Source organism: Lathyrus oleraceus, chromosome 3, assembly GCF_024323335.1.
Source record: "Lathyrus oleraceus cultivar Zhongwan6 chromosome 3, CAAS_Psat_ZW6_1.0, whole genome shotgun sequence".
NCBI classification, from domain to species: Eukaryota; Viridiplantae; Streptophyta; class Magnoliopsida; order Fabales; family Fabaceae; genus Lathyrus; species Lathyrus oleraceus.
This window is the reverse complement of record NC_066581.1, coordinates 60,250,645-60,322,733: the sequence shown is the minus strand read 5'-3', so window position 1 is coordinate 60,322,733 and position 72,089 is coordinate 60,250,645. Positions and strand designations below refer to the sequence as shown.

The following is a 72,089-nucleotide window of genomic DNA, read 5'->3' as shown; positions in this document are numbered from 1 at the left end:
CACCTTTAAGTGCGATGTACATCTAGTCCGGAGCGACTAGCCATTCTAAGGTCATCAACAAAGGTTATCTACCTCGCAGGTCCTTTATTTATTTGTAGCAAATTCAATTCATTATTAGCATATATATATATATATATATATATATATATATATATATATATATATATATATATATATATATATATATATATATATATATATATTTCTACATTTGTTGTTTGTCTCTTTGTTTCTCTCTATTAGAAAGCCTGGAATAGGAGAACCAAGATAAACTATATGAATACGTTTCCGATATGGGCTTAACGCACTTCTGCAATTCTGACATGGCTTACAGGTATTCGGACTTCATTGTATATCCAATATGGACTTAACGCATTTCTACAATTCAGATACGACTTAAAGCACATTTTGCACACAGTTGTGTATCCGATACAAACTTGACGCATTTATGTGATTCCGATACAGCTTAAACACATTCTAGATCCTATTGTGTATCTGATACGAACTTAACACATTTTTGTGATTTGGATACGACTTAAACACATTCCAGATCCTATCACGTATACGATACAAACTTAACGTAATTTGACGATTTTGATATGACTCAAATTCACACCTCACATATGAGGTTTATTAAACATATTTTTATGTAGTTGACGCACCCCTTGGATCTAGCCAATCCCAGGGAGTTGGTGGTGGAGTCTAGAGACATCCACCCTGATTCAAGCTAAGCCTCGGGGGCAGGGACAAGGGTGTTACCCTTGGTCGAAGAATGATTCTGTGTGGAGCACAATTCAAAGTAAGATAGTATTACCTCTACTTCTCTGATCTTGGTCTCTCCCCAAGAGAAGTAAGCAAATTGGTAAAGACAATATACAACTGAATACTCTACTTCACCAACGCTAAACACAACAGGCAAAAATATTGTTCTCCCTTTTGATTGGTTGCATTATGCAAAACAAATGGAGTGTATAAGATGTTTTGGTGAAGTAATAACACATGTGGGACACGATGTTCCAACATGTGTGCAACATCTGACCTTTATCAACAGGCCATGTTTGTTGTTATTCTTAGAGAAATGTTTGGTTGTGTTTCAATCAGATTTGTTGTTATATTTTAACAATGTGTTAATTAGATTTGTATGTCCGATTGAATAAGATCAAATCTAATTAATTGAAGATTTAAATTTGAATTATAACAAATTAATTCTTTTTGTTGGAGGTTTTTGAAAAACAAATCAAATAGAATCCTTCACAAATCTGGACGTGATCAAATCTTATGGATATTGGAGAAAAGCAAAAAAGTTGCATTGCTATTTAAAGAGACACAAACCTAACATTTGAAGAGTGTGCAAGTATTGAAGATCTTTTACTTAGGGTTTCTATTTTTATATTTTTTGTTGTTGTTTGTGCACCACTCTAGCTCCTGCATTCATATCTAAAGGCATAGAGTTTGGTTTGTAATTCAAACAATCAATATTTAAGAAGTTTGGTTTGAGAGAAAGTGAGAGGAGTCTCATATTTAAGGAGAGTCCTAAATAGAAATGCACGCGTAAAATTAAGAAAATGGGTATTGGACAAGAATTGTTCATCTAAGACACTTTATATTAATTCTATTGAGAATGAATTTCCCTTATTAGTGGCATAATTTTATTAAATTTCTTTTGATACGCTCTTACATTTAAAATTGAGAATTTGTGTTATACTTGTTATAGATTTAACATTTATGTACACAAATACATTTATATTTAGGACTAGTAGGGTCTCCATATGCCTCACATTGTTCATTGCCATTATAAGTTTAAGAGCACCATTGTCGACATCCAACAAGGAAACAATCGCCTTCATGGGGAGTGATACATAATTGATCTGCTTCACATGTCACTATTACAACTGTGGAAAAAAACATAATTACATTCTTATGACTAAGTTTGATCATGTTAACTCAACAAATAAACATTACCATATAATTAAGTGGGAGAACTCACACATCTATTACCTTAAGGTTTTTGAGTGAATATGTGGTGTCTCTTTCACTTATATGTTGCTCTAAACTCAATATTGATGTTCCTCCTTATAACCCAACAATTTATTCTGGCTATGCAAAACCTCGAATGTATATAAAAACAACAAATATAAAATAATTGATAAGTTGAAGAGAATAAATATTTTTTAACACTTTTTAATATAAACCATACATTGAACTAGGGGTGGATTAACGGCCAGATTCGGCTGAAAAAGCTCAATCCGAAAAGAAGCGTGGGTGGTAATATCACATCCAATTTCGTTCGTTATTTGAACGATTTGATCGGGTAACGGGTAAATCGGATTGTAGTTAATTTCGGATGGTTTGTTTCGGGTTCTTCACAGTCATGTCATCTCTATCAAACCAGAAAAAAGTGAAGAAGAAGAGAGAAAAAAAGAGGTTAGTCTGAATGTAAGTGGAGTGCTGAGTATTCTTTTCCTTTGTTCCAATTTGACAGTGTCTATTTCTTAGTTGAAGGTGGTTCTCTGCAACCACACTCAAAATGCAGGCTCATGCACGAAAGTTATGTGACAAACATTACTCTTTAATTCCCCATTTATTTTTTAAATCATGTACTTCATCTTTATATACTTCATATTTACCAACTGAAAATAGAGAGCAAAAAGAAACAAAAATGGAGAAAGAAGAGAGAAGTGTAACAGTAAAGAGAAAAGAAAAGTGTGTATTGCTTACCAACTTTACACTATATGTTGAAAATTGATATAGTTATAAAAAATAAAATAAAATGAGATTTGAAGTCTAAAAACAATATGAATTCTAAATATGTGACAAATCACTTACACGATATCATTATTATTATTAGACTGTAAAAAAATAGTAGTAAACTGGTATATGTGTAAGAATAACATACCACATCAGTAGGTATATGTGTCACCATATAAACAATTTCACGTGATTTTCATATTAGGAAAAAAATATTGTACATAATACATATTTTGCTACTCTTCACATGTACAACTATTTGTTATATTAATAAAAATTTAAGTGTTGTGGTCGGTTATCGGATTACCGTTAATAAAAAATTTCAATCCAATTTCTCCCTACACTATCCACAATAATTTGTAGAAAGTAAACCGATCACCCGCAGATCCAAAATAAACCAACCGGAATAATATTTTATTTATCGGATAAACCGGTTTGGATCGGACATCGATTTTTTGTCCACCCCTACATTGAACCTTTTAAAGTTATTAAAGTTGACCAACTGTATATAAAATATTTAAAAACATGATTTATTATGAGATTAATTAGTATACACTGTCAGTGTAAAAAGTTTTATGATATCAGTGCATCATACTTTATATGTGGTTAAAGAAAAAGTCAAACACATATAAAAATTGAACGGCTATAATTTACTAACAAGGTAAAAATCCATTACATTGTCCGTAAATATCAATTAAATTCATTTATTATTTATTTTTAAATATTTTAAATTAAAACATATTTAGTAAATACTCTAGATATGAAAATAAGTTAAAAAATAAATATTTTAAACAATAGTATGTATATTTGACTAATATATTATTGGCTTGATTATAGTTATGGGTCACCTATTTATCTCATTCAAATAGTCTCTCTATTTTAAATTTCAATTTTGGTTATTTTCTCACCTTTTTTTCTTCTTAAAATTGATAATTTATCCATTTTTTAATTACGTATAAATTATATTTTTAATCTTTAAAGTTTCACAAAATAGTTTTGGTCTTTTTCTCTCATTTTTGAATTAAAAATTGATATATTTATTTTTTTAAATCATGTAACTTTTTTTAGGGAAATTCTAATGAGTGCTCTAGAGAACTGGTAAAGAAATTAAAATGGTATATTTGAGAATTATTTAAGAGAATAAAAAGTATTGTTTTATCTAAATATATGTGTATTTAATGCACTGAAAACATAAATAATCAACTTTTTAAAATAATATTATGTGTATTTAATGAACTTAACACAACATATTTTCTTTATTTGGAATTCTTAACCAGTGTCTCGGGCACTGAGGCACCGGTTAGTATGACGCTTTTTTTTAATCTTTAAAATTCTACAAATATTTCTATATGGTAATATCTTATGTATCACAAGAAATATATCATTTGAAAATGTTAGAGGGAAAAAAACGAGTTGAACTTATAATATGGAAACTAATTCTATGAATTTCGTGAATTAGGAATATCAAAAGTTTAATTAACCTATTAATTATTGTAATAGAATATATTGGTAAAATTTTGCTCTTTCTTGCCCGTTCTAATTAGAAAGCATACTTTGAAAGTAAATGAGATCCTAAACGATGCCTAAAGCGCTCCACTGTTTTTAGGATCAATGCCTAGTTTCCACTATTTGGTTCCTTCCTCACACTTTTGCGCTATCGGACTGAAGCTTAATTTGTTCTTCACTCTTGTGCCAAAACAATAAAACATACATTTGAAAACTAAATCCAGAACATAATTAAATCATATATTCGCGCTTATTATTTCTACTGAGTCCCATCGGTAACAACGGTCCTCATACGTCGGACTCAAGATAATTTAGCAAGGCATGGTATTAATTGAAAGCAACATGATTAAAGCATTTAAAAGTGAGAATATCATGGCATGCAAGTAATGAAAAGCGGTAAAGCATACAAATATTAAAAGCGGTAAAAAAACCTGACATTATGTAAAATTAAACTTGAATTAAATTGAAACTAAAAATGGCGGCAAACTTGTTCTTGATCCAAAGTACAAACGATACAGAAATTAAAAAAGGTGTGACAATCCCTTGATGTGAGTTATTGTTACTTTATAGGTAATTTTCTGCCTAACACTAAGAAGAAATTTTGACAGAGCTTCCACGCGAATTCGATGGATCCCAAACACTCAAAAAATGGCCATATATTTAGAGTTCAGGCCCTTAGCAACTTCTTGGAACGTGTAGACTTAGTTGAGGGAGTGGAGGTTGAGAAACTTCTAGAAAAATTGTCCACTACACAGAACTGCATTCTACATGATAATGGTGAACGCCATTAGGGGAATGGCGAATGCCATTCCTTCAAAACTTAAGTGACTTGGCAGGCATTGGAGGTGGTGAACGCCAACTGTTCATAATGGCCAAATCTAACTCTTTTGCTCCTTTTTATTTCCTTTTTATTTCCTTATTCACTCCTTTTCCGCAAGGCTTCCAAATCTCCAGTGAAATCGCATCACAACTGCCAAACAAATAAAATGGAAGTAAAAGGCGATAAAATACATAAAAACATAGACGGATAACATGTGAAATAAGCCTAAAAACACGATAGCATTAATAGTTATCAAACTCCCTCATACTTAGATTGTTGCTTGTCCTTAAGCAATCACCCAACGCACATGAAAAACAATTAAGTACAATGTCTAATAGGCACAATGACACTCTAAGTAGTACGAGACATCTAGGCTAATGCTAGATAAATAGGTGCTAGAAAACAATAACAAGGATATCGTAGTGACACACATCCGCATTTACACCGACAAAAACTCCCCCTTATACAAAACCAATTAGAATCATGCCATTATAACTCGACCTACATTATTTTTTCTTTTTAAACCTCTTTTTCATTCTAGGCAATTACATTAAGCCCGTTATCCATACACATTCAGGCAGGTGAACTTGTTAGTGACTATGATCTCGTTTTCAACTTTTCGCACTTACTTAGCAAATTTTGCTTAAGTATCAACTGGATTTTTAATAGTTCGTACCGCTGGGCTAAATGATCGGGTGAGGATCACCTAACTTAGAAGGGATAAATCTTATCACAGATTTTATTCATCATATGTATTTTTTTTTGCTTGAGATCATACACTTATTTGCATCGGCTTCCTTGCTCATGTGTGCATTATGATGGTGTTGATTGCTAGTATAAATTATTCAAGGGGCTACTTATTAAAAACATATAATTAAGGTCTTGGCATAATGGTTATTCAAATCAATGTCGCCTACTTAGGGAGTTTAGGGTGTTAGGACGATACTGATATTATCGACACTTTCCCAAGTCTATCTAACAAAGCCTATAAATGAGAAATAGACTATACTATAGATGTGTCATGCCATTAAATCATAACAATTTTTTTTATCATTGGAGGTCAAATCTAAGGGAATTTTCAAACAAAATAAAACATCATGCAATAGGACTCAACAACACATGTATGACTCGACCAAAATCTAAAAAGAACTAACTAGGTAAACAATGAAAATGAAAAATATAACTAGGAAGCAATGAAAATGAAAAATTAAGCAGTAAATAATAGAAAAGTAAAGCGGTAAAGCTCTGCCCCCATACTTGAACAAAACATTATCCTCAATGTTTCAGTACAAGGCGGAGAAAGGAGTAGTAAAACCTAGTAGGGGGCTCAGTGATATCGACCGCGGCCTCTGTGTCGTCCAATACCGTCTCTACTGAATGCAAGATGAGGCATATGTTGCATGTACTCCCTCGTACTTGATACTTCCATGCGCACTCCATTCATCTGCTCGATGACGTCACCATGTTAAGCTATGTCCTCTTGACAAAGTCAAGCTGAGTCTCTTTGATCTGATCAATGATGACCCTCATCTCCTCCTGTTGCATTTGAATACTCCTAAGTAGCACATCATAGTCTACATCGACATAATCCCGATGTCTAAGCTCACTTAGGATGTCATCAAGAGTTGTCCTCATGGTGGTGTAGTCGTACTTCTCGCGGGGCTGATATCCGGATGAGGTACCTGCAAAAGAGTCATGAAAAACATGTGTGGTGTATGCATGGGTGGAAGTCTAGGGAGCATCTTGCTCCATGCGATCAGGCTCATCCTCGTTATCAGGCTCAGGGGCATTATGATCAAAAGTCCAATTAGCGCTCATTCGCATATTGATGCGTGCGACGCAAGGTAAAGTAACTCCCCTCATCTCTCGGTTACTTACCATCAGAAAATATTTATCATATGGTTTATTCTTGATAAGGCACATGATACGACAATAGTCAAGGTCGGTAAAAGGAGTCTCTAACGGCTCAAGTGTAGCCAACTCCGTGCCTAAGTTCAACGCAAGGGCTATAGATGTAATCATCCTTCCAACACAAACAAAACCTCCTGTCCTAACACTGGTAGACTGGAAGTGTGCTAATAAGAATGATGTTGGGTTAACTTTGGTTTCAGATAAGGCACAATAAATAAGGAAAAGATCTCTAGATTTTATACTTCCAGTATTTTCTCAACCAAATATAGTGTTGGCCAAAATGCGGTGCAAATACCTAATGGTTGGGTTATGAATAGCGATAGCTTTAAGGCCTTCCTAGTCGGTGGTGGTTTTGCTCGTTAGTTGCTGCCAAAAGTCGAGAGCACTGGATTCCCATTAACTATTTAAAGGGTGTTGTCAAGCATACTCGTCTCCATGAGGAAACGAAAATAAATTGGCCATTTGGTCTTGGCTAATATCGTAATTTCTATTGAACATCCTAAAGTGTGCAGTGCCAGTGGTACAGGATCCTCCTATATGGGTGGTGTATCAAAAAGAACATAAGAACTCGTAGGTAAGTCGAATATAGGTAGGACTAGTTAAAGAGCAAAAGTGAGACATACCTAGGTTATTAAGCATCCAATGGACATTGTCAAATAAACCCAAACCACGAAGGGAGGCATAATCAGAGCACCTCGTCGCTAAGACATCCCTCTTGAAACGTTTGTGGTATCTGCTCCTTTGATTTTCACCATCGATTCCCTCGGCAAGCATAATTCCCATATAATTAATCTCTCTTCTTGGTCTAACTACTCTAGGAGGCATGTTGAACGAAGGGAAAGAGAAATTGGAAGAAAAGGTTATGGGTGTTGTGAGGAGAGAAGAGTGAGAGGAAAGGATTGTGAAGTTAGAAAGTGGGTGTTTGTGGATTTTATAATGATTTGGAAGAAGTGGAATGGTTATTTTATAGAAATCTTTAATGAATCGTCGGTAGAAACTGCCGTGTTCTAAGAAACTGCGAATTTCTCTAACGGTTTTCGAAGGTTGAAGATGTTCTATAATTTCAATGTTTGCTTTATCGGATACAACATGACCAAGTACAATTCCTTGTCGGACCATGAAATGAAAATTTTCCCAATTTAATACGAGATTGACCTTAACGGATCTCTCAAGTACCATTTCTAGGTCCAAAATACATTCTTCAAAGCTTTGCCCACAAACAGAGAAGTCATCCATAAATACTCCCATCATGTTATCTACAAAAATCATCAAAGATCGACATCATGCATCTCTGAAATGTTGTAGGAGCATTACACATTCCAAACGACATTTGTCGATAGGAAAATATACCATAAGAACATGTCAAAGTAGTCTTTTCTTGGTATATCAGGATGGATATGAATTTGAAAGAATCCCGAGTATCCGTCTAAATAGTAGAAGTGAGGATGTTTAGCCAGTCGTTCAAGCATTTGATCAATGAAAGGTAATGGAAAGTGATCTTTACGAGTGGCTTTATTTAATTTTCTATAGTCTATGCATATTCTCTATCCAGTTTGAGTTCTTTTTGCTACGAATTCGCCCTTCTCATTACTAACAACGGTAACACCTCCCTTCTTTGGAACGACATGTATCAGGCTGACCCAGTTACTTTCGGATATCGGGTATATAATTTCTGCTTCTAATAGTTTTTGTACCTCCTTTTTTACTATATCACTCAAGATAGGATTTACTCTTCTCTAATGCTCTCTAGAGGTTTTATAGTCATCCTCTAGCATAATGTGATGCATACATATTGAGGGACTTATTCCTTTTAAGTCGGAGATGTTATAGCCTAAGGCTATTGGATAGTTTCTTAAGACATGGAGTAATTTTTTGGTTTCTATCTGTCCTAAGTCAGCATTGACTATAACTGGTCTTTCAAGCTCGGTGTCTAATAATTCATACCTTAGATCTTTGGGTAGTGTTTTGAGTTCTATTGAAGGATTCTTTGGGCATGGCACTGGATTTGGTGTTAGTGCTAGATATTCTTTTAGACTGTCATCTACGTATGGCCCACGCCACGTCTTCGAATATAGGAGGTGTTGGAATCTTCAATACTTCAGTATACTTAGATGATTCCTTCTCCATTTCTTTCACATATTCGTCGATGACGTCTAAGAAACAACATGAGTCGTCTATAGCTGGTGTTTGTAGGAATTTAGCTAAGAGAAATACAATTTTTTCTTCTCCAACTTCAAATGTTAGCCTACCTTTCTTCACATCTATGATGGCTCCGGATGTGGCTAGAAAGGGTCTTCCTAAAATAATAGGGGTGTGGAATCCTCCTTTATATCCATTATTACAAAGTCGGTAGGAATATATAATTGTCCTATACGAACGAGAACGTTCTCTAGCATACCTATTGGAAATTTAACAGAATGGTCATCTAGTTGTAGAGACATTTTGTTGGTCTTAATTCTCCTAGATTGAGTTTTTCGCATGTGGATAAGGGCATTAAACTAACATTGGCTCCTAAATCTCATAGACCTTTGTCTATGATATAACTTCCGATTACACATAGTATGGAAAAACTATCTGGATCTTTCACTTTATGAGGCCCGTTATTTTGAATAATAGCGTTACACTCGGCAATAAGCATAACAGTTTCATCATCCTCAAGCTTTTTCTTGTTGGATAGAATCTCTTTATGAAACTTAGCATATGAAGGCATTTGCGTAATGGCTTATGTGAATGGTATAGTGATATTAAGTTGCTTCAGAAGTTCTACGAATTTCTTAAATCGTCCTTCATTTTTGGACTTAACAAGTCTTTGGGGATAAGGTATACGTGGTTTGTATGGTGGCGGAGGCACATAAGGTGGTTTTTTTTTTTATCTTTTTCCTCTCCGCTTTCGTCTTCTTTTCCATCACTGGTTGGTTCGTTTACCTTTTCGGTTCCCTTACCAGAATTTCGATACATGGTCGGGTTTTGGATTCTTGGGTCAACTGGTTCATCTAGTTCTGTTCCACTTCGAAGTGTGATAGCGTTAGCATGGCCTTTTGGGCTTGGTTGTGGTTGACCAGGAAATTCTCCAGTTGGGGTTGCTATTGTGGCTTTTTGTTGGGCTACTTGGGAGATCTGGGTTTCTACCATTTTGTTATGTGTAGCCATAACATCAAACTTATTTGACAATTGTTTTATCAGTTCACTCATATGAGCATTTTGATTTTCAAATTCTTTATTTTTTTGAGCTTGGGCGTTCATAAAGTTTTTCATCATGATCTCCAAATTTGACTTTCTAGGTGCTTGTGGAGCAACAAGGGCTCCTTTCTGATAATAGGTGGAATAGTAGGTGTTAGGTTTGGAGGAAATAAAGCATTGTTATTTTTATAAGAAAGGTTCATATGGTGTCTCCATCCAAGATTATAAGTCTTGGAATATGGGTTTCCTTGAGCGTAATTTACTTGGTTGGTAGGAATACCCGCCAATAACTGACAATGAGCATTAGTGTGCCCAGGGGTCCCACATAATTCACAGTTTGGTGTTAAAGCAGCTATGGTAGTTGTTGGTGTTATGGCCAAGCCTTCAATCTTTTGAGTAAGCGCATCCACTTTAGCATTGACGCGGTCTATGCCATTAACTTCGTACGTTCTACCTTTCCGAGTTGGTTTTTCTACAGTAGCACGTTCACCTCCCCATTGGAAATGATTTTGAGCCATGTTCTCTATGAGTTCATAAGCTTCTCCATACGGTTTGCCCATTAGAGCACTACCTGCGGCAGCGTCTAAATTCATCTTAGTGTTATACAACAGACCATTGTAGAAAGTATGGATAATTAACCATTCTTCAAGTCCATGGTCCAGACAAAGTCGCATCATGTCCTTGTATCTTTCCCAAGCATCGAAAAAATATTCATTGTCTTTATGCTTAAATCTGTTGATTTGAGCTCTTAGCATAACTGTTTTGCTTGGTGGAAAATATCGGTCTAAGAAGACTTTCTTCAACTCGTCCCATACGGTTACAGAGTTTGAAGGTAGATACTAGAGCCAAGATCTAGCTCTATCTCTTAAGGAAAAAGGGAAAAGACGTAGTCTAATCGCTTCTTGTTTGACACCATTTCCTTTCACTGTGTCTGCATACTGCACAAAGACTGACAAATGGAAGTTATGATCGTCTGTAAGACTGCCTGAAAATTGGTTTTGTTGAACGGATGATAACAACGAAGGTTTCAACTCAAAAGCGTTTTGATTGATGCCAGGGGCAGCAATGCTGTTATGTGGTCCTACTTGTGATGGAACAACATGATACTTCAACAGACGCTTTTGTGGTCTTTCGACCATGATTGGTGTCGGTTTTGGAATTGGGATAATAGGATCTAAAAGATTGTATTTAATATGAAATTTGTTGATTCGGAGTTTTAAATTAAGATAACGCTCGATATCATTAATTGGTTTCTCTAACTCCTTGCTATGAGAGCGAGTGTTTGGCATACAATCGACAAAGGAAAAATAAAATTTGTTGCCTTAGTCTATACTACACAACAAAGGAATCACAATATTGACTAAATTAGTCCTCGACAACGGCACCAAAAACTTGATCGCGTCAAGACGTGTCTGTCGGATGATGACTACAAGTGCACAGCCTATCGTGTAGTTTTAAAAGATTATTGAACCCACAAAGACTAATAGTCAAACTAATGTTATCTATCGTTGCAATGCAAAGCTAATTTCTAAAGGTTATAAGGTTATGAACGGGAATAAAGATACTAATTTCTAAAGGTTTAAAAGTTATGATAAAGCGACATGATTTAGCAAGGCATGGTATTAATTGAAAGCAACATGATTAAAGCATTTAAACCTGATAATAGCATGGCATGCAAGTAATGAAAAGCGGTAAAGCATACAAATATTAAAAGCGGTAAAAAACATGAAATTACGTAAAATGAAACTTGAATTAATTTGAACTTAAAAATGGCGGCAAGCTTGTTCTTGATCCAAAGTACAAACGATACAAAAATTAAAAAAGGTGTGACAATCCCTCGATGTGAGTTATTGTCACTTTACAAGTAATTTTCTACCTAAAACTAAGAATAAATTTTGACAGAGCTTCCGCATGAATTCGATGGATCCCAAACACTCCAAGAATGGCCCTATATAGAGAGTCCAGGCCCTTGGCAACTGCTTGGAACGTGTAGACTTAGTGGTAGGAGTGTAGGTTGAGAAATTGCTAGAAAAACTGCCCACTATGCAGAACTGCATTCTGCATGATAATGACGAACACCATTAGGGGAATGGCGAACGCCATTCCTTCAAAACCTAAGTGGCGTGGCAGGCACTGGAGGTGGATAACACCATCTAGCAGGTGGAGAACGCCATCTATTCAGAATGGCCAAATCCAACTCTTTTTCTCCTTTTTAGCTCCTTTTTCGCTCCTTTTCCGCAAGGCTTCCAAATCACCAATGAAATCATCTAGCAACTGCAAAACAAATAAAACGGATAACATGTGAAATAGGCCTAAAAACACGATACTATTTCTCGTTATCATCCATTGATCCCAATGCTTAAATTATGCATAAAAACCTACAAAAAGAGATGAAAACTATCAAATTAAGCAATATTTACATGATAACGCAAAATATATAATATATACGCAAAAGTTGAGATTTACGCAAGAAAATCAATTGAAAGAAGTCAATAAGTGCCAATTATTCACACACAAAATTACCATAATTTAGCACTTATAAAACTCTCCTAAACTTAGAACTTGTTTGTCCTCAAACAAGAATAAATTACCCTAAAGAAAATAAAATCAATCACGAAGCAATCATGATTAACAAGTTTTTACAAACGGAAACAAATGCATGGTTCAAATTTCAAAAGTACAAGCAAAGCAATGCTTGCCACTATAATACAACGATACCATGACTATGAAACAAATTATAAGCATAAAACACATGTCAAAAATTCTAAAAATATACATTTTCAAAGATGAATCATACCTAACACACAACTTCGTCAATGGATGAAGAAAAAATTTGAGGGACTTGAATCACACCCAACAATCTTGCTAACATCTAGATCAAATTATGCATTTATCCAAAAAAAAAAATGATATTGAAAGCATAAAACACAAATCACAAGGACTTAAAGGGTTATAATGTGGCTTGGGCAAGAAATAAATGTCATTTCTAAAGGTAATTGAAACGAAAATCTTTCCTAATCACATGGGAGTGAACACTTCTCACAATCTCAAGCATTCACAAATTTTATTCACCTTGCACAATTGTTACACCTTTTCACACAAATTATTAGCACAACTTATTTTCTTTTTTTTTTCTTTTTCAGTGCTTTTCCTTCTCAACCTCATAGCAACCAAAAAAATTTCCCCAACTTGAATGCAACCAATCATTGTAATGTGAATGCTCCCAAACTTTCTAAGGCAAGGGTAAAAATTCAAACTACAATTTATAGTTAAGGGTTCAAGAAAAAAATTTCAAAATCCAATCTAAAATCAACAATGAACTAACTAGGTTGTGTACAAGTTCCAAAAGTTGACATCAAAATGGATCCTGACATAAGGCTCAAAGGGGGTAAGCAAATCCTCACTCGCTCACAAGGTAGGCCACTTTTTTTGTCAAGTGGTTGTGCTCAAAACCAAACAAAATGCCTTGATCATTTTAGTGCTTTCATACAAATTAAAATTAATGCAAGATTAAACATAATTCAAACGAGCTAAAACAAGAATTATTGGTCTCCTATGCATATAGTGAACAATGGAAAGTTTCCTCACATTTTCCTATGATCTAAACTGATTCAAACACGGACAAGTATTGCAAAAGAATGAATGGTATGATATTTGTACAAAGCATAAGTTTTATATTCATGTTATGTTATAGAAAACATTAAACATGTACCTTAATAACGTATCATCCTTTCAAAAAATTTATCATTACCATGACATTTTCTTTTTGATCCAATCAAACTTAAAACAATCACTCCATGTTTTCTCAAGCCAAACAAAGACAAGCTTTTGGGACATACATAAAACAAATCTTTAACAAATTAATAACTTAATATTAAACTAAACTAAACTACGAAACATAAAATAAAATAAGTTCAAAATGGGTCAAAAGACCTGGGTGAAAGTGGATCAATGGACTGAAATATTTTTACATGTGCAGCAGAGCACGCTTAACGGCCCCTGGTTGTGCTTAGCAGGTAGCAGAGAAACATGATTTTTCAAAAATGGAAATTTTTTCAAGTTTTACATTCACTCTCACTCTTTAATACCTATACTTTTAATGTAAAAGCTATAACAAAACTTAAAAAGTTGGGCTGCCTCTTGTTTTATGTCGTTAGCTCAACACCTTTATCTTGTATACGCTGTTGCTTTTTTTGTGTGGCTAGTTGTTCACCAACGGATACCCCTAACCAATGCTTTTATTTTGGGCACTTTTGTGTATATTTTGTGCCATGTAGTATTTTCTTTTGGGCATGTAAAATATACATTGTTGCCGCTAGGCGCTTATGTATTTAAGTACCAGTATTATACTATGTATAATATGTATTCTAGACATATATTATATCTGGGTGTTACATTTTTTATCTTTAAAATTATAAATATAATTATATATGATATATCTCATGTATCATAAGTAATATATCATTTGAAAATGTTAGAGGGAGAAAAATACAATTTGAATTTATAATATGGGAACTAATTTTATCAATCTCGTGAAATAGGAATATTAAAAGTGTAATTAAAGTTATTAATTATTCTAATAGAATATATTGGTAAATATACTCATCTTCATCATGTATACCTATGTTCTATAAATCAAACTGGACATTGAATCGGTGAAATTTTTGATTTAAGGTTTAATTGGTTAAACTGGATAAACCTACATTAAAACCATTTATTAAACCATTTATAAAATAAATTATTAATATGAAAATAAATTTCATAGATATGTCATACACTTCACAACTTAATAAAATAAATATTTCAAAATATATGATAAACTTAATACAACAATATCAATATTATACATAATAATACAACATAGTCGTATACTTAACATCAACCTTCATTTAAGAAAAATATGAACAAATTAAAGAATTTTAATAAATTAAGTTAAATCAATTCAAACCAAAATTAAAATAATTGAATAGAATACCTAAAATAAAACTAAAATAATTAAGAATATTTAAATTAAATAGATTAAAATTATTAAAATAAATAATACCGTATACTTAATTGAATGACGATAAACAAATTTGAGTGTGACAATGTGAATGACGATAAACAAGTCATAACTTTACAACAACAAATAATGTTGAGTTGAACGACAACCAATATTGAGTTGGACAGTGTGACTATGTTTGAAAGAGACGGAGTGATGATAATGAAGCGTGGTTGAAAGAAAAACTATAACAAAGTAGTTTGTATGCTTGTAGAAAAAACAAGGATTTTTTTTGTTTGAATGTTTGAATCTTTTAAGTTTTGATATTCACATATCAAACTTTTTTTTTAAATTAAAAAGGAGAAATTCGATGCATTTTTTGAATCATACGATTTTACAAAATTGATTCATGTTCTTTGGTTAGAATGATTTTGGATGGGTTAATCCGATTTTTTCAATTTTACTCTCATATTAATTGACTAAAAGGTTTTAAAAGGCTGACTGTGCTGGATTCTCCCAATTCATTCCACTAAACCATCTGATTCGATCCAGTAAAACATTGATGTATACTTTACTGTTATTGTTATGTGTTTAAGGTCAAAAAGAGATATTGTTTTTTCATGCAGATTCATTTTTGGGATGTGATGTTTTTATTTACAAAATAATAATGCGTTTATAATTAAAATATTTTTTATTTATGAAATAGTATGTTTATATCTAAATTGATTTTTATCAAACAAAATGGTGTGTTCGGCCTAAGAGTATTTGGTTAGACGGTAGGGTTTCTTCTAGCTTAATCAAAGGTCTTGAGTTTGAACTCAGCCTTGGGCAGTGCTAAATCCCTTAAGGGAGAACTTTTCCACCTTATAATACTCTTTGACTCGAGGGTAAGTTTTTGTAGTAGCGCACATATGACGTCTGATTTATAAAAAAAATGTTCTTAAAAAAGATATTAATAAATTATATTTTACTTTAGTTTTAATAAAATACCAACTGAAATTATTGTCCTAGTGGTAGATTCCTTGGCCCAATTTGCATTAGAGTGTATGTTCAATACCGACCGTCCTAACTTTAATGATTTGTGCCATAGTATTTTCCCATTAGTTCATAATGACTGCCCAACATAAATTAGACTGACTGACTGCATGTATGGTTGGTTGGTTGGTAAATAAGTATTTTTAGCACCAAAATAATGAAAATGAGATAAAAGACAACTACACCTTTTAAGTTAGGTAACCTTACTGTAGTTGGTGTTCTTGTGAATATCTTTAATGTCAAGTGTTTATCGTGAGAGTTATATGGTGTTCTTGTGAATATCTTTAATGTCAAGTGTTTATCGTGAGAACTATATTTTAGCTGATCGGAACTAAAATTTGCTGTCAAATAATATATAAATAAAAACAGAGAAGGAAAAGCTAACATATAGCAGAAAAATTGAATTTATTTTGATACGCTCTTACATTTAAAATTGAAACATTTGTGATATATTTGTTATAGACTTAACATTTATGTACACAAATGCATTTATATTTAGGACTAACAGGGTCACCATAGGCCTCACAATGTTCGTTACCATAATAAGTTTGAGAGCACCATTATCGACATCCACCAAGGAAACAATCACCTTCACGGGGAGTGCTACATACTTGATCTCCTTCACATGTCATTGTTACAACTATGAAAAAGAAAAGCATTCTTATAAAAAATAAGTTTTTGATCTTGTTAACAAAACAAATAAACATTACCACATACTTAAGTGCTATGAAATACAATAACAAAATTTATAAACATGAAAAAATAAAGAAAATGACAAAAATTAGCATGAAAGAAATATTTGTCATTTTGAATAGCTTCAACTTTAATAGACTGAATGCAAAACCTCAAATATTTATAAAAATAAAAAATATAAAATAATTGATAAGTTGAATAGAATAAATATTTTTTAATATTTTAAATTAAAGCATATACAGTAAATACTTTAGATATAAAAATGAATTCAAACAAATAAATATTTTAAATAATATAATATGTATATTTGACTAATATATTATCGGCTTGATTATAATTTTGGATTGTCTATTTTATCTCATTCAAATAGTCTCTTATTTTAAATTTCAATCAATTTTGATTATTTTTTTCTTCTTTTTCTTTTACTTCTCCTTGATAATTTGTCCATTTTTTTAATAATGTATAACTTATATTTTTTATCTCCATAGTTCTAACAACATTGTTTTGGTCTTCTTCTCTCATTTTTGGATTAAAAATTGACATGTCAATTTTCTAATAACCTATATTTAAATTTTTTTATCTTTAATATATAATTCTATATGATAATATCTCATGTATTATAAGTAATATATCATTTGAAAATGGTAGAGTTAGAAAAAACCAGTTTGAATTTATAATATGGAAACTAATTCTATCAATCTCACAACTTTACAACGACAATCAATATTGAGTTGAACGAAAATCAATATTGAGTTAGCCAATGTAACTATGTTTGAAAGAGATGGAATGATGATGATGAAGCATGGTTGAAAGAATAACTATAACAGAGTATTTTGTCTGCTTGTAGAAAACACAAGGAATCTTTTGGGGGGAGAATATTTGAATGTTTTAAGTTTCAATATTGACACATTAATTTTTTAAAAATATTTAAATGAGAAATCTGATGCTTTTATTTAACGAGACAATTTTACAAAATTGGTTCATGTTCTGTGGATAGAAAGATTTTAGATGGGTTAATCCGTTTTTTTTCAATTTTACTCTAATATTAATTCATAAAGGTTTTAAATGGGTTAACTGAGCCGAATTATCCCAATTCAATCAATTGAACCATCCGACTCAATCCGGTAAAACAATTAGGAATACTTTACTGTTATTGTTATGTGCTTAAGGTCAAAAGAGATATTGTTTTTTTCAAGCAAATTCATTGTTGGGATGTGATGTTTTTATTTACAAAATAATAATGTGTTTATAATTAAAAATATTTTTTATTTATAAAATAGTATGTTTATAATTAAAGAGATTTTAATCAAACAAAATGGTGTGTTCGACCTAAGAGCATTTGGTTTAGATGGTAGGGTTTCTTCTAGCTTAATCAAAGGTCTTGAGTTTGAACTCAGCCTTGGGCGGTGCTAAATCTCTTAAGGGAAAAGTTTATCGCCTTATAATACTATTTGAGTCGAGGATAAGTCTCTCCAGTTGCACGCAGATGATGTTTGATTTATAAAAATAATATTCTCAAAAGAGATATTAATAAATTATATATAACTTTTGTTTCAATAAAATACCAACTGAAATTATTTTCCACGTGGTAGATTCCTTGGTCTAATTTGCATTAAAGCGAAGGTTCAATAACCACCATCCTAACTTTACTCATATTTCATTTATATACCCTTGATATAAAATGTAGTTTCCGCTATAAAAACCGCAGGCAATCCTATGGAATTTGTTGCCAATGCCTTATCCGCAGGAATTTATTTTTTATTTATTGAAGTCGCCGCAAAAATAATTCTTTAAAAAATTTTAATCATGAGGAAATCAGGAAAATATAGAGTTAGAGGTATGAAAGGTTGAGTTTAGGTACATTTGAAGAGTTTAAAAGTTTAGGTAATACCTGAACATCCTAAGCTACTCGAAGTAAGATGCAAATCCAACATGTAGATTTGTGCCATGGTATTTTCTGATTAGTTTATAATGACAATCCAACATAAATTAGACTGCATGCATGTATGGTTGGTTGGGAAATAAATATTTTTAGCACCAAAATGATGAAAATGAGGTAAAAGACAACTACATTATTTAAGTTAGATAATCTTATTGCGGTTAGCGTTCTTGTGAATATCTTTGGTGTAAAGTGTTTATCGAGAGAACTAGATTTTAGCCGATCAGAACTAGACTTTGGTGTCAAATAATATATAAATAAAAACAGAGAAGGAAAAGCTAACATGTAGCAAGAAAATTGAATTTATTTTGATTCGCTCTTACATTTAAAATTGAAACATTTGTGATATATTTGTTATAGACTTAACATTTATGTACACAAATGCATTTATATTTAGGACTAGAAGGGTTTCCATAGGCCTCGCAATGTCCGTTGCCATTATAAGTTTGAGAGCACCATTGTCTACATCCAGCAAGGAAACAATCACCTTCACGGGGAGTGGTACATACTTGATCAGCTTGACATCTCATTGTTACAACTGTGAATAAGAAAAGCATAATTACACTCCTATAATAATTAAGTTTTTGATCATGTTAACAAAATAAATCAACATTAACACATAATTTAGTTCTACGAAATACAATAACAAAATTTATATACCTGAAAAAATAAAGAAAATGACAAAAATTGGCATGAAAGAAAACTTAGTCATTTTGAATAGCTTCAATTTCAATAGAGTGAATGCGTATTCTGTCTATGCAAAACCTCGAATTTATATAAAAAGAACAAATATAATATACTTTATTTGTTGGAGAGAATAAATACTTTTTAATATTTTAAATTAAAGCATATTTAGTAATACTTTAGATATAAAAATAAATTCAAACAAAATAAATAGTTTGAACAATAAAATATATATTTGGTTTGATTATAATTTTGGGTTGCCTATTTTATCTCATTCATATAGTCTACCTATTTTAAATTTTAAACAATTTTGATTCTTTTTCTCATTTTTTTTACTTCAAATTGGTAATTTGTCCATTTTTGAATAATGCTTACCATATATTTTTTATCTCTAAAGTATTACAAAAAAAATTTGGTCTTCTTCTCTCATTTTTGGATTAAAAGTTGACATATCTATTTTTTAATATCATGTAATTTATATTTCTTATCTTTAAAATTCTACAAATAATTCTATATGATAATATCTCATGTATCATAAGTAATATATCATTTGAAAATGTTAGAGGGAGAAAAAAACGGTTTGAATTTATAATATGGAAACTAATTTAATAAATCTCTTGAAATAGGAATATCAAAAGTGTAATTAAAACATTTAATTATTTTAATAGAATATATTGGTAAAACTACCAATATTTTAAAAATCAAACTGGACATTGAATTGGTTAATCTGGATAAACCTACATTCAAACCGTTTATTAAACCGTTGATTAAATAAATTAGTAATATGAAATTACATTTCATAGATATGTCATACGCTTCACAACTTAATAAAATAAATATTTCAAAATATATGACAAACTTAATACAACAATATCAATAGTATACATAATAACACAACTTAGTTGTACACTTAATTTCATCTTTCATTTAAAAAAAATTTGAACAAATTAAATAATTTCAATAAATTAAATTAAATCAATTCAAACCAAAATTAAAATAATAGAACATAAATCCTAAAATAAAAATAAAATAATTAAGAATATCTAATTAAAATAGAATAAAATTATTAAAAGTAAACAATACCGTATACCTAATTGAATAAAAGTAAGCAAAATTGATTTCAATGACGATAAACAGGTCATAAGTTGACAACGATGAACAATATTGAGGTAAATGACAACCAATATTGAGTTGGACATTGTGACTATGTTTGAAAGAGGCGGAGTCATGATGGTGAAGCGCGGTTGAAAGAATAACTATAACAAAGTATTTTGTATGCTTGTAGAAAAAACAAGGAATTTTTGTGTGAATGTTTGAATGTTTTAAGTTTTGATATTGACATATTAAACTATTTTTCAAATTAAAAATGTGAAATTTGATGCATATTTTTGAATCAGACGAGTTTACAAAATTTGTTAATATTATTTGGTTAGAACGATTTTGGATGGGTTAATCCGATTTTTTCAATTTTACTCTAATATTAATTCATAATGGTTTTAAATGGGTTAACTGAGTCGAATTATCCCAATTCAATCGATTGAGCCATCCGAATCGAACCGGTAAAAAATTTATGAATACTTTACTGTTATTGTTAGGTGTTTAAGGTCAAAAAGAGATATTGTTTTTTTCAAGCAAATTCATTGTTGGAATGTGATGTTTTTAGTTACAAAGTAATAATGTGTTTATAATTAAAAATATTTTTATTTATAAAATAGTATGTTTATAATTAAAGAGATTTTAATCAAACAAAATGGTGTGTTCGACCTAAGAGCATTTGGTTTAGATGGTACGGTTTCTTCTAGCTTAATCAAAGGTCTTGAGTTTGAACTCAGCCTTGGGCGGTGCTAAATCTCTTAAGGGAAAAGTTTATCGCCTTATAATACTATTTGAGTCGAGGATAGGTCTCTGCAGTTGCGCGCAGATGATGTTTGATTTATAAAAAAAATATTCTCAAAAGAGATATTAATAAATTATATATAACTTTTGTTTCAATAAAATACCAACTGAAATTATTTTCTACGTGGTTGATTCCTTGGTCTAATTTGCATTAAAGCGAAGGTTCAATAACCACCATCCTAACTTTACTTATATTTCATTTATATACCCTTGATATAAAATGTAGTTTCCGCTATAAAAACCGCATGCAATCCTATGGAATTTGTTGCCAATGCCTTATCCGCAGGAATTTATTTTTTATTTATTGAAGTCGCCGCAAAAATAATTCTTTAAAAAATTTTGATCATGAGCAAATCGGGAAAATATAGAGTTAGAGGTATGAAAGGTTAAGTTTAGGTACATTTGAAGAGTTTGACAATTTATGTATTACCTGAATATCCTAAGCTACTCGAAGTAAGATGCAAATCCAACATGTAGATTTGTGCCATGGTATTTTCTAATTAGTTTATAATGACAATCCAACATATATTAGACTGCATGCATGTATGGTTAGTTGGGAAATAAATATTTTTAGCACCAAAATGATGAAAATGAGGTAAAAGACAACTACACCTTTTAAGTTAGATAATCTTATTGCGGTTAGTGTTCTTGTGAATATCTTTGATGTAAAGTGTTTATCGAGAGAACTAGATTTTAGCCGATCGGAACTAGACTTTGGTGTCAAATAATATATAAATAAAAACAGAGAAGGAAAAGCTAACATGTAGCAAGAAAATTGAATTTATTTTGATTCGCTCTTACATTTAAAATTGAAACATTTGTGATATATTTGTTATAGACTTAACATTTATGTACACAAATGCATTTATATTTAGGACTAGAAGGGTTTCCATAGGCCTCGCAATGTCCGTTGCCATTATAAGTTTGAGAGCACCATTGTCTACATCCAGCAAGGAAACAATCACCTTCACGGGGAGTGGTACATACTTGATCAGCTTGACATCTCATTGTTACAACTGTGAATAAGAAAAGCATAATTACACTCCTATAATAATTAAGTTTTTGATCATGTTAAGAAAATAAATCAACATTACCACATATTTAAGTGCTACGAAATACAATAACAAAATTTATATTCCTGAAAAGATAAAGAAAATGACAAAAATTGGCATGAAAGAAAACTTAGTCATTTTGAATAGCTTCAATTTCAATAGAGTGAATGCGTATTCTGTCTATGCAAAACCTCGAATTTATATAAAAAGAACAAATATAATATAATTGATTTGTTGGAGAGAATAAATATTTTTTAATATTTTAAAGTAAAGCATATTTAGTAAATACTTTAGATATAAAAATAAATTCAAACAAAATAAATAGTTTTAACAATAAAAATATGTATATTTGACTAATATATATTTGGTTTGATTATAATTTTGGGTTGCCTATTTTATCTCATTCATATAGTCTCCCTATTTTAAATTTTAAACAATTTTCATTCTTTTTCTCATTTTTTTTACTTCAAATTGATAATTTGTCCATTTTTGGATAATGCTTAAGATATATTTTTTATCTCTAAAGTATTACAAAAAAAAATTGGTCTTCTTCCCTCATTTTTTGGATTAAAAGTTGACATATCTATTTTTTAATATCATATAATTTATATTTTTTATCTTTAAAATTCTACAAATATTCTATATGATAATATCTCATGTATCATATGTAATATATCATTTGAAAATGTTAGAGGTAGAAAAAACAGTTTGAATTTATAATATGGAACCTAATTCTATAAATCTCTTGAAATAGGAATATCAAAAGTGTAATTGAAACATTTAAATATTCTAATAGAATATATTGGTAAAGCTACCAATATTTTAAAAATCAAACTGGACATTGAATTGGTTAAACTGGATAAACCTACATTCAAACCGTTTATTAAACCGTTGATTAAATAAATTAGTAATATGAAATTACATTTCATAGATATGTCATACACTTCACAACTTAATAAAATAAATATTTCAAATATATGACAAACTTAATACAACAATATCAATAGTATACATAAAAACACAACTTAGTTGTACACTTAATTTCAACTTTCATTTAAAAAAAATTGGAACAAATAAAATAATTTCAATAAATTAAATTAAATCAATTCAAACCAAAATTAAAATAATAGAACATAAATCCTAAAATAAATAAAATAATTAAGAATATCTAATTAAAATAGAATAATTTATTAAAAGTAAACAATACCGTATACCTAATTGAATAAAAGTAAGCAAAATTGATTTGAATGACGATAAACAGGTGATAAGTTGACAACGACGAACAATATTGAGTTGAATGACAAGCAATATTGAGTTGGACAGTGTGACTATGTTTGAAAGAGGCGGAGTCATGATGGTCAAGAGCGGTTGAAAGAATAACTATAACAAAGTATTTTGTATGCTTGTAGAAAAAACAAGGAATTTTTGTGTGAATGTTTGAATGTTTTAAGTTTTGATATTGACATATTAAACTATTTTTCAAATTAAAAATGTGAAATTTGATGCATATTTTTGAATCAGACGAGTTTACAAAATTGGTTAATATTATTTGGTTAGAACGATTTTGGATGGGTTAATCCGATTTTTTGAATTTTATTCTAATATTAATTCATAATGGTTTTAAATGGGTTAACTGAGTCGAATTATCCCAATTCAATCGATTGAGCCATCCGAATCGAACCGGTAAAAAATTTATGAATACTTTACTGTTATTGTTAGGTGTTTAAGGTCAAAAAGAGATATTGTTTTTTTCAAGCAAATTCATTGTTGGAATGTGATGTTTTTAGTTACAAAGTAATAATGTGTTTATAATTAAAAATATTTTTATTTATAAAATAGTATGTTTATAATTAAAGAGATTTTAATCAAACAAAATGGTGTGTTCGACCTAAGAGCATTTGGTTTAGATGGTAGGGTTTCTTCTAGCTTAATCAAAGGTCTTGAGTTTGAACTCAGCCTTGGGCGGTGCTAAATCTCTTAAGGGAAAAGTTTATCGCCTTATAATACTATTTGAGTCGAGGATAGGTCTCTGCAGTTGCGCGCAGATGATATTTGATTTATAAAAAAATATTCTCAAAAGAGATATTAATAAATTATATATAACTTTTGTTTCAATAAAATACCAACTGAAATTATTTTCCACGTGGTAGATTCCTTGGTCTAATTTGCATTAAAGCGAAGGTTCAATAACCACCATCCTAACTTTACTTATATTTCATTTATATACCCTTGATATAAAATGTAGTTTCCGCTATAAAAACCGCATGCAATCCTATGGAATTTGTTGCCAATGCCTTATCCGCAGGAATTTATTTTTTATTTATTGAAGTCGCCGCAAAAATAATTCTTTAAAAATTTTGATCATGAGCAAATCGGGAAAATATAGAGTTAGAGGTATGAAAGGTTAAGTTTAGGTACATTTGAAGAGTTTGACAATTTATGTATTACCTGAATATCCTAAGCTACTCGAAGTAAGATGCAAATCCAACATGTAGATTTGTGCCATGGTATTTTCTAATTAGTTTATAATGACAATCCAACATATATTAGACTGCATGCATGTATGGTTAGTTGGGAAATAAATATTTTAGCACCAAAATGATGAAAATGAGGTAAAAGACAACTACACCTTTTAAGTTAGATAATCTTATTGCGGTTAGTGTTCTTGTGAATATCTTTGATGTAAAGTGTTTATCGAGAGAACTAGATTTTAGCCGATCGGAACTAGACTTTGGTGTCAAATAATATATAAATAAAAACAGAGAAGGAAAAGCTAACATGTAGCAAGAAAATTGAATTTATTTTGATTCGCTCTTACATTTAAAATTGAAACATTTGTGATATATTTGTTATAGACTTAACATTTATGTACACAAATGCATTTATATTTAGGACTAGAAGGGTTTCCATAGGCCTCGCAATGTCCGTTGCCATTATAAGTTTGAGAGCACCATTGTCTACATCCAGCAAGGAAACAATCACCTTCACGGGGAGTGGTACATACTTGATCAGCTTGACATCTCATTGTTACAACTGTGAATAAGAAAGCATAATTACACTCCTATAATAATTAAGTTTTTGATCATGTTAAGAAAATAAATCAACATTACCACATATTTAAGTGCTACGAAATACAATAACAAAATTTATATTCCTGAAAAGATAAAGAAAATGACAAAAATTGGCATGAAAGAAAAACTTAGTCATTTTGAATAGCTTCAATTTCAATAGAGTGAATGCGTATTCTGTCTATGCAAAACCTCGAATTTATATAAAAAGAACAAATATAATATAATTGATTTGTTGGAGAGAATAAATATTTTTTAATATTTTAAAGTAAAGCATATTTAGTAAATACTTTAGATATAAAAATAAATTCAAACAAAATAAATAGTTTTAACAATAAAATATGTATATTTGACTAATATATATTTGGTTTGATTATAATTTTGGGTTGCCTATTTTATCTCATTCATATAGTCTCCCTATTTTAAATTTTAAACAATTTTCATTCTTTTTCTCATTTTTTTTACTTCAAATTGATAATTTGTCCATTTTTGGATAATGCTTAAGATATATTTTTTTATCTCTAAAGTATTACAAAAAAAAATTGGTCTTCTTCCCTCATTTTTGGATTAAAAGTTGACATATCTATTTTTTAATATCATATAATTTATATTTTTTATCTTTAAAATTCTACAAATAATTCTATATGATAATATCTCATGTATCATATGTAATATATCATTTGAAAATGTTAGAGGTAGAAAAAACAGTTTGAATTTATAATATGGAACCTAATTCTATAAATCTCTTGAAATAGGAATATCAAAAGTGTAATTGAAACATTTAATATTCTAATAGAATATATTGGTAAAGCTACCAATTTTAAAAATCAAACTGGACATTGAATTGGTTAAACTGGATAAACCTACATTCAAACCGTTTATTAAACCGTTGATTAAATAAATTAGTAATATGAAATTACATTTCATAGATATGTCATACACTTCACAACTTAATAAAATAAATATTTCAAAATATATGACAAACTTAATACAACAATATCAATAGTATACATAAAAACACAACTTAGTTGTACACTTAATTTCAACTTTCATTTAAAAAAAATTGGAACAAATAAAATAATTTCAATAAATTAAATTAAATCAATTCAAACCAAAATTAAAATAATAGAACATAAATCCTAAAATAAAAATAAAATAATTAAGAATATCTAATTAAAATAGAATAAATTTATTAAAAGTAAACAATACCGTATACCTAATTGAATAAAAGTAAGCAAAATTGATTTGAATGACGATAAACAGGTGATAAGTTGACAACGACGAACAATATTGAGTTGAATGACAAGCAATATTGAGTTGGACAGTGTGACTATGTTTGAAAGAGGCGGAGTCATGATGGTCAAGAGCGGTTGAAAGAATAACTATAACAAAGTATTTTGTATGCTTGTAGAAAAAACAAGGAATTTTTGTGTGAATGTTTGAATGTTTTAAGTTTTGATATTGACATATTAAACTATTTTTCAAATTAAAAATGTGAAATTTGATGCATATTTTTGAATCAGACGAGTTTACAAAATTGGTTAATATTATTTGGTTAGAACGATTTTGGATGGGTTAATCCGATTTTTTGAATTTTATTCTAATATTAATTCATAATGGTTTTAAATGGGTTAACTGAGTCGAATTATCCCAATTCAATCGATTGAGCCATCCGAATCGAACCGGTAAAAAATTTATGAATACTTTACTGTTATTGTTAGGTGTTTAAGGTCAAAAAGAGATATTGTTTTTTTCAAGCAAATTCATTGTTGGAATGTGATGTTTTTAGTTACAAAGTAATAATGTGTTTATAATTAAAAATATTTTTATTTATAAAATAGTATGTTTATAATTAAAGAGATTTTAATCAAACAAAATGGTGTGTTCGACCTAAGAGCATTTGGTTTAGATGGTAGGGTTTCTTCTAGCTTAATCAAAGGTCTTGAGTTTGAACTCAGCCTTGGGCGGTGCTAAATCTCTTAAGGGAAAAGTTTATCGCCTTATAATACTATTTGAGTCGAGGATAGGTCTCTGCAGTTGCGCGCAGATGATATTTGATTTATAAAAAAAATATTCTCAAAAGAGATATTAATAAATTATATATAACTTTTGTTTCAATAAAATACCAACTGAAATTATTTTCCACGTGGTAGATTCCTTGGTCTAATTTGCATTAAAACGAAGGTTCAATAACCACCATCCTAACTTTACTTATATTTCATTTATATACCCTTGATATAAAATGTAGTTTCCGCTATAAAAACCGCATGCAATCCTATGGAATTTGTTGCCAATGCCTTATCCGCAGGAATTTATTTTTTATTTATTGAAGTCGCCGCAAAAATAATTCTTTAAAAAATTTTGATCATGAGCAAATCGGGAAAATATAGAGTTAGAGGTATGAAAGGTTAAGTTTAGGTACATTTGAAGAGTTTGACAATTTATGTATTACCTGAATATCCTAAGCTACCCGAAGTAAGATGCAAATCCAACATGTAGATTTGTGCCATGGTATTTTCTAATTAGTTTATAATGACAATCCAACATATATTAGACTGCATGCATGTATGGTTAGTTGGGAAATAAATATTTTTAGCACCAAAATGATGAAAATGAGGTAAAAGACAACTACACCTTTTAAGTTAGATAATCTTATTGCGGTTAGTGTTCTTGTGAATATCTTTGATGTAAAGTGTTTATCGAGAGAACTAGATTTTAGCCGATTGGAACTAGACTTTGGTGTCAAATAATATATAAATAAAACAGAGAAGGAAAAGCTAACATGTAGCAAGAAAATTGAATTTATTTTGATTCGCTCTTACATTTAAAATTGAAACATTTGTGATATATTTGTTATAGACTTAACATTTATGTACACAAATGCATTTATATTTAGGACTAGAAGGGTTTCCATAGGCCTCGCAATGTCCGTTGCCATTATAAGTTTGAGAGCACCATTGTCTACATCCAGCAAGGAAACAATCACCTTCACGGGGAGTGGTACATACTTGATCAGCTTGACATCTCATTGTTACAACTGTGAATAAGAAAAGCATAATTACACTCCTATAATAATTAAGTTTTTGATCATGTTAAGAAAATAAATCAACATTACCACATATTTAAGTGCTACGAAATACAATAACAAAATTTATATACCTGAAAAAATAAAGAAAATGACAAAAATTGGCATGAAAGAAAACTTAGTCATTTTGAATAGCTTCAATTTCAATAGAGTGAATGCGTATTCTGTCTATGCAAAACCTCGAATTTATATAAAAAGAACAAATATAATATAAATTGATTTGTTGGAGAGAATAAATATTTTTTAATATTTTAAAGTAAAGCATATTTAGTAAATACTTTAGATATAAAAATAAATTCAAACAAAATAAATAGTTTTAACAATAAAATATGTATATTTGACTAATATATATTTGGTTTGATTATAATTTTTGGGTTGCCTATTTTATCTCATTCATATAGTCTCCCTATTTTAAATTTTAAACAATTTTCATTCTTTTTCTCATTTTTTTTACTTCAAATTGATAATTTGTCCATTTTTGGATAATGCTTAAGATATATTTTTTATCTCTAAAGTATTACAAAAAAAAATTGGTCTTCTTCCCTCATTTTAGGATTAAAAGTTGACATATCTATTTTTTAATATCATATAATTTATATTTTTTATCTTTAAAATTCTACAAATAATTCTATATGATAATATCTCATGTATCATATGTAATATATCATTTGAAAATGTTAGAGGTAGAAAAAACAGTTTGAATTTATAATATGGAACCTAATTCTATAAATCTCTTGAAATAGGAATATCAAAAGTGTAATTGAAACATTTAATTATTCTAATAGAATATATTGGTAAAGCTACCAATATTTTAAAAATCAAACTGGACATTGAATTGGTTAAACTGGATAAACCTACATTCAAACCGTTTATTAAACCGTTGATTAAATAAATTAGTAATATGAAATTACATTTCATAGATATGTCATACACTTCACAACTTAATAAAATAAATATTTCAAAATATATGACAAACTTAATACAACAATATCAATAGTATACATAAAAAACAACTTAGTTGTACACTTAATTTCAACTTTCATTTAAAAAAAATTTGAACAATTAAATAATTTCAATAAATTAATTAAATCAATTCAAACCAAAATTAAAATAATAGAACATAAATCCTAAAATAAAAATAAAATAATTAAGAATATCTAATTAAAATAGAATAAATTTATTAAAAGTAAACAATACCGTATACCTAATTGAATAAAAGTAAGCAAAATTGATTTGAATGACGATAAACAGGTGATAAGTTGACAACGACGAACAATATTGAGTTGAATGACAAGCAATATTGAGTTGGACAGTGTGACTATGTTTGAAAGAGGCGGAGTCATGATGGTCAAGCGCGGTTGAAAGAATAACTATAACAAAGTATTTTGTATGCTTGTAGAAAAAACAAGGAATTTTTGTGTGAATGTTTGAATGTTTTAAGTTTTGATATTGACGTATTAAACTATTTTTCAAATTAAAAATGTGAAATTTGATGCATATTTTTGAATCAGACGATTTTACAAAATTGGTTAATATTATTTGGTTAGAACGATTTTGGATGGGTTAATCCGATTTTTTCAATTTTACTCTAATATTAATTCATAAAGGTTTTAAATGGGTTAACTGAGTAGAATTATCCCAATTCAATCGATTGAACCATCCGAATCGAACCAGTAAAAAATTTATGAATAATTTACTGTTATTGTTAGGTGTTTAAGGTCAAAAAGAGATATTGTTTTTTTCAAGCAAATTCATTGTTGGGATGTGATGTTTTTATTTACAAAGTAATAATGTGTTTATAATTAAAAATATTTTATTTATAAAATAGTATGTTTATAATTAAAGAGATTTTAATCAAACAAATGGTGTGTTCGACCTAAGAGCATTTGGTTTAGATGGTACGGTTTCTTCTAGCTTAATCAAAGGTCTTGAGTTTGAACTCAGCCTTGGGCGGTGCTAAATCTCTTAAGGGAAAAGTTTATCGCCTTATAATACTATTTGAGTCGAGGATAGGTCTCTGCAGTTGCGCGCAAATGATGTTTGATTTATAAAAAAAAGATTCTCAAAAGAGATATTAATAATTATATATAACTTTTGTTTCAATAAAATACCAACTGAAATTATTTTCCACGTGGTAGATTCCTTGGTCTAATTTGCATTAAAGCGAAGGTTCAATAACCACCATCCTAACTTTACTCATATTTCATTTATATACCCTTGATATAAAATGTAGTTTCCGCTATAAAAACCGCAGGCAATCCTATGGAATTTATTGCCAATGCCTTATCCGCAGGAATTTATTTTTTATTTATTGAAGTCGCCGCAAAAATAATTCTTTAAAAATTTTTGATCATGAGCAAATCGGGAAAATATAGAGTTAGAGGTATGAAAGGTTAAGTTTAGGTACATTAAGAAGAGTTTGACAATTTAGGTATTACCTGAACATCCTAAGCTACTCGAAGTAAGATGCAAATCCAACATGTAGATTTGTGCCATGGTATTTCTGATTAGTTTATAATGACAATCCAACATATATTAGACTGCATGCATGTATGGTTGGTGGGAAATAAATATTTTTAGCACCAAAATGATGAAAATGAGGTAAAAGACAACTACACCTTTTAAGTTAGATAATCTTATTGCGGTTAGTGTTCTTGTGAATATCTTTGATGTAAAGTGTTTATCGAGAGAACTAGATTTTAGCCGATCGGAACTAGACTTTGGTGTCAAATAATATATAAATAAACAGAGAAGGAAAAGCTAACATGTAGCAAGAAAATTGAATTTATTTTGATTCGCTCTTACATTTAAATTGAAACATTTGTGATATATTTGTTATAGACTTAACATTTATGTACACAAATGCATTTATATTTAGGACTAGAAGGGTTTCCATAGGCCTCGCAATGTCCGTTGCCATTATAAGTTTGAGAGCACCATTGTCTACATCCAGCAAGGAAACAATCACCTTCACGGGGAGTGGTACATACTTGATCAGCTTGACATCTCATTGTTACAACTGTGAATAAGAAAAGCATAATTACACTCCTATAATAATTAAGTTTTTGATCATGTTAAGAAAATAAATCAACATTACCACATATTAAGTTAGCTACGAAATACAATAACAAAATTTATATACCTGAAAAAATAAAGAAAATGACAAAAATTGGCATGAAAGAAAACTTAGTCATTTTGAATAGCTTCAATTTCAATAGAGTGAATGCGTATTCTGTCTATGCAAAACCTCAAATTTATATAAAAAGAACAAATATAATATAATTGATTTGTTGGAGAGAATAAATATTTTTTAATATTTTAAAGTAAAGCATATTTAGTAAATACTTTAGATATAAAAATAAATTCAAACAAAATAAATAGTTTTAACAATAAAATATGTATATTTGACTAATATATATTTGGTTTGATTATAATTTTGGGTTGCCTATTTTATCTCATTCATATAGTCTCCCTATTTTAAATTTTAAACAATTTTCATTCTTTTTCTCATTTTTTTTACTTCAAATTGATAATTTGTCCATTTTTGGATAATGCTTAAGATATATTTTTTATCTCTAAAGTATTACAAAAAAAAATTGGTCTTCTTCCCTCATTTTTGGATTAAAAGTTGACATATCTATTTTTTAATATCATATAATTTATATTTTTATCTTTAAAATTCTACAAATAATTCTATATGATAATATCTCATGTATCATATGTAATATATCATTTGAAAATGTTAGAGGTAGAAAAAACAGTTTGAATTTATAATATGGAACCTAATTCTATAAATCTCTTGAAATAGGAATATCAAAAGTGTAATTGAAACATTTAATTATTCTAATAGAATATATTGGTAAAGCTACCAATATTTTAAAAATCAAACTGGACATTGAATTGGTTAAACTGGATAAACCTACATTCAAACCGTTTATTAAACCGTTGATTAAATAAATTAGTAATATGAAATTACATTTCATAGATATGTCATACACTTCACAACTTAATAAAATAAATATTTCAAAATATATGACAAACTTAATACAACAATATCAATAGTATACATAAAAACACAACTTAGTTGTACACTTAATTTCAACTTTCATTTAAAAAAAATTTGAACAAATTAAATAATTTCAATAAATTAAATTAAATCAATTCAAACCAAAATTAAAATAATAGAACATAAATCCTAAAATAAAAATAAAATAATTAAGAATATCTAATTAAAATAGAATAAATTTATTAAAAGTAAACAATACCGTATACCTAATTGAATAAAAGTAAGCAAAATTGATTTGAATGACGATAAACAGGTGATAAGTTGACAACGACGAACAATATTGAGTTGAATGACAAGCAATATTGAGTTGGACAGTGTGACTATGTTTGAAAGAGGCGGAGTCATGATGGTCAAGCGCGGTTGAAAGAATAACTATAACAAAGTATTTTGTATGCTTGTAGAAAAAACAAGGAATTTTTGTGTGAATGTTTGAATGTTTTAAGTTTTGATATTGACGTATTAAACTATTTTTCAATTAAAAATGTGAAATTTGATGCATATTTTTGAATTAGACGATTTTACAAAATTGGTTAATATTATTTGGTTAGAACGATTTTGGATGGGTTAATCCGATTTTTTCAATTTTACTCTAATATTAATTCATAAAGGTTTTAAATGGGTTAACTGAGTCGAATTATCCCAATTCAATCGATTGAACCATCCGAATCGAACCGGTAAAAAATTTATGAATAATTTACTGTTATTGTTAGGTGTTTAAGGTCAAAAAGAGATATTGTTTTTTTCAAGCAAATTCATTGTTGGGATGTGATGTTTTTATTTACAAAGTAATAATGTGTTTATAATTAAAAATATTTTTATTTATAAAATAGTATGTTTATAATTAAAGAGATTTTAATCAAACAAAATGGTGTGTTCGACCTAAGAGCATTTGGTTTAGATGGTACGGTTTCTTCTAGCTTAATCAAAGGTCTTGAGTTTGAACTCAGCCTTGGGCGGTGCTAAATCTCTTAAGGGAAAAGTTTATCGCCTTATAATACTATTTGAGTCGAGGATAGGTCTCTGCAGTTGCGCGCAAATGATGTTTGATTTATAAAAAAAAGATTCTCAAAAGAGATATTAATAAATTATATATAACTTTTGTTTCAATAAAATACCAACTGAAATTATTTTCCACGTGGTAGATTCCTTGGTCTAATTTGCATTAAAGCGAAGGTTCAATAACCACCATCCTAACTTTACTCATATTTCATTTATATACCCTTGATATAAAATGTAGTTTCCGCTATAAAAACCGCAGGCAATCCTATGGAATTTATTGCCAATGCCTTATCCGCAGGAATTTATTTTTTATTTATTGAAGTCGCCGCAAAAATAATTCTTTAAAAATTTTTGATCATGAGCAAATCGGGAAAATATAGAGTTAGAGGTATGAAAGGTTAAGTTTAGGTACATTTGAAGAGTTTGCCAATTTAGGTATTACCTGAACATCCTAAGCTACTCGAAGTAAGATGCAAATCCAACATGTAGATTTGTGCCATGGTATTTTCTGATTAGTTTATAATGACAATCCAACATATATTAGACTGCATGCATGTATGGTTGGTTGGGAAATAAATATTTTTAGCACCAAAATGATGAAAATGAGGTAAAAGACAACTACACCTTTTAAGTTAGATAATCTTATTGCGGTTAGTGTTCTTGTGAATATCTTTGATGTAAAGTGTTTATCGAGAGAACTAGATTTTAGCCGATCGGAACTAGACTTTGGTGTCAAATAATATATAAATAAAAACAGAGAAGGAAAAGCTAACATGTAGCAAGAAAATTGAATTTATTTTGATTCGCTCTTACATTTAAAATTGAAACATTTGTGATATATTTGTTATAGACTTAACATTTATGTACACAAATGCATTTATATTTAGGACTAGAAGGGTTTCCATAGGCCTCGCAATGTCCGTTGCCATTATAAGTTTGAGAGCACCATTGTCTACATCCAGCAAGGAAACAATCACCTTCACGGGGAGTGGTACATACTTGATCAGCTTGACATCTCATTGTTACAACTGTGAATAAGAAAAGCATAATTACACTCCTATAATAATTAAGTTTTTGATCATGTTAGGAAAATAAATCAACATTACCACATATTTAAGTGCTACGAAATACAATAACAAAATTTATATACCTGAAAAAATAAAGAAAATGACAAAAATTGGCATGAAAGAAAACTTAGTCATTTTGAATAGCTTCAATTTCAATAGAGTGAATGCGTATTCTGTCTATGCAAAACCTCAAATTTATATAAAAAGAACAAATATAATATAATTGATTTGTTGGAGAGAATAAATTTTTTTAATATTTTAAATAAAGCATATTTAGTAAATACTTTAGATATAAAAATAAATTCAAACAAAATAAATAGTTTTAACAATAAAATATGTATATTTGACTAATATATATTTGGTTTGATTATAATTTTGGGTTGCCTATTTTATCTCATTCATATAGTCTCCCTATTTTAAATTTTAAACAATTTTGATTCTTTTTCTCATTTTTTTTACTTCAAATTGATAATTTGTCCATTTTTGGATAATGCTTAAGATATATTTTTTATCTCTAAAGTATTACAAAAAAAAATTGGTCTTCTTCCCTCATTTTTGGATTACAAGTTGACATATCTATTTTTTAATATCCTATAATTTATATTTTTATCTTTAAAATTCTACAAATAATTCTATATGATAATATCTCATGTATCATATGTAATATATCATTTGAAAATGTTAGAGGTAGAAAAAACAGTTTCAATTTATAATATGGAAACTAATTCTATAAATCTCTTGAAATAGGAATATCAAAAGTGTAATTGAAACATTTAATTATTCTAATAGAATATATTGGTAAAACTACCAATATTTTAAAAATCAAACTGGACATTGAATTGGTTAAACTGGATAAACCTACATTCAAACCGTTGATTAAATAAATTAGTAATATGAAATTACATTTCATAGATATGTCATACGCTTCACAACCTAATAAAATAAATATTTCAAAATATATGACAAACTTAATACAACAATATCAATAGTATACATAATAACACAACTTAGTTGTACACTTAATTTCAACTTTCATTTAAAAAAAATTTGAACAAATTAAATAATTTCAATAAATTAAATTAAATCAATTCAAACCAAAATTAAAATAATAGAACATAAATCCTAAAATAAAAATAAAATAATTAAGAATATCTAATTAAAATAGAATAAATTTATTAAAAGTAAACAATACCGTATACCTAATTGAATAAAAGTAAGCAAAATTGATTTGAATGACGATAAACAGGTGATAAGTTGACAACGACGAACAATATTGAGTTGAATGACAACCAATATTGAGTTGGACAGTGTGACTATGTTTGAAAGAGGCGGAGTCATGATGGTCAAGCGCGGTTGAAAGAATAACTATAACAAAGTATTTTGTATGCTTGTAGAAAAAACAAGGAATTTTTGTGTCAATGTTTGAATGTTTTAAGTTTTGATATTGACATATTAAACTATTTTTCAAATTAAAAATGTGAAATTTGATGCATATTTTTGAATCAGACGATTTTACAAAATTGGTTAATATTATTTGGTTAGAACGATTTTGGATGGGTTAATCCGATTTTTTCAATTTTACTCTAATATTAATTCATAAAGGTTTTAAATGGGTTAACTGAGTCGAATTATCCCAATTCAATCGATTGAACCATCCGATTCGAACCGGTAAAAAATTTATGAATAATTTACTGTTATTGTTAGGTGTTTAAGGTCAAAAAGAGATATTGTTTTTTTCAAGCAAATTCATTGTTGGGATTTGATGTTTTTATTTACAAAGTAATAATGTGTTTATAATTAAAAATATTTTTATTTATAAAATAGTATGTTTATAATTAAAGAGATTTTAATCAAACAAAATGGTGTGTTCGACCTAAGAGCATTTGGTTTAGATGGTACAGTTTCTTCTAGCTTAATCAAAGGTCTTGTGTTTGAACTCAGCCTTGGGCGGTGCTAAATCTCTTAAGGGAAAAGTTTATCGCCTTATAATACTATTTGAGTCGAGGATAGGTCTCTGCAGTTGCGCGCAGATGATGTTTGATTTATAAAAAAATATTCTCAAAAGAGATATTAATAAATTATATATAACTTTTGTTTCAATAAAATACCAACTGAAATTATTTTCCATGTGGTTGATTCCTTGGTCTAATTTGCATTAAAGCGAAGGTTCAATAACCACCATCCTAACTTTACTTATATTTCATTTATATACCCTTGATATAAAATGTAGTTTCCGCTATAAAAACCGCAGGCAATCCTATGGAATTTGTTGCCAATGCCTTATCCGCAGGAATTTATTTTTTATTTATTGAAGTCGCCGCAAAAATAATTCTTTAAAAAATTTTGATCATGAGGAAATCGGGAAAATATAGAGTTAGAGGTATGAAAGGTTAAGTTTAAGGACATTTTAAGAGTTTGACAATTTAGGTATTACCTGAACATCCTAAGCTACTCGAAGTAAGATGCAAATCCAACATGTAGATTTGTGCCATGGTATTTTCTGATTAGTTTATAATGACAATCCAACACATATTAGACTGCATGCATGTATGGTTGGTTGGGAAATAAATATTTTTAGCACCAAAATGATGAAAATGAGGTAAAAGACAACTACACCTTTTAAGTTAGATAATCTTATTGCGGTTAGTGTTCTTGTGAATATCTTTGATGTAAAGTGTTTATCGAGAGAACTAGATTTTAGCCGATCGGAACTAGACTTTGGTGTCAAATAATATATAAATATAAACAGAGAAGGAAAAGCTAACATGTAGCAAGAAAATTGAATTTATTTTGATTCGCTCTTACATTTAAAATTGAAACATTTGTGATATATTTGTTATAGACTTAACATTTATGTACACAAATGCATTTATATTTAGGACTAGTAGGGTTTCCATAGGCCTCGCAATGTCCGTTGCCATTATAAGTTTGAGAGCACCATTGTCTACATCCAGCAAGGAAACAATCACCTTCATGGGGAGTGGTACATACTTGATCAGCTTGACATCTCATTGTTACAACTGTGAATAAGAAAAGCATAATTACACTCCTATAATAATTAAGTTTTTGATCATGTTAAGAAAATAAATCAACATTACCACATATTTATGTGCTACGAAATACAATAACAAAATTTATATACCTGAAAAAATAAAGAAAATGACAAAAATTGGCATGAAAGAAAACTTAGTCATTTTGAATAGCTTCAATTTCAATAGAGTGAATGCGTATTCTGTCTATGCAAAACCTCGAATTTATATAAAAAGAAAATATAATATAATTGATTTGTTGGAGAGAATAAATATTTTTTAATATTTTAAATTAAAGCATATTTAGTAAATACTTTAGATATAAAAATAAATTCAAACAAAATAAATAGTTTTAACAATAAAATATGTATATTTGACTAATATATATTTGGTTTGATTATAATTTTGGGTTGCCTATTTTATCTCATTCATATAGTCTCCCTATTTTAAATTTTAAACAATTTTGATTCTTTTTCTCATTTTTTTTACTTCAAATTGATAATTTGTCCATTTTTGAATAATGCTTAACATATATTTTTTATCTCTAAAGTATTACAAAAAAAAAATTGGTCTTCTTCTCTCATTTTTGGATTAAAAGTTGACACATCTATTTTTTAATATCATATAATTTATATTTTTTATCTTTAAAATTCTACAAATAATTCTATATGATAATATCTCATGTATCATAAGTGATATATCATTTGAAAATGTTAGAGGGAGAAAAAACAGTTTGAATTTATAATATGGAAACTAATTCTATAAATCTCTTGAAATAGGAATATCAAAAGTGTAATTGAAACATTTAATTATTCGAATAGAATATATTGGTAAAACTACCAATAATTTAAAAATCAAACTGGACATTGAATTGGTTAAACTGGATAAACCTACATTCAAACCGTTTATTAAACCGTTGATTAAATAAATTAGTAATATGAAATTACATTTCATAGATATGTCATACGCTTCACAACTTAATTAAATAAATATTTCAAAATATATGACAAACTTAATACAACAATATCAATAGTATAAATAATAACACAACTTAGTTGTACACTTAATTTCAACTTTCATTTAAAAAAAAATTGAACAAATTAAATCAAATCAATTCAAACCACAATTAAAATAATAGAACATAAATCCTAAAATAAATATAAAATAATTAAGAATATCTAATTAAAATAGAATAAAATTATTAAAAGTAAATAATACTGTATACCTAATTGAATAAAAGTAAGCAAAATTGATTTGAATGACGATAAACAAGTCATAAGTTGACAACGACGAACAATATTGAGTTGAATGACAACATATATTGAGTTGGACAGTGTGACTATGTTTGAAAGAGGCGGAGTCATGATGGTGAAGCGCGGTTGAAAGAATAACTATAACAAAGTATTTTGTATGCTTGTAGAAAAAACAAGGAATTTTTGTGTGAATGTTTGAATGTATTAAGTTTTGATATTGACATATTAATCTTTTTTTCAAATTAAAAATGTGAAATTTGATGCATATTTTTGAATCAGACGATTTTACAAAATTGGTTAATGTTATCTGGTTAGAACGATTTTGGATGGGTTAATTCGATTTTTTCAATTTTACTCTAATATTAATTCATAAAGGTTTTAAATGGGTTAACTGAGTCGAATTATCCCAATTCAATCGATTGAACCATCCGAATGGAACCGGTAAACAATTTATGAATACTTTACTGTTATTGTTAGGTGCTGAAGGTCAACAAGAGATATTGTTTTTTTCAAGCAAATTCATTGTTGGGATGTGATGTTTTTATTTACAAAGTAATAATGTGTTTATAATTAAAAATAGTTTTATTTATAAAATAGTATGTTTATAATTAAAGAGATTTTAATCAAACAAAATGGTGTGTTCGACCTAAGAGCATTTGGTTTAGATGGTAGGGTTTCTTCTAGCTTAATCAAAGGTTTTGAGTTTGAACTCAGCCTTGGGCGGTGCTAAATCTCTTAAGGGAAAAGTTTATCGCCTTATAATACTATTTGAGTCGAGGATAGGCCTCTGCAATTGCGCGCAGATGATGTTTGATTTATAAAAAAAATATTCTCAAAAGAGATATTAATAAATTATATATAACTTTTGTTTCAATAAAATACCAACTGACATTATTTTCCACGTGGTAGACTCCTTGGTCTAATTTGCATTAAAGCGAAGGTTCAATAACCACCATCCTAACTTTACTCATATTTCATTTATATACCCTTGATATAAAATGTAGTTTCCGCTATAAAAACCGCAGGCAATCCTATGGAATTTGTTGCTAATGCCTTATCCGCAGGAATTTATTTTTTATTTATTGAAGTCGCCGCAAAAATAATTCTTTAAAAAATTTTGATCATGAGCAAATCGGGAAAATATAGAGTTAGAGGTATGAAAGGTTAAGTTTAGGTACATTTGAAGAGTTTGACAGTTTAGGTATTACCTGAACATCCTAAGCTACTCGAAGTAAGATGCAAATCCAACATGTAGATTTGTGCCATGGTATTTTTTGATTAGTTTATAATGACAATCCAACATAAATTAGAATGCATGCATGTATGGTTGGTTGGGAAATAAATATTTTTAGCACCAAGATGATGAAAATGAGGTAAAAGGCAACTACACCTTTTAAGTTAGATAATCTTATTGCGGTTAGTGTTCTTGTGAATATCTTTGATGTAAAGTGTTTATCGAGAGAACTAGATTTTAGCCGATCGGTACTAGACTTTGGTGTCAAATAATATATAAATAAAAACAGAGAAGGAAAAGCTAACATGTAGCAAGAAAATTGAATTTATTTTGATTCGCTCTTACATTTATAATTGAAACATTTGTGATATATTTGTTATAGACTTAACATTTATGTACACAAATGCATTTATATTTAGGACTAGTAGGGTTTCCATAGGCCTCGCAATGTCCGTTGCCATTATAAGTTTGAGAGCACCATTGTCTACATCCAACAAGGAAACAATCACCTTCACGGGGAGTGGTACATACTTGATCAGCTTGACATCTCATTGTTACAATTGTGAATAAGAAAAGCATAATTACACTCCTATAATAATTAAGTTTTTGATCATGTTAACAAAATAAATCAACATTACCACATAATTAAGTGCTACAAAATACAATAACAAAATTTATATACCTGAAAAAATAAAGAAAATGACAAAAATTGGCATGAAAGAAAACTTAGTCATTTTGAATAGCTTCAATTTCAATAGAGTGAATGCGTATTCTGTCTATGCAAAACCTCGAATTTATATAAAAAGAACAAATATAATATAATTGATTTGTTGGAGAGAATAAATATTTTTTAATATTTTAAATTAAAGCATATTTAGTAAATACTTTAGATATAAAAATAAATTCAAACAAAATAAATAGTTCTAACAATAAAATATGTATATTTGACTAATATATATTTGGTTTGATTATAATTTTGGGTTGCCTATTTTATCTCATTCATATAGTCTCCCTATTTTAAATTTTAAACAATTTTGATTCTTTTTCTCATTTTTTTTACTTCAAATTGATAATTTGTCCATTTTTGAATAATGCTTAACATATATTTTTTATCTCTAAAGTATTACAAAAAAAAATTGGGTCTTCTTCTCTCATTTTTGGATTAAAAGTTGACACATCTATTTTTTAATATCATATAATTTATATTTTTTATCTTTAAAATTCTACAAATAATTCTATATGATAATATCTCATGTATCATAAGTGATATATCATTTGAAAATGTTAGAGGGAGAAAAAACAGTTTGAATTTATAATATGGAAACTAATTCTATAAATCTCTTGAAATAGGAATATCAAAAGTGTAATTGAAACATTTAATTATTCGAATAGAATATATTGGTAAAACTACCAATATTTTAAAAATCAAACTGGACATTGAATTGGTTAAACTGGATAAACCTACATTCAAACCGTTTATTAAACTGTAATATCCCATTATCCCTTAAATGCTCAATTTGTTGTCATTTGAGATCAATTGAGTACCTGTGTACTATATCTTTTGTTAGTTGTAACAACTAGAGCTCCTTTGTGCTCTAAATGTTGTCAATTGGGACCAATAGAGTAACCAGTGAACTCTGAAGGGATTAATTATTAATAAAGAGATAGACCAATATTAATAAGTACAAGAGAGGATATTTTTGGTAACATTAATAATTGGTCAATTGGTACTGGAAGACAAAATATCAATGGGGATATTTTGTATTACTACTTGATATTATAAATATATATATATATGTATTTTGTGTGGTTAGAAAGAAAGAAAAGAAGAAAGGATAAAAATAGAAGAAGAGAGTTATCAGAAAAGGGAAAAGAAAAGAGAGAAGGGAAACGATTGGAGTAGAGGCTTGCAGCATGTAGCATTATTCCAGGTGAAGTTTATAAGATTATTGGTAGATGGATTACAAGTTTGTCACATTTGTTGAAGGAATAACAAGAGCAGAGTAGTCAATATTGTGTGTGGTTAAGGAATCACTAAATTTTCTTATGAAGAATTAATGAGTATTGATTAACCAAGTGGAGATAAGATGTCGTAATTATGTTTGGTGTAACTCAATGGAAGGAAGGGAAGTCATGGATTCTGAGAGGAAAGTGACCAACTGAGGTAGAGCGGTATATCAGATGAATTAAGTGGAAGCAAGTTTAAATGATAATCCAATATCAGAATGAGATTGTGATGGAAATCAAGAAGTTTCGAGAGTTCATGAAAGAAGGAAATTTGATAGCAAAGACAAGTTAGAAGAATGAGTATGTCAGAGACTTGGAATCGAAGAGAAGCCAAGTGTTGGTCTAGGATGTTGATACAAGGATTGTTCGTTTGTTGAGTAAAGGAAATTCGGGGGCGAATTTCAATTTAAGGGGGGGAGAATGTAATATCCCATATTCCCTTAAATGCTCAATTGGTTGTCAGTTGAGATCAATTGAGTACCTGTGTACTATATCTTTTGTTAGTTGTAACAATTAGAGCTCCTTTGTGCTCTAAATGTTGTCAATTGGGACCGATAGAGTAACCAGTGAACTCTGAAGGGATTAATTATTAATAAAGAGATAGACCAATATTAATAAGTACAAGAGAGGATATTTTTGGTAACATTAATAATTGGTCAATTGGTACTGGAAGACAAAATATCAATGGGGATATTTTGTATTACTACTTGATATTATAAATATATATATATATGTATTTTGTGTGGTTAGAAAGAAAGAAAAGAAGAAAGGATGAAAATAGAAGAAGAGAGTTATCAGAAAAGGGAAAAGAAGAGAAAGAGAAAGAAAGAGGAAAAGAGAAGGAGAAAGAAAGAAGAAAAGAGAAAGAGGAAGAAGAGGAAGGAAGAAGATCATGTTCATCAACACCATCACCTCATCTTTATCATCACCAACTTCATCTTCTTCTACTAGGTGAGTTCTTAGATAGTTTTAGCATTGAAGGAAAGATGTTACTTAGAATTAATGGAAAATTGGAATTTTTCCTCTTTTTACAGTGTTAACCGGTTAACACAGAAATAGAATTTAATTTCTGTCTGTACAAAATTTGTCATCAGTGGGGTTCGTACAACTGTACAAGCCTTACCACTAGGCTAGAGAGGTTGTTGTTGAATACTTATGCAATAAATAAATATTAATCTAAATCTTGATTAAGATAGATTAATGAATTAATTGAGTGGTGTAACTCCGTTTTGGACACGGCCGGATGCGTTAGAAAGATAACGTAAAGGGCTATCATTATTGTTCCATGTTATAAAATATTATGTGATTTATAAATGCCATGAATTTTATTATGATAAAAATTAAATATTGTTGTTATGTGGAAGGTGAAATAACATGATTAAAAACCTTACAAAGATGAGTGAGGAAAGCTAGAAGAATAATTTGATTAATAAACTTAGAAAGATAATCTAGGTTATGGAACATGTGAGATACAGGTACGAGAATACTGTATTCATTCGTACGACGCTTATGTGAGGTCGTGGACGAATTGTTGCCATGATTAAGAATGAGACGCATTGTATGGAACATGCCATAATATTATTTGTGTATTATGGTGAATGAAGTCACCTATGATTGATGAATTTGTTATGGTTCGTGAACCATGATTATGGAACCGATCATGTATTCAGAATGTGTGTTTTTCTGTGGTGGTACACATCTCTTGTGGTATGCTTAGATGAGTAAGCATTGGGATGTGGGACCAATGATTCGAGCCTCAATTGGGTTTGAGCCCCAACCATGGCGGACATGGGTGAAGGTGGACACCTATGTGGGTTAGAGTCCCATACGGTGAAAGATACCCTAGGTGGGTTAGAGTCCCATACGGGTGATGGTTCTTAAAAGTGGGTTAGATTCCCATAGGGGAACCTGATATCCACCGCGAAAATCGAATTATACGAGCATGCATGAACCGAGTCTGGCTTAGACGTAAGTCCGATCGGGAATTGATGTTTCGTGATCTGAATAATGATCGTGGTTGAGTTATGAGAACTCAGATGCATGTTGCCATACAATTGCGAGATAGTTTTCCCCATCGCTCAAGTCTTCGTTCCCTTGTTGACTTGAGTTGGATATGAGTTGAATATCGATTAGAATACCCTGTAGGGCCGAGTGGACCCATAGGATAGGAGAACTCACTGAGATTATTATCTCATCCCATTATTGTTACAACTGTGAATAAGAAAAGCATAATTACACTCCTATAATAATTAAGTTTTTGATCATGTTAACAAAATAAATCAACATTACCACATAATTAAGTGCTACGAAATACAATAACAAAATTTATATACCTGAAAAAATAAAGAAAATGACAAAAATTGGCATGAAAGAAAACTTAGTCATTTTGAATAGCTTCAATTTCAATAGAGTGAATGCGTATTCTGTCTATGCAAAACCTCGAATTTATATAAAAAGAACAAATATAATATAATTGATTTGTTGGAGAGAATAAATATTTTTTAATATTTAAATTAAAGCATATTTAGTAAATACTTTAGATATAAAAATAAATTCAAACAAAATAAATAGTTTTAACAATAAAATATGTATATTTGACTAATATATATTCGGTTTGATTATAATTTTGGGTTGCCTATTTTATCTCATTCATATAGTCTCCCTATTTTAAATTTTAAACAATTTTGATTCTTTTTCTCATTTTTTTACTTCAAATTGATAATTTGTCCATTTTTGAATAATGCTTAACATATATTTTTATCTCTAAAGTATTACAAAAGAAAATTGGTCTTCTTCTCTCATTTTGGATTAAAAGTTGACATATCTATTTTTTAATATCATATAATTTATTTTTTTATCTTTAAAATTCTACAAATAATTCTATATGATAATATCTCATGTATCATAAGTAATATATCATTTGAAATTGTTAGAGGGAGAAAAAAACAGTTTGAATTTATAATATGGAAACTAATTCTATAAATCTCTTGAAATAGGAATATCAAAAGTGTAATTGAAACATTTAATTATTCTAATAGAATATATTGGTAAAACTACCAATATTTTAAAATCAAACTGGACATTGAATTGGTTAAACTGGATAAACCTACATTCAAACCGTTTATTAAACCGTTGATTAAATAAATTAGTAATATGAAATTACATTTCATAGATATGTCATACGCTTCACAACTTAATAAAATAAATATTTCAAAATATATGACAAACTTAATACAACAATATCAATAGTATACATAAAACACAACTTAGTTGTACACTTAATTTCAACTTTCATTTAAAAAAAATTGAACAAATTAAAAAATTTCAATAAATTAAATAAATCAATTCAAACCAAAATTAAATAATAGAACATAAATCCTAAAATAAAAATAAAATAATTAAGAATATCTAATTAAAATAGAATAAAATTATTAAAAGTAAACAATACCGTATACCTAATTGAATAAAAGTAAGCAAAATTGATTTGAATGACGATAAACAAGTCATAAGTTGACAACGACGAACGATATTGAGTTGAATGACAACCAATATTGAGTTGGACAGTGTGACTATGTTTGAAAGAGGCGGAGTCATGATGGTGAAGCGCGGTTGAAAGAATAACTATAACAAAGTATTTTGTATGCTTGTAGAAAAAACAAGGAATTTTTGTGTGAATGTTTGAATGTTTTAAGTTTTGATATTGACATATTAAACTTTTTTCAAATTAAAATGTGAAATTTGATGCATATTTTTGAATCAGACGATTTTACAAATTTGGTTAATGTTATTTTGTTAGAACGATTTTGGATTGGTTAATCCGATTTTTTCAATTTTACTCTAATATTAATTCATAAAGGTTTTAAATGGGTTAACTGAGTCGAATTATCCCAATTCAATCGATTGAACCATCCGAATCGAACCGGTAAAAAATTTATGAATACTTTACTGTTATTGTTAGGTGTTTAAGGTCAAAAAGAGATATTATTTTTTTAAGCAAATTCATTGTTGGGATGTGATGTTTTTATTTACAATGTAATGATGTGTTTATAATTAAAAATATTTTTATTTATAAAATAGTATGTTTATAATTAAAGAGATTTTAATCAAACAAAATGGTGTGTTCGACCTAAGAGCATTTGGTTTAGATGGTAGGGTTTCTTCTAGCTTAATCAAAGGTCTTGAGTTTGAACTCAGCCTTGGGCGGTGCTAAATCTCTTAAGGGAAAAGTTTATCGCCTTATAATACTATTTGAGTCGAGGATAGGTCTCTGCAGTTGCGCGCAGATGATGTTTGATTTATAAAAAAAAGATTCTCAAAAGAGATATTAATAAATTATATATACTTTTGTTTCAATAAAATACCAACTGAAATTATTTTCCACGTGGTAGATTCCTTGGTCTAATTTGCATTAAAGCGAAGGTTCAATAACCACCATCCTAACTTTACTCATATTTCATTTATATACCCTTGATATAAAATGTAGTTTCCGCTATAAAAACCGCAGGCAATCCTATGGAATTTATTGCCAATGCCTTATCCGCAGGAATTTATTTTTTATTTATTGAAGTCGCCGCAAAAATAATTCTTTAAAATTTTTGATCATGAGCAAATCGGGAAAATATAGAGTTAGAGGTATGAAAGGTTAAGTTTAGGTACATTTGAAGAGTTTGACAATTTAGGTATTACCTGAACATCCTAAGCTACTCGAAGTAAGATGCAAATCCAACATGTAGATTTGTGCCATGGTATTTTCTGATTAGTTTATAATGACAATCCAACATAAATTAGACTGCATGCATGTATGGTTGGTTGGGAAATAAATATTTTTAGCACCAAGATGATGAAAATGAGGTAAAAGACAACTACACCTTTTAAGTTAGATAATCTTATTGCGGTTAGTGTTCTTGTGAATATCTTTGATGTAAAGTGTTTATCGAGAGAACTAGATTTTAGCCGATCGGAACTAGACTTTGGTGTCAAATAATATATAAATAAAAACAGAGAAGGAAAAGCTAACATGTAGCAAGAAAATTGAATTTATTTTGATTCGCTCTTACATTTATAATTGAAACATTTGTGATATATTTGTTATAGACTTAACATTTATGTACACAAATGCATTTATATTTAGGACTAGTAGGGTTTCCATAGGCCTCGCAATGTCCGTTGCCATTATAAGTTTGAGAGCACCATTGTCTACATCCAGCAAGGAAACAATCACCTTCACGGGGAGTGGTACATACTTGATCAGCTTGACATCTCATTGTTACAACTGTGAATAAGAAAAGCATAATTACACTCCTATAATAATTAAGTTTTTGATCATGTTAACAAAATAAATCAACATTACCACATAATTAAGTGCTACGAAATACAATAACAAAATTTATATACCTGAAAAAATAAAGAAAATGACAAAAATTGGCATGAAAGAAAACTTAGTCATTTTGAATAGCTTCAATTTCAATAGAGTGAATGCGTATTCTGTCTATGCAAAACCTCGAATTTATATAAAAAGAACAAATATAATATAAATGATTTGTTGGAGAGAATAAATATTTTTTATATTTTAAATTAAAGCATATTTAGTAAATACTTTAGATATAAAAATAAATTCAAACAAAATAAATAGTTCTAACAATAAAATATGTATATTTGACTAATATATATTCGGTTTGATTATAATTTTGGGTTGCCTATTTTATCTCATTCATATAGTCTCCCTATTTTAAATTTAAACAATTTTGATTCTTTTTCTCATTTTTTTACTTCAAATTGATAATTTGTCCATTTTTGAATAATGCTTAACATATATTTTTTATCTCTAAAGTATTACAAAAAAATTGGTCTTCTTCTCTCATTTTTGGATTAAAAGTTGACACAATATTTTTAATATCATATAATTTATATTTTTTATCTTTAAAATTCTACAAAATTCTATATGATAATATCTCATGTATCATAAGTAATATATCATTTGAAAATGTTAGAGGGAAAAAAAAATAGTTTGAATTTATAATATGGAAACTAATTCTATAAATCTCTTGAAATAGGAATATCAAAAGTGTAATTAAAACATTTAATTATTCTAATAGAATATATTGGTAAAACTACCAATATTTAAAAATCAAACTGGACATTGAATTGGTTAAACTGGATAAACCTACATTCAAACCGTTTATTAAACCGTTGATTAAATAAATTAGTAATATGAAATTACATTTCATAGATATGTCATACGCTTCACAACTTAATAAAATAAATATTTCAAAATATATGACAAACTTAATACAACAATATCAATAGTATACATAATAACACAACTTAGTTGTACACTTAATTTCAACTTTCATTAAAAAAAAATTGAACAATTAAATAATTTGAACAAATTAAATTAAATCAATTCAAACCAAAATTAAATAATAGAACATAAATCCTAAAATAAAAATAAAATAATTAAGAATATCTAATTAAAATAGAATAAAATTATTAAAAGTAAACAATACCGTATACCTAATTGAATAAAAGTAAGCAAAATTGATTTGAATGACGATAAACAAGTCATAAGTTGACAACGACGAACGATATTGAGTTGAATGACAACCAATATTGAGTTGGACAGTGTGACTATGTTTGAAAGAGGCGGAGTCATGATGGTGAAGCGCGGTTGAAAGAATAACTATAACAAAGTATTTTGTATGCTTGTAGAAAAAACAAGGAATTTTTGTGTGAATGTTTGAATGATTTAAGTTTTGATATTGACATATTAAACTTTTTTCAAATAAAAATGTGAAATTTGATGCATATTTTGAATCAGACGATTTTACAAATTTGGTTAATGTTATTTTGTTAGAACGATTTTGGATTGGTTAATCCGATTTTTTCAATTTTACTCTAATATTAATTCATAAAGGTTTTAAATGGGTTAACTGAGTCGAATTATCCCAATTCAATCGATTGAACCATCCGAATCGAACCGGTAAAAAATTTATGAATACTTTACTGTTATTGTTAGGTGTTTAAGGTCAAAAAGAGATATTATTTTTAAGCAAATTCATTGTTGGGATGTGATGTTTTATTTACAATGTAATGATGTGTTTATAATTAAAATATTTTTATTTATAAAATAGTATGTTTATAATTAAAGAGATTTTAATCAAACAAAATGGTGTGTTCGACCTAAGAGCATTTGGTTTAGATGGTAGGGTTTCTTCTAGCTTAATCAAAGGTCTTGAGTTTGAACTCAGCCTTGGGCGGTGCTAAATCTCTTAAGGGAAAAGTTTATCGCCTTATAATACTATTTGAGTCGAGGATAGGTCTCTGCAGTTGCGCGCAATGATGTTTGATTTATAAAAAAAGATTCTCAAAAGAGATATTAATAAATTATATATAACTTTTGTTTCAATAAAATACCAACTGAAATTATTTTCCACGTGGTAGATTCCTTGGTCTAATTTGCATTAAAGCGAAGGTTCAATAACCACCATCCTAACTTTACTCATATTTCATTTATATACCCTTGATATAAAATGTAGTTTCCGCTATAAAAACCGCAGGCAATCCTATGGAATTTATTGCCAATGCCTTATCCGCAGGAATTTTTTTTTTATTTATTGAAGTCGCCGCAAAAATAATTCTTTAAAAATTTTTGATCATGAGCAAATCGGGAAAATATAGAGTTAGAGGTATGAAAGGTTAAGTTTAGGTACATTTGAAGAGTTTGACAATTTAGGTATTACCTGAACATCCTAAGCTACTCGAAGTAAGATGCAAATCCAACATGTAGATTTGTGCCATGGTATTTTCTGATTAGTTTATAATGACAATCCAACATAAATTAGACTGCATGCATGTATGGTTGGTTGGGAAATAAATATTTTTAGCACCAAGATGATGAAAATGAGGTAAAAGCAACTACACCTTTTAAGTTAGATAATCTTATTGCGGTTAGTGTTCTTGTGAATATCTTTGATGTAAAGTGTTTATCGAGAGAACTAGATTTTAGCCGATCGGAACTAGACTTTGGTGTCAAATAATATATAAATAAAAACAGAGAAGGAAAAGCTAACATGTAGCAAGAAAATTGAATTTATTTTGATTCGCTCTTACATTTATAATTGAAACATTTGTGATATATTTGTTATAGACTTAACATTTATGTACACAAATGCATTTATATTTAGGACTAGTAGGGTTTCCATAGGCCTCGCAATGTCCGTTGCCATTATAAGTTTGAGAGCACCATTGTCTACATCCAGCAAGGAAACAATCACCTTCACGGGGAGTGGTACATACTTGATCAGCTTGACATCTCATTGTTACAACTGTGAATAAGAAAAGCATAATTACACTCCTATAATAATTAAGTTTTTGATCATGTTAACAAAATAAATCAACATTACCACATAATTAAGTGCTACGAAATACAATAACAAAATTTATATACCTGAAAAAATAAAGAAAATGACAAAAATTGGCATGAAAGAAAACTTAGTCATTTTGAATAGCTTCAATTTCAATAGAGTGAATGCGTATTCTGTCTATGCAAAACCTCGAATTTATATAAAAAGAACAAATATAATATAATTGATTTGTTGGAGAGAATAAATATTTTTTAATATTTTAAATTAAAGCATATTTAGTAAATACTTTAGATATAAAAATAAATTCAAACAAAATAAATAGTTCTAACAATAAAATATGTATATTTGACTAATATATATTCGGTTTGATTATAATTTTGGGTTGCCTATTTTATCTCATTCATATAGTCTCCCTATTTTAAATTTTAAACAATTTTGATTCTTTTTCTCATTTTTTTTACTTCAAATTGATAATTTGTCCATTTTTGAATAATGCTTAACATATATTTTTTATCTCTAAAGTATTACAAAAAAAATTGGTCTTCTTCTCTCATTTTTTGGATTAAAAGTTGACACAACTATTTTTTAATATCATATAATTTATATTTTTTATCTTTAAAATTCTACAAAAATTCTATATGATAATATCTCATGTATCATAAGTAATATATCATTTGAAAATGTTAGAGGGAGAAAAAAATAGTTTGAATTTATAATATGGAAACTAATTCTATAAATCTCTTGAAATAGGAATATCAAAAGTGTAATTAAAACATTTAATTATTCTAATAGAATATATTGGTAAAACTACCAATATTTTAAAAATCAAACTGGACATTGAATTGGTTAAACTGGATAAACCTACATTCAAACCGTTTATTAAACCGTTGATTAAATAAATTAGTAATATGAAATTACATTTCATAGATATGTCATACGCTTCACAACTTAATAAAATAAATATTTCAAAATATATGACAAACTTAATACAACAATATCAATAGTATACATAATAACACAACTTAGTTGTACACTTAATTTCAACTTTCATTTAAAAAAAATTTGAACAAATTAAATAATTTCAATAAATTAAATTAAATCAATTCAAACCAAAATTAAAATAATAGAACATAAAGCCTAAAATAAAAATAAAATAATTAAGAATATCTAATTAAAATAGAATAAAATTATTAAAAGTAAACAATACCGTATACCTAATTGAATAAAAGTAAGCAAAATTGATTTGAATGACGATAAACAAGTCATAAGTTGACAACGACGAACGATATTGAGTTGAATGACAACCAATATTGAGTTGGACAGTGTGACTATGTTTGAAAGAGGCGGAGTCATGATGGTGAAGCGCGGTTGAAAGAATAACTATAACAAAGTATTTTGTATGCTTGTAGAAAAAACAAGGAATTTTTGTGTGAATGTTTGAATGTTTTAAGTTTTGATATTGACATATTAAACTTTTTTCAAATTAAAAATGTGAAATTTGATGCATATTTTTGAATCAGACGATTTTACAAATTGGTTAATGTTATTTTGTTAGAACGATTTTGGATGGTTAATCCGATTTTTTCAATTTTACTCTAATATTAATTCATAAAGGTTTTAAATGGGTTAACTGAGTCGAATTATCCCAATTCAATCGATTGAACCATCCGAATCGAACCGGTAAAAAATTTATGAATACTTTACTGTTATTGTTAGGTGTTTAAGGTCAAAAAGAGATATTACTTTTTTAAGCAAATTCATTGTTGGGATGTGGTGTTTTTATTTACAATGTAATAATGTGTTTATAATTAAAAATATTTTTATTTATAAAATAGTATGTTTATAATTAAAGAGATTTTAATCAAACAAAATGGTGTGTTCGACCTAAGAGCATTTGGTTTAGATGGTAGGGTTTCTTCTAGCTTAATCAAAGTTCTTGAGTTTGAACTCAGCCTTGGGCGGTGCTAAATCTCTTAAGGGAAAAGTTTATCGCCTTATAATACTATTTGAGTCGAGGATAGGTCTCTGCAGTTGCGCGCAGATGATGTTTGATTTATAAAAAAAGATTCTCAAAAGAGATATTAATAAATTATATATAACTTTTGTTTCAATAAAATACCAACTGAAATTATTTTCCACGTGGTAGATTCCTTGGTCTAATTTGCATTAAAGCGAAGGTTCAATAACCACCATCCTAACTTTACTCATATTTCATTTATATACCCTTGATATAAAATGTAGTTTCCGCTATAAAAACCGCAGGCAATCCTATGGAATTTATTGCCAATGCCTTATCCGCAGGAATTTATTTTTTATTTATTGAAGTCGCCGCAAAAATAATTCTTTAAAAATTTTTGATCATGAGCAAATCGGGAAAATATAGAGTTAGAGGTATGAAAGGTTAAGTTTAGGTACATTTGAAGAGTTTGACAATTTAGGTATTACCTGAACATCCTAAGCTACTCGAAGTAAGATGCAAATCCAACATGTAGATTTGTGCCATGGTATTTTCTGATTAGTTTATAATGACAATCCAACATAAATTAGACTGCATGCATGTATGGTTGGTTGGGAAATAAATATTTTTAGCACCAAAATGATGAAAATGAGGTAAAAGACAACTACACCTTTTAAGTTAGATAATCTTATTGCGGTTAGTGTTCTTGTGAATATCTTTGATGTAAAGTGTTTATCGAGAGAACTAGATTTTAGCCGATCGGAACTAGACTTTGGTGTCAAATAATATATAAATAAAAACAGAGAAGGAAAAGCTAACATGTAGCAAGAAAATTGAATTTATTTTGATTCGCTCTTACATTTATAATTGAAACATTTGTGATATATTTGTTATAGACTTAACATTTATGTACACAAATGCATTTATATTTAGGACTAGTAGGGTTTCCATAGGCCTCGCAATGTCCGTTGCCATTATAAGTTTGAGAGCACCATTGTCTACATCCAGCAAGGAAACAATCACCTTCACGGGGAGTGGTACATACTTGATCAGCTTGACATCTCATTGTTACAACTGTGAATAAGAAAAGCATAATTACACTCCTATAATAATTAAGTTTTTGATCATGTTAACAAAATAAATCAACATTACCACATAATTAAGTGCTACGAAATACAATAACAAAATTTATATACCTGAAAAAATAAAGAAAATGACAAAAATTGGCATGAAAGAAAACTTAGTCATTTTGAATAGCTTCAATTTCAATAGAGTGAATGCGTATTCTGTCTATGCAAAACCTCGAATTTATATAAAAAGAACAAATATAATATAATTGATTTGTTGGAGAGAATAAATATTTTTTAATATTTTAAATTAAAGCATATTTAGTAAATACTTTAGATATAAAAATAAATTCAAACAAAATAAATAGTTTTAACAATAAAATATGTATATTTGACTAATATATATTCGGTTTGATTATAATTTTGGGTTGCCTATTTTATCTCATTCATCTAGTCTCCCTATTTTAAATTTTAAACAATTTTGATTCTTTTTCTCATTTTTTTACTTCAAATTGATAATTTGTCCATTTTTGTATAATGCTTAACATATATTTTTTATCTCTAAAGTATTACAAAAAAATTGGTCTTCTTCCTCATTTTGGGATTAAAAGTTGACATATCTATTTTTAATATCATATAATTTATATTTTTTATCTTTAAAATTCTACAAATAATTCTATATGATAATATCTCATGTATCATAAGTAATATATCATTTGAAAATGTTAGAGGGAGAAAAAACAGTTTGAATTTATAATATGGAAACTAATTCTATAAATCTCTTGAAATAGGAATATCAAAAGTGTAATTGAAACATTTAATTATTCTAATAGAATATATTGGTAAAACTACCAATATTTTAAAAATCAAACTGGACATTGAATTGGTTAAACTGGATAAACCTACATTCAAACCGTTTATTAAACCGTTGATTAAATAAATTAGTAATATGAAATTACATTTCATAGATATGTCATACGCTTCACAACTTAATAAAATAAATATTTCAAAATATATGACAAACTTAATACAACAATATCAATAGTATACATAATAACACAACTTAGTTGTACACTTAATTTCAACTTTCATTTAAAAAAAATTGAACAAATTAAAAAATTTCAATAATTAAATTAAATCAATTCAAACCAAAATTAAAATAATAGAACATAAATCCTAAAATAAAAATAAAATAATTAAGAATATCTAATTAAAATAGAAATAAATTATTAAAAGTAAACAATACCGTATACCTAATTGAATAAAAGTAAGCAAAATTGATTTGAATGACGATAAACAAGTCATAAGTTGACAACGACGAACGATATTGAGTTGAATGACAACCAATATTGAGTTGGACAGTGTGACTATGTTTGAAAGAGGCGGAGTCATGATGGTGAAGCGCGGTTGAAAGAATAACTATAACAAAGTATTTTGTATGCTTGTAGAAAAAACAAGGAATTTTTGTGTGAATGTTTGAATGTTTTAAGTTTTGATATTGACATATTAAACTTTTTTCAAATTAAAAATGTGAAATTTGATGCATATTTTTGAATCAGACGATTTTACAAATTTGGTTAATGTTATTTTGTTAGAACGATTTTGGATTGGTTAATCCGATTTTTTCAATTTTACTCTAATATTAATTCATAAAGGTTTTAAATGGGTTAACTGAGTCGAATTATCCCAATTCAATCGATTGAACCATCCGAATCGAACCGGTAAAAAATTTATGAATACTTTACTGTTATTGTTAGGTGTTTAAGGTCAAAAAGAGATATTACTTTTTTAAGCAAATTCATTGTTGGGATGTGGTGTTTTTATTTACAATGTAATAATGTGTTTATAATTAAAAATATTTTTATTTATAAAATAGTATGTTTATAATTAAAGAGATTTTAATCAAACAAAATGGTGTGTTCGACCTAAGAGCATTTGGTTTAGATGGTAGGGTTTCTTCTAGCTTAATCAAAGTTCTTGAGTTTGAACTCAGCCTTGGGCGGTGCTAAATCTCTTAAGGGAAAAGTTTATCGCCTTATAATACTATTTGATTCGAGGATAGGTCTCTGCAGTTGCGCGCAGATGATGTTTGATTTATAAAAAAAAGATTCTCAAAAGAGATATTAATAAATTATATATAACTTTTGTTTCAATAAAATACCAACTGAAATTATTTTCCACGTGGTAGATTCCTTGGTCTAATTTGCATTAAAGCGAAGGTTCAATAACCACCATCCTAACTTTACTCATATTTCATTTATATACCCTTGATATAAAATGTAGTTTCCGCTATAAAAACCGCAGGCAATCCTATGGAATTTATTGCCAATGCCTTATCCGCAGGAATTTATTTTTTATTTATTGAAGTCGCCGCAAAAATAATTCTTTAAAATTTTTGATCATGAGCAAATCGGGAAAATATAGAGTTAGAGGTATGAAAGGTTAAGTTTAGGTACATTTGAAGAGTTTGACAATTTAGGTATTACCTGAACATCCTAAGCTACTCGAAGTAAGATGCAAATCCAACATGTAGATTTGTGCCATGGTATTTTCTGATTAGTTTATAATGACAATCCAACATAAATTAGACTGCATGCATGTATGGTTGGTTGGGAAATAAATATTTTTAGCACCAAATGATGAAAATGAGGTAAAAGACAACTACACCTTTTAAGTTAGATAATCTTATTGCGGTTAGTGTTCTTGTGAATATCTTTGATGTAAAGTGTTTATCGAGAGAACTAGATTTTAGCCGATCGGAACTAGACTTTGGTGTCAAATAATATATAAATAAAAACAGAGAAGGAAAAGCTAACATGTAGCAAGAAAATTGAATTTATTTTGATTCGCTCTTACATTTATAATTGAAACATTTGTGATATATTTGTTATAGACTTAACATTTATGTACACAAATGCATTTATATTTAGGACTAGTAGGGTTTCCATAGGCCTCGCAATGTCCGTTGCCATTATAAGTTTGAGAGCACCATTGTCTACATCCAGCAAGGAAACAATCACCTTCACGGGGAGTGGTACATACTTGATCAGCTTGACATCTCATTGTTACAACTGTGAATAAGAAAAGCATAATTACACTCCTATAATAATTAAGTTTTTGATCATGTTAACAAAATAAATCAACATTACCACATAATTAAGTGCTACGAAATACAATAACAAAATTTATATACCTGAAAAAATAAAGAAAATGACAAAAATTGGCATGAAAGAAAACTTAGTCATTTTGAATAGCTTCAATTTCAATAGAGTGAATGCGTATTCTGTCTATGCAAAACCTCGAATTTATATAAAAAGAACAAATATAATATAATTGATTTGTTGGAGAGAATAAATATTTTTTAATATTTTAAATTAAAGCATATTTAGTAAATACTTTAGATATAAAAATAAATTCAAACAAAATAAATAGTTCTAACAATAAAATATGTATATTTGACTAATATATATTCGGTTTGATTATAATTTTGGGTTGCCTATTTTATCTCATTCATATAGTCTCCCTATTTTAAATTTTAAACAATTTTGATTCTTTTTCTCATTTTTTTACTTCAAATTGATAATTTGTCCATTTTTGAATAATGCTTAACATATATTTTTTATCTCTAAAGTATTACAAAAAAATTGGTCTTCTTCTCTCATTTTTGGATTAAAAGTTGACATATCTATTTTTTAATATCATATATATTTATATTTTTTATCTTTAAATTTCTACAAATAATTCTATATGATAATATCTCATGTATCATAAGTAATATATCATTTGAAAATGTTAGAGGGAGAAAAAAATAGTTTGAATTTATAATATGGAAACTAATTCTATAAATCTCTTGAAATAGGAATATCAAAAGTGTAATTAAAACATTTAATTATTCTAATAGAATATATTGGTAAAACTACCAATATTTTAAAAATCAAACTGGACACTGAATTGGTTAAACTGGATAAACCTACATTCAAACCGTTTATTAAACCGTTGATTAAATAAATTAGTAATATGAAATTACATTTCATAGATATGTCATACGCTTCACAACTTAATAAAATAAATATTTCAAAATATATGACAAACTTAATACAACAATATCAATAGTATACATAATAACACAACTTAGTTGTACACTTAATTTCAACTTTCATTTAAAAAAAAATTGAACAAATTTAATTAAATCAATTCAAACCAAAATTAAAATAATAGAACATAAAGCCTAAAATAAAAATAAAATAATTAAGAATATCTAATTAAAATAGAATAAAATTATTAAAAGTAAACAATACCGTATACCTAATTGAATAAAAGTAAGCAAAATTGATTTGAATGACGATAAACAAGTCATAAGTTGACAACGACGAACGATATTGAGTTGAATGACAACCAATATTGAGTTGGATAGTGTGACTATGTTTGAAAGAGGCGGAGTCATGATGGTGAAGCGCGGTTGAAAGAATAACTATAACAAAGTATTTTGTATGCTTGTAGAAAAAACAAGGAATTTTTGTGTGAATGTTTGAATGATTTAAGTTTTGATATTGACATATTAAACTTTTTTCAAATTAAAAATGTGAAATTTGATGCATATTTTTGAATCAGACGATTTTACAAATTTGGTTAATGTTATTTTGTTAGAACGATTTTGGATTGGTTAATCCGATTTTTTCAATTTTACTCTAATATTAATTCATAAAGGTTTTAAATGGGTTAACTGAGTCGAATTATCCCAATTCAATCGATTGAACCATCCGAATCGAACCGGTAAAAAATTTATGAATACTTTACTGTTATTGTTAGGTGTTTAAGGTCAAAAAGAGATATTATTTTTTTAAGCAAATTCATTGTTGGGATGTGATGTTTTTATTTACAATGTAATGATGTGTTTATAATTAAAAAATATTTTTATTTATAAAATAGTATGTTTATAATTAAAGAGATTTTAATCAAACAAAATGGTGTGTTCGACCTAAGAGCATTTGGTTTAGATGGTAGGGTTTCTTCTAGCTTAATCAAAGGTCTTGAGTTTGAACTCAGCCTTGGGCGGTGCTAAATCTCTTAAGGGAAAAGTTTATCGCCTTATAATACTATTTGAGTCGAGGATAGGTCTCTGCAGTTGCGCGCAGATGATGTTTGATTTATAAAAAAATATTCTCAAAAGAGATATTAATAAATTATATATAACTTTTGTTTCAATAAAATACCAACTGAAATTATTTTCCACGTGGTAGATTCCTTGGTCTAATTTGCATTAAAGCGAAGGTTCAATAACCACCATCCTAACTTTACTCATATTTCATTTATATACCCTTGATATAAAATGTAGTTTCCGCTATAAAAACCGCAGGCAATCCTATGGAATTTATTGCCAATGCCTTATCCGCAGGAATTTATTTTTATTTATTGAAGTCGCCGCAAAAATAATTCTTAAAAATTTTTGATCATGAGCAAATCGGGAAAATATAGAGTTAGAGGTATGAAAGGTTAAGTTTAGGTACATTTGAAGAGTTTGACAATTTAGGTATTACCTGAACATCCTAAGCTACTCGAAGTAAGATGCAAATCCAACATGTAGATTTGTGCCATGGTATTTTCTGATTAGTTTATAATGACAATCCAACATAAATTAGACTGCATGCATGTATGGTTGGTTGGGAAATAAATATTTTTAGCACCAAGATGATGAAAATGAGGTAAAAGGCAACTACACCTTTTAAGTTAGATAATCTTATTGCGGTTAGTGTTCTTGTGAATATCTTTGATGTAAAGTGTTTATCGAGAGAACTAGATTTTAGCCGATCGGAACTAGACTTTGGTGTCAAATAATATATAAATAAAACAGAGAAGGAAAAGCTAACATGTAGCAAGAAAATTGAATTTATTTTGATTCGCTCTTACATTTATAATTGAAACATTTGTGATATATTTGTTATAGACTTAACATTTATGTACACAAATGCATTTATATTTAGGACTAGTAGGGTTTCCATAGGCCTCGCAATGTCCGTTGCCATTATAAGTTTGAGAGCACCATTGTCTACATCCAGCAAGGAAACAATCACCTTCACGGGGAGTGGTACATACTTGATCAGCTTGACATCTCATTGTTACAACTGTGAATAAGAAAAGCATAATTACACTCCTATAATAATTAAGTTTTTGATCATGTTAACAAAATAAATCAACATTACCACATAATTAAGTGCTACGAAATACAATAACAAAATTTATATACCTGAAAAAATAAAGAAAATGACAAAAATTGGCATGAAAGAAAACTTAGTCATTTTGAATAGCTTCAATTTCAATAGAGTGAATGCGTATTCTGTCTATGCAAAACCTCGAATTTATATAAAAAAGAACAAATATAATATAATTGATTTGTTGGAGAGAATAAATATTTTTTTAATATTTTAAATTAAAGCATATTTAGTAAATACTTTAGATATAAAAATAAATTCAAACAAAATAAATAGTTTTAACAATAAAATATGTATATTTGACTAATATATATTCGGTTTGATTATAATTTTGGGTTGCCTATTTTATCTCATTCATCTAGTCTCCCTATTTTAAATTTTAAACAATTTTGATTCTTTTTCTCATTTTTTTACTTCAAATTGATAATTTGTCCATTTTTGTATAATGCTTAACATATATTTTTTATCTCTAAAGTATTACAAAAGAAGTTTGGTCTTCTTCCCTCATTTTGGGATTAAAAGTTGACATATCTATTTTTTAATATCATATAATTTATATTTTTTATCTTTAAAATTCTACAAATAATTCTATATGATAATATATCATGTATCATAAGTAATATATCATTTGAAATTGTTAGAGGGAGAAAAAACAGTTTGAATTTATAATATGGAAACTAATACTATAAATCTCTTGAAATAGGAATATCAAGAGTGTAATTGAAACATTTAATTATTCTAATAGAATATATTGGTAAAACTACCAATATTTTAAAAATCAAACTGGACATTGAATTGGTTAAACTGGATAAACCTACATTCAAACCGTTTATTAAACCGTTGATTAAATAAATTAGTAATATGAAATTACATTTCATAGATATGTCATACGCTTCACAACTTAATAAAATAAATATTTCTAAATATATGACAAACTTAATACAACAATATCAAAAGTATACATAATAACACAACTTAGTTGTACACTTAATTTCAACTTTCATTTAAAAAAAAATTGAACAAATTAAAAAATTTCAATAAATTAAATTAAATCAATTCAAACCAAAATTAAAATAATAGAACATAAATCCTAAAATAAAAATAAAATAATTAAGAATATCTAATTAAAATAGAATAAACTTATTAAAAGTAAACAATACCGTATACCTAATTGAATAAAAGTAAGCAAAATTGATTTGAATGACGATAAACAAGTCATAAGTTGACAACGACGAACGATATTGAGTTGAATGACAACCAATATTGAGTTGGACAGTGTGACTATGTTTGAAAGAGGCGGAGTCATGATGGTGAAGCGCGGTTGAAAGAATAACTATAACAAAGTATTTTGTATGCTTGTAGAAAAAACAAGGAATTTTTGTGTGAATGTTTGAATGTTTTAAGTTTTGATATTGACATATTAAACTTTTTTCAAATTAAAAATGTGAAATTTGATGCATATTTTTGAATCAGACGATTTTACAAATTTTGGTTAATGTTATTTTGTTAGAACGATTTTGGATTGGTTAATCCGATTTTTTCAATTTTACTCTAATATTAATTCATAAAGGTTTTAAATGGGTTAACTGAGTCGAATTATCCCAATTCAATCGATTGAACCATCCGAATCGAACCGGTAAAAAATTTATGAATACTTTACTGTTATTGTTAGGTGTTTAAGGTCAAAAAGTGATATTATTTTTTTAAGCAAACTCATTGTTGGGATGTGATGTTTTTATTTACAATGTAATAATGTGTTTATAATTAAAAATATTTTTATTTATAAAATAGTATGTTTATAATTAAAGAGATTTTAATCAAACAAAATGGTGTGTTCGACCTAAGAGCATTTGGTTTAGATGGTAGGGTTTCTTCTAGCTTAATCAAAGTTCTTGAGTTTGAACTCAGCCTTGGGCGGTGCTAAATCTCTTAAGGGAAAAGTTTATCGCCTTATAATACTATTTGATTCGAGGATAGGTCTCTGCAGTTGCGCGCAGATGATGTTTGATTTATAAAAAAAAGATTCTCAAAAGAGATATTAATAAATTATATATAACTTTTGTTTCAATAAAATACCAACTGAAATTATTTTCCACGTGGTAGATTCCTTGGTCTAATTTGCATTAAAGCGAAGGTTCAATAACCACCATCCTAACTTTACTCATATTTCATTTATATACCCTTGATATAAAATGTAGTTTCCGCTATAAAAACCGCAGGCAATCCTATGGAATTTATTGCCAATGCCTTATCCGCAGGAATTTATTTTTTATTTATTGAAGTCGCCGCAAAAATAATTCTTTAAAATTTTTTGATCATGAGCAAATCGGGAAAATATAGAGTTAGAGGTATGAAAGGTTAAGTTTAGGTACATTTGAAGAGTTTGACAATTTAGGTATTACCTGAACATCCTAAGCTACTCGAAGTAAGATGCAAATCCAACATGTAGATTTGTGCCATGGTATTTTCTGATTAGTTTATAATGACAATCCAACATAAATTAGACTGCATGCATGTATGGTTGGTTGGGAAATAAATATTTTTAGCACCAAAATGATGAAAATGAGGTAAAAGACAACTACACCTTTTAAGTTAGATAATCTTATTGCGGTTAGTGTTCTTGTGAATATCTTTGATGTAAAGTGTTTATCGAGAGAACTAGATTTTAGCCGATCGGAACTAGACTTTGGTGTCAAATAATATATAAATAAAAACAGAGAAGGAAAAGCTAACATGTAGCAAGAAAATTGAATTTATTTTGATTCGCTCTTACATTTATAATTGAAACATTTGTGATATATTTGTTATAGACTTAACATTTATGTACACAAATGCATTTATATTTAGGACTAGTAGGGTTTCCATAGGCCTCGCAATGTCCGTTGCCATTATAAGTTTGAGAGCACCATTGTCTACATCCAGCAAGGAAACAATCACCTTCACGGGGAGTGGTACATACTTGATCAGCTTGACATCTCATTGTTACAACTGTGAATAAGAAAAGCATAATTACACTCCTATAATAATTAAGTTTTTGATCATGTTAACAAAATAAATCAACATTACCACATAATTAAGTGCTACGAAATACAATAACAAAATTTATATACCTGAAAAAATAAAGAAAATGACAAAAATTGGCATGAAAGAAAACTTAGTCATTTTGAATAGCTTCAATTTCAATAGAGTGAATGCGTATTCTGTCTATGCAAAACCTCGAATTTATATAAAAAGAACAAATATAATATAATTGATTTGTTGGAGAGAATAAATATTTTTTAATATTTTAAATTAAAGCATATTTAGTAAATACTTTAGATATAAAAATAAATTCAAACAAAATAAATAGTTCTAACAATAAAATATGTATATTTGACTAATATATATTCGGTTTGATTATAATTTTGGGTTGCCTATTTTATCTCATTCATATAGTCTCCCTATTTTAAATTTTAAACAATTTTGATTCTTTTTCTCATTTTTTTTACTTCAAATTGATAATTTGTCCATTTTTGAATAATGCTTAACATATATTTTTTATCTCTAAAGTATTACAAAAGAAAATTGGTCTTCTTCTCTCATTTTTGGATTAAAAGTTGACATATCTATTTTTTAATATCATATAATTTATATTTTTTATCTTTAAAATTCTACAAATAATTCTATATGATAATATCTCATGTATCATAAGTAATATATCATTTGAAAATGTTAGAGGGAGAAAAAAATAGTTTGAATTTATAATATGGAAACTAATTCTATAAATCTCTTGAAATAGGAATATCAAAAGTGTAATTAAAACATTTAATTATTCTAATAGAATATATTGGTAAAACTACCAATATTTTAAAAATCAAACTGGACACTGAATTGGTTAAACTGGATAAACCTACATTCAAACCGTTTATTAAACCGTTGATTAAATAAATTAGTAATATGAAATTACATTTCATAGATATGTCATACGCTTCACAACTTAATAAAATAAATATTTCAAAATATATGAAAAACTTAATACAACAATATCAATAGTATACATAATAACACAACTTAGTTGTACACTTAATTTCAACTTTCATTTAAAAAAAAATTGAACAAATTAAATTAAATCAATTCAAACCAAAATTAAAATAATAGAACATAAAGCCTAAAATAAAAATAAAATAATTAAGAATATCTAATTAAAAAAGAATAAAATTATTAAAAGTAAACAATACCGTATACCTAATTGAATAAAAGTAAGCAAAATTGATTTGAATGACGATAAACAAGTCATAAGTTGACAACGACGAACGATATTGAGTTGAATGACAACCAATATTGAGTTGGACAGTGTGACTATGTTTGAAAGAGGCGGAGTCATGATGGTGAAGCGCGGTTGAAAGAATAACTATAACAAAGTATTTTGTATGCTTGTAGAAAAAACAAGGAATTTTTGTGTGAATGTTTGAATGATTTAAGTTTTGATATTGACATATTAAACTTTTTTCAAATTAAAAATGTGAAATTTGATGCATATTTTTGAATCAGACGATTTTACAAATTTGGTTAATGTTATTTGTTAGAACGATTTTGGATTGGTTAATCCAATTTTTCAATTTTACTCTAATATTAATTCATAAAGGTTTTAAATGGGTTAACTGAGTCGAATTATCCCAATTCAATCGATTGAACCATCCGAATCGAACCGGTAAAAATTTATGAATACTTTACTGTTATTGTTAGGTGTTTAAGGTCAAAAAGAGATATTATTTTTTTAAGCAAATTCATTGTTGGGATGTGATGTTTTTATTTACAATGTAATGATGTGTTTATAATTAAAAATATTTTTATTTATAAAATAGTATGTTTATAATTAAAGAGATTTTAATCAAACAAAATGGTGTGTTCGACCTAAGAGCATTTGGTTTAGATGGTAGGGTTTCTTCTAGCTTAATCAAAGGTCTTGAGTTTGAACTCAGCCTTGGGCGGTGCTAAATCTCTTAAGGGAAAAGTTTATCGCCTTATAATACTATTTGAGTCGAGGATAGGTCTCTGCAGTTGCGCGCAGATGATGTTTGATTTATAAAAAAAAGATTCTCAAAAGAGATATTAATAAATTATATATAACTTTTGTTTCAATAAAATACCAACTGAAATTATTTTCCACGTGGTAGATTCCTTGGTCTAATTTGCATTAAAGCGAAGGTTCAATAACCACCATCCTAACTTTACTCATATTTCATTTATATACCCTTGATATAAAATGTAGTTTCCGCTATAAAAACCGCAGGCAATCCTATGGAATTTATTGCCAATGCCTTATCCGCAGGAATTTATTTTTTATTTATTGAAGTCGCCGCAAAAATAATTCTTTAAAAATTTTTGATCATGAGCAAATCGGGAAAATATAGAGTTAGAGGTATGAAAGGTTAAGTTTAGGTACATTTGAAGAGTTTGACAATTTAGGTATTACCTGAACATCCTAAGCTACTCGAAGTAAGATGCAAATCCAACATGTAGATTTGTGCCATGGTATTTTCTGATTAGTTTATAATGACAATCCAACATAAATTAGACTGCATGCATGTATGGTTGGTTGGGAAATAAATATTTTTAGCACCAAGATGATGAAAATGAGGTAAAAGGCAACTACACCTTTTAAGTTAGATAATCTTATTGCGGTTAGTGTTCTTGTGAATATCTTTGATGTAAAGTGTTTATCGAGAGAACTAGATTTTAGCCGATCGGAACTAGACTTTGGTGTCAAATAATATATAAATAAAAACAGAGAAGGAAAAGCTAACATGTAGCAAGAAAATTGAATTTATTTTGATTCGCTCTTACATTTATAATTGAAACATTTGTGATATATTTGTTATAGACTTAACATTTATGTACACAAATGCATTTATATTTAGGACTAGTAGGGTTTCCATAGGCCTCGCAATGTCCGTTGCCATTATAAGTTTGAGAGCACCATTGTCTACATCCAGCAAGGAAACAATCACCTTCACGGGGAGTGGTACATACTTGATCAGCTTGACATCTCATTGTTACAACTGTGAATAAGAAAAGCATAATTACACTCCTTTAATAATTAAGTTTTTGATCATGTTAACAAAATAAATCAACATTACCACATAATTAAGTGCTACGAAATACAATAACAAAATTTATATACCTGAAAAAATAAAGAAAATGACAAAAATTGGCATGAAAGAAAACTTAGTCATTTTGAATAGCTTCAATTTCAATAGAGTGAATGCGTATTCTGTCTATGCAAGACCTCGAATTTATATAAAAAGAACAAATATAATATAATTGATTTGTTGGAGAGAATAAATATTTTTTAATATTTTAAATTAAAGCATATTTAGTAAATACTTTAGATATAAAAATAAATTCAAACAAAATAAATAGTTCTAACAATAAAATATGTATATTTGACTAATATATATTCGGTTTGATTATAATTTTGGGTTGCCTATTTTATCTCATTCATATAGTCTCCCTATTTTAAATTTTAAACAATTTTGATTCTTTTTCTCATTTTTTTTTACTTCAAATTGATAATTTGTCCATTTTTGAATAATGCTTAACATATATTTTTTATCTCTAAAGTATTACAAAAAAAAATTGGTCTTCTTCTCTCATTTTTGGATTAAAAGTTGACACAACTATTTTTTAATATCATATAATTTATATTTTTTATCTTTAAAATTCTACAAAAATTCTATATGATAATATCTCATGTATCATAAGTAATATATCATTTGAAAATGTTAGAGGGAGAAAAAAATAGTTTGAATTTATAATATGGAAACTAATTCTATAAATCTCTTGAAATAGGAATATCAAAAGTGTAATTAAAACATTTAATTATTCTAATAGAATATATTGGTAAAACTACCAATATTTTAAAAATCAAATTGGACATTGAATTGGTTAAACTGGATAAACCTACATTCAAACCATTTATTAAACCCTTGATTAAATAAATTAGTAATATGAAATTACATTTCATAGATATGTCATACGCTTCACAACTTAATAAAATAAATATTTCAAAATATATGACAAACTTAATACAACAATATCAATAGTATACATAATAACACAACTTAGTTGTACACTTAATTTCAACTTTCATTTAAAAAAAATTTGAACAAATTAAATAATTTCAATAAATTAAATTAAATCAATTCAAACCAAAATTAAAATAATAGAACATAAAGCCTAAAATAAAAATAAAATAATTAAGAATATCTAATTAAAATAGAATAAAATTATTAAAAGTAAACAATATCGTATACCTAATTGAATAAAAGTAAGCAAAATTGATTTGAATGACGATAAACAAGTCATAAGTTGACAACGACGAACGATATTGAGTTGAATGACAACCAATATTGAGTTGGACAGTGTGACTATGTTTGAAAGAGGCGGAGTCATGATGGTGAAGCGCGGTTGAAAGAATAACTATAACAAAGTATTTTGTATGCTTGTAGAAAAAACAAGGAATTTTTGTGTGAATGTTTGAATGTTTTAAGTTTTGATATTGACATATTAAACTTTTTTCAAATTAAAAATGTGAAATTTGATGCATATTTTTGAATCAGACGATTTTACAAATTTGGTTAATGTTATTTTGTTAGAACGATTTTGGATTGGTTAATCCGATTTTTTCAATTTTACTCTAATATTAATTCATAAAGGTTTTAAATGGGTTAACTGAGTCGAATTATCCCAATTCAATCGATTGAACCATCCGAATCGAACCGGTAAAAAATTTATGAATAATTTACTGTTATTGTTAGGTGTTTAAGGTCAAAAAGAGATATTGTTTTTTTCAAGCAAATTCATTGTTGGGATGTGATGTTTTTATTTACAAAGTAATGTGTTTATAATTAAAAATATTTTTATTTATAAAATAGTATGTTTATAATTAAAGAGATTTTAATCAAACAAAATGGTGTGTTCGACCTAAGAGCATTTGGTTTAGATGGTAGGGTTTCTTCTAGCTTAATCAAAGGTCTTGAGTTTGAACTCAGCCTTGGGCGGTGCTAAATCTCTTAAGGGAAAAGTTTATCGCCTTATAATACTATTTGAGTCGAGGATAGGTCTCTGCAGTTGCGCGCAGATGATGTTTGATTTATAAAAAAAAGATTCTCAAAAGAGATATTAATAAATTATATATAACTTTTGTTTCAATAAAATACCAACTGAAATTATTTTCCACGTGGTAGATTCCTTGGTCTAATTTGCATTAAAGCGAAGGTTCAATAACCACCATCCTAACTTTACTCATATTTCATTTATATACCCTTGATATAAAATGTAGTTTCCGCTATAAAAACCGCAGGCAATCCTATGGAATTTATTGCCAATGCCTTATCCGCAGGAATTTATTTTTTATTTCTTGAAGTCGCCGCAAAAATAATTCTTTAAAAATTTTTGATCATGAGCAAATCGGGAAAATATAGAGTTAGAGGTATGAAAGGTTAAGTTTAGGTACATTTGAAGAGTTTGACAATTTAGGTATTACCTGAACATCCTAAGCTACTCGAAGTAAGATGCAAATCCAACATGTAGATTTGTGCCATGGTATTTTCTGATTAGTTTATAATGACAATCCAACATAAATTAGACTGCATGCATGTATGGTTGGTTGGGAAATAAATATTTTTAGCACCAAGATGATGAAAATGAGGTAAAAGACAACTACACCTTTTAAGTTAGATAATCTTATTGCGGTTAGTGTTCTTGTGAATATCTTTGATGTAAAGTGTTTATCGAGAGAACTAGATTTTAGCCGATCGGAACTAGACTTTGGTGTCAAATAATATATAAATAAAAACAGAGAAGGAAAAGCTAACATGTAGCAAGAAAATTGAATTTATTTTGATTCGCTCTTACATTTATAATTGAAACATTTGTGATATATTTGTTATAGACTTAACATTTATGTACACAAATGCATTTATATTTAGGACTAGTAGGGTTTCCATAGGCCTCGCAATGTCCGTTGCCATTATAAGTTTGAGAGCACCATTGTCTACATCCAGCAAGGAAACAATCACCTTCACGGGGAGTGGTACATACTTGATCAGCTTGACATCTCATTGTTACAACTGTGAATAAGAAAAGCATAATTACACTCCTATAATAATTAAGTTTTTGATCATGTTAACAAAATAAATCAACATTACCACATAATTAAGTGCTACGAAATACAATAACAAAATTTATATACCTGAAAAAATAAAGAAAATGACAAAAATTGGCATGAAAGAAAACTTAGTCATTTTGAATAGCTTCAATTTCAATAGAGTGAATGCGTATTCTGTCTATGCAAAACCTCGAATTTATATAAAAAGAACAAATATAATATAATTGATTTGTTGGAGAGAATAAATATTTTTTTTATTTTAAATTAAAGCATATTTAGTAAATACTTTAGATATAAAAATAAATTCAAACAAAATAAATAGTTCTAACAATAAAATATGTATATTTGACTAATATATATTCGGTTTGATTATATTTTGGGTTGCCTATTTTATCTCATTCATATAGTCTCCCTATTTTAAATTTTAAACAATTTTGATTCTTTTTCTCATTTTTTTTACTTCAAATTGATAATTTGTCCATTTTTGAATAATGCTTAACATATATTTTTTATCTCTAAAGTATTACAAAAAAAAATTGGTCTTCTTCTCTCATTTTTGGATTAAAAGTTGACACAACTATTTTTTAATATCATATAATTTATATTTTTTATCTTTAAAATTCTACAAAAATTCTATATGATAATATCTCATGTATCATAAGTAATATATCATTTGAAAATGTTAGAGGGAGAAAAAATAGTTTGAATTTATAATATGGAAACTAATTCTATAAATCTCTTGAAATAGGAATATCAAAAGTGTACTTAAAACATTTAATTATTCTAATAGAATATATTGGTAAAACTACCAATATTTTAAAAATCAAACTGGACATTGAATTGGTTAAACTGGATAAACCTACATTCAAACCGTTTATTAAACCGTTGATTAAATAAATTAGTAATATGAAATTACATTTCATAGATATGTCATACGCTTCACAACTTAATAAATTAAATATTTCAAAATATATGACAAACTTAATACAACAATATCAATAATATACATAATAACACAACTTAGTTGTACACTTAATTTCAACTTTCATTTAAAAAAAAATTGAACAAATTAAATAATTTCAATAAATTAAATTAAATCAATTCAAACCAAAATTAAAATAATAGAACATAAAGCCTAAAATAAAAATAAAATAATTAAGAATATCTAATTAAAATAGAATAAAATTATTAAAAGTAAACAATACCGTATACCTAATTGAATAAAAGTAAGCAAAATTGATTTGAATGACGATAAACAAGTCATAAGTTGACAACGACGAACGATATTGAGTTGAATGACAACCAATATTGAGTTGGACAGTGTGACTATGTTTGAAAGAGGCCGAGTCATGATGGTGAAGCGCGGTTGAAAGAATAACTATAACAAAGTATTTTGTATGCTTGTAGAAAAAATAAGGAATTTTTGTGTGAATGTTTGAATGATTTAAGTTTTGATATTGACATATTAAACTTTTTTCAAATTAAAAATGTGAAATTTGATGCATATTTTTGAATCAGACGATTTTACAAATTTGGTTAATGTTATTTTGTTAGAACGATTTTGGATTGGTTAATCCGATTTTTTCAATTTTACTCTAATATTAATTCATAAAGGTTTTAAATGGGTTAACTGAGTCGAATTATCCCAATTCAATCGATTGAACCATCCGAATCGAACCGGTAAAGAATTTATGAATACTTTACTGTTATTGTTAGGTGTTTAAGGTCAAAAAGAGATATTATTTTTTTAAGTAAATTCATTGTTGGGATGTGATGTTTTTATTTACAATGTAATAATGTGTTTATAATTAAAAATATTTTTATTTATAAAATAGTATGTTTATAATTAAAGAGATTTTAATCAAACAAAATGGTGTGTTCGACCTAAGAGCATTTGGTTTAGATGGTAGAGTTTCTTCTAGCTTAATCAAAGGTCTTGAGTTTGAACTCAGCCTTGGGCGGTGCTAAATCTCTTAAGGGAAAAGTTTATCGCCTTATAATACTATTTGAGTCGAGGATAGGTCTCTGCAGTTGCGCGCAGATGATGTTTGATTTATAAAAAAAAGATTCTCAAAAGAGATATTAATAAATTATATATAACTTTTGTTTCAATAAAATACCAACTGAAATTATTTTCCACGTGGTAGATTCCTTGGTCTAATTTGCATTAAAGCGAAGGTTCAATAACCACCATCCTAACTTTACTCATATTTCATTTATATACCCTTGATATAAAATGTAGTTTCCGCTATAAAAACCGCAGGCAATCCTATGGAATTTATTGCCAATGCCTTATCCGCAGGAATTTGTTTTTTATTTATTGAAGTCGCTGCAAAAATAATTCTTTAAAAATTTTTGATCATGAGCAAATCGGGAAAATATAGAGTTAGAGGTATGAAAGGTTAAGTTTAGGTACATTTGAAGAGTTTGACAATTTAGGTATTACCTGAACATCCTAAGCTACTCGAAGTAAGATGCAAATCCAACATGTAGATTTGTGCCATGGTATTTTCTGATTAGTTTATAATGACAATCCAACATAAATTAGACTGCATGCATGTATGGTTGGTTGGGAAATAAATATTTTTAGCACCAAGATGATGAAAATGAGGTAAAAGGCAACTACACCTTTTAAGTTAGATAATCTTATTGCGGTTAGTGTTCTTGTGAATATCTTTGATGTAAAGTGTTTATCGAGAGAACTAGATTTTAGCCGATCGGTACTAGACTTTGGTGTCAAATAATATATAAATAAAAATAGAGAAGGAAAAGCTAACATGTAGCAAGAAAATTGAATTTATTTTGATTCGCTCTTACATTTATAATTGAAACATTTGTGATATATTTGTTATAGACTTAACATTTATGTACACAAATGCATTTATATTTAGGACTAGTAGGGTTTCCATAGGCCTCGCAATGTCCGTTGCCATTATAAGTTTGAGAGCACCATTGTCTACATCCAGCAAGGAAACAATCACCTTCACGGGGAGTGGTACATACTTGATCAGCTTGACATCTCATTGTTACAACTGTGAATAAGAAAAGCATAATTACACTCCTATAATAATTAAGTTTTTGATCATGTT

At 28.3% G+C, this 72,089-nt stretch overlaps 1 protein-coding gene and 10 long non-coding RNA genes across 25 annotated transcripts in view; all 11 read right to left on the bottom strand.

The window, feature by feature from the left end:
• Window positions 1–9,022: 9,022 nt before the first annotated feature.
• Window positions 9,023–9,695, bottom strand: LOC127129663 (uncharacterized). The gene is made up of 2 exons (XM_051058810.1): window positions 9,512–9,695; window positions 9,023–9,309 (listed from the first exon to the last, which is right to left on the bottom strand). The coding sequence occupies exons 1-2, from the start codon at window positions 9,693–9,695 to the stop codon at window positions 9,023–9,025; spliced, it is 471 nt and encodes a 156-aa protein (XP_050914767.1).
• Window positions 9,696–19,097: 9,402 nt separating this feature from the next.
• LOC127132539 (uncharacterized) lies at window positions 19,098–19,566 on the bottom strand. The gene is made up of 2 exons (XR_007806769.1): window positions 19,474–19,566; window positions 19,098–19,351 (listed from the first exon to the last, which is right to left on the bottom strand). It is a non-coding gene; the product is annotated as an uncharacterized LOC127132539 (long non-coding RNA).
• A 2,589-nt stretch (window positions 19,567–22,155) lies between these two features.
• On the bottom strand, window positions 22,156–31,833 carry LOC127132537 (uncharacterized). Of its 6 annotated transcripts, none has more exons than XR_007806767.1 (2): window positions 31,741–31,833; window positions 22,156–22,409 (listed from the first exon to the last, which is right to left on the bottom strand). It is a non-coding gene; the product is annotated as an uncharacterized LOC127132537 (long non-coding RNA). The 6 variants fall into 6 exon arrangements; XR_007806768.1 differs by lacking the exon at window positions 31,741–31,833 and adding an exon at window positions 28,673–28,765; XR_007806765.1 differs by lacking the exon at window positions 22,156–22,409 and adding an exon at window positions 25,225–25,478.
• Window positions 31,834–34,437: 2,604 nt separating this feature from the next.
• Window positions 34,438–50,845, bottom strand: LOC127132532 (uncharacterized). Of its 9 annotated transcripts, none has more exons than XR_007806748.1 (2): window positions 50,700–50,845; window positions 34,438–34,691 (listed from the first exon to the last, which is right to left on the bottom strand). It is a non-coding gene; the product is annotated as an uncharacterized LOC127132532 (long non-coding RNA). The 9 variants fall into 9 exon arrangements; XR_007806752.1 differs by lacking the exon at window positions 50,700–50,845 and adding an exon at window positions 47,648–47,740; XR_007806753.1 differs by lacking the exon at window positions 50,700–50,845 and adding an exon at window positions 44,587–44,679.
• Window positions 50,846–53,393: 2,548 nt separating this feature from the next.
• LOC127132533 (uncharacterized) lies at window positions 53,394–53,915 on the bottom strand. Its single transcript, XR_007806757.1, has 2 exons — window positions 53,770–53,915; window positions 53,394–53,647 (listed from the first exon to the last, which is right to left on the bottom strand). It is a non-coding gene; the product is annotated as an uncharacterized LOC127132533 (long non-coding RNA).
• Window positions 53,916–56,457: 2,542 nt separating this feature from the next.
• LOC127132534 (uncharacterized) lies at window positions 56,458–56,979 on the bottom strand. The gene is made up of 2 exons (XR_007806758.1): window positions 56,834–56,979; window positions 56,458–56,711 (listed from the first exon to the last, which is right to left on the bottom strand). It is a non-coding gene; the product is annotated as an uncharacterized LOC127132534 (long non-coding RNA).
• Window positions 56,980–59,508: 2,529 nt separating this feature from the next.
• LOC127132540 (uncharacterized) lies at window positions 59,509–59,971 on the bottom strand. The gene is made up of 2 exons (XR_007806770.1): window positions 59,885–59,971; window positions 59,509–59,762 (listed from the first exon to the last, which is right to left on the bottom strand). It is a non-coding gene; the product is annotated as an uncharacterized LOC127132540 (long non-coding RNA).
• Window positions 59,972–62,583: 2,612 nt separating this feature from the next.
• Window positions 62,584–72,089, bottom strand: part of LOC127132535 (uncharacterized) — a 12,729-nt gene continuing 3,223 nt past the window's right edge. Inside the window, exons 1-2 of one of the 2 annotated variants that reach the window (XR_007806759.1) lie at window positions 62,960–63,140; window positions 62,584–62,837 (exon numbers count right to left, since the gene is read on the bottom strand). This is a non-coding gene — a long non-coding RNA (uncharacterized LOC127132535). Of the gene's footprint in view, window positions 62,838–62,959; window positions 63,141–72,089 lie in introns of those variants that run through there. The other variant, XR_007806760.1, reaches the window with a different exon arrangement.
• Window positions 65,637–66,099, bottom strand: LOC127132541 (uncharacterized). Its single transcript, XR_007806771.1, has 2 exons — window positions 66,013–66,099; window positions 65,637–65,890 (listed from the first exon to the last, which is right to left on the bottom strand). It is a non-coding gene; the product is annotated as an uncharacterized LOC127132541 (long non-coding RNA).
• On the bottom strand, window positions 68,709–69,230 carry LOC127132536 (uncharacterized). Its single transcript, XR_007806762.1, has 2 exons — window positions 69,085–69,230; window positions 68,709–68,962 (listed from the first exon to the last, which is right to left on the bottom strand). It is a non-coding gene; the product is annotated as an uncharacterized LOC127132536 (long non-coding RNA).
• LOC127132542 (uncharacterized) overlaps window positions 71,779–72,089 on the bottom strand; it is a 463-nt gene continuing 152 nt past the window's right edge. The window contains exon 2 of the long non-coding RNA XR_007806772.1: window positions 71,779–72,032. This is a non-coding gene — a long non-coding RNA (uncharacterized LOC127132542). The remainder of the gene's footprint in view (window positions 72,033–72,089) is intronic.

Coding starts and splice junctions, on each gene's coding strand:
- LOC127129663 (XM_051058810.1), bottom strand. CDS start 9,695: ATGCCTTCATATGCTAAGTTTCATAAAGAGATTCTATCCAACAAGAAA. Junction 9,310..9,511: donor AAGTTATATCATAGACAAAG/GTCTATGAGATT, acceptor ATGGATATAAAG/GAGGATTCCACACCCCTATT.